A 62,325-nucleotide genomic window follows, 5' to 3' on the forward strand; every position below is an offset into this window, starting at 1 on the left:
TAAGGCGACCAAAACTCATTGCAGAAGTGCAATTTTCAATTGATATAAAGAAAACCTTGTCGATCAGATTAATCTTTACTTACGACTTTAGCCACAAAATCTAAACGCATTTATTTATTTTAATTGTTTTTTTTTTTCTTTTTTTATTTATCCCACTCACTGGAGTTACAAATTACAGAATAACAAACTAATATGAAGTGGTGAAGTCCTTAGCTTATAGTTTAATATAATAATAATATAAATTCAAAAGTTTTAAATTAATGTTAAATAAATAATTCAAAAGTTTTGCTTTTCGTTTTTTTCTTCTTAATTTTAATTTTAAAAATTGTGCATTCAAAAACTTAAATGATAAAATGCCTATGATGTTTTTTGTTTGTAATGTTTTTTTCTTAAATCTGTTTTGTTTTTTGTTTTACATTATTTTTATTGTTTTTTTTTTGTATATAATTCTTAATTCTTCTTTATTATTTTTGAGAATTTATATTTGGTTGAGTTTTTATGTATGTAGGTATGTTACTATTATAAACATGTATATATTTTGTATTTGTATTTTGTTTATTGTGTTTTTTGAACACATGTACATAACTATTTTTTAATCTGTTTTATTGTTTTGTAATGTATATATTTATATATATATATATATGAATGTATAGTTATTATTTATTTATAATATAATATGTATAATATTGCAGATAAAAGCGATCTTTTATTTTTGTTTTTACATTTGGGCATAAAAATGAAGGCCACATAGCACTTTTAATGTTTCTTTTTTATAAAATATTTTTACATACTACTTTTAAAGACGAAATTTATTCTTTTGTTAAAAATTATTTGTGTTTTAAAAATAACTGTTTTTAATTGGATTTTTTTAGAATCAAATATTATTCTTCTCTCTGTATCCCATTTTCAGAAACCGAATTCCTCAAACACCGTATTTGATGTCTTGGGGCTGATGGGACCTAACCCTCAATTTGTCAAATTTTGATTTTGTCGCATAAAAATGATACTTTACCTGAGATATCATAAATTTTTTTTTCCTTTGAATTCTTAAGCTCAAATATTTAAATGAGTTTGAAGGTTGACGTCACTTCTCTTCTCCAGGCCTAAAGTCTAAGGAGTTAAATCCAAAGATATCTTCGAGAAAAAAAAAACATCCAGGAAAATTTTCTTGAAAAACTGCAAACCGCGAAGTCAAAAATTTCATCATTTTCACTTTAAAAATAATTTAATTTCGTTGTTAAACCATGTATCGTTTCATATTTTGTAATTGTGTACTTTTTACCTGTTAAATTATGACCCTATACAAAGTTAAAACTGCCCAAATAGCTGGCTACACAAAATAAAACCTCTTATTCGCAAATCTGTAGAAGATTACAATTCACAACCGATTCGTTCATTTTTTGGATACCTTGAAAACATATTTGATGAAAATTTACAGGATTGTTTTAACAAATATCAATATCATGAGCAAGGCGATGGATTAAACATTGTACCATAACTAAGCACTCTTTAAGATGGAGTATAGTGGTGTACCATAAAATGTTTAAATTCTATATTTAAAAAAACGTACTTTTTAACAGAAATCAATAGTTTTAATTTAAATTTGAAAAAGAGTAAATTATAAGTCTTTAACAATGAACAACGATATCAGCTAAATGGCCGCTACGGCAACGCTTACTGGAACCGTATAATATTTATGAAAAACTCGCAAATTTAAACTCACAACTGCACAAATTCCATCTTTACTGTCTTGAATGAATTATGGAGCAATTACATAAACCGTATCTTTTCAGTGGTAGAAAAAGTCTAAAGGTTTATTATCAAGAGAGCCCAATTATAATCTTTTCTTCGAGAAACAACACGTAAGTAAATTTTTATTTCAAAACTTTAACTGCAAGATAATTAAATATTATTTAATTCATAAAATAAATGTAGGTATTTAGCTTAGAGGCTAAATGTGCTAATTTCAAGCTTGCGGAGTCATTTCAAGGCATTGCGATTTGTATGAAAATCCAACTAAAATTGAACAAAAGTGCTAACATTTAATTATTACAGATAAATCTTCTGTGCCTGGTGTCTTTTTTGAATTTGTGCATAACCGGGTGCTATCAATAGACCACGAATGATGATCCTTAGAACCGATTGTATTTTCGTGAATAAATCACACACGTGAGCATGAAATATCCAGGCTAAGCAAATTATTTTTCAATACTTATGGGTTTTCAAATGCTCAAGTAATACTCAATATTTACCAATAGATCTTTATTGTCGTTATTCTAATGTTCCCAATTGAAGACCTCGATTCGAAAAATTAAAAATAAAACGTAATTTATAAATAAAATAAATCGAATTATTACTCACTCCACTACTGGCACAGAAAAAATAAGTAAATTACAGTCCAAATTTCGATGTGTTGTAAAATGTACTATGCAAAGTAGTAAGTGTTAACTCAATATTACAATTTTTAAGATTGGTCGGTATCATTACGTTCTGGTTATGGTTTATGATAGTTCGTCTCTTTACACAAATCACATTTGACTTTTGCAACAAATAACTATTGACCTTCATGCATTTATAGCTAATCTCATGAACTGTCTATGTCTTGAGTTATAATTGTTGTGTTGTTAGGTATCACCTATTGACCGTTCCTTGCTTTGCTTTCCCATGTCATTGAATGTCAAAACCTAAATAGGGGAGTTAAAAATTATGGTTATAGAGTTCTACAAAACAGCCCACAGCATTTTAATATTGTTTCTCTCTTTTGTCAATTTAAAAGGTGAAAGCTTACTCTGGTCAATAAAATTAAGTTTTGTCCGTATTGTTGTTTACACAATAATCTTTCCAAATGAACTTGGTCCTGAATTCGAATCCTACATCATAGTGGTTCTATAAGATCACTTTTTTATATACATCTCTGAAATTGAAAATGTGGTTCTTAAAAATATATTGTATTTTTTTTACACCATACTCTTCTTCTCTTCTTTGTTGGGTTAGAAATTACCTTTCGGACCGTTCAATTTACTTAGTATTATACAGGTTCATATCTAATATAATATACAAAATAAACGCTGGTATGCCCCAGGGCTCCGTTTTGTCTCCGAAACTTTTTCTTATTTTTATTAATGATTTTCTGTCTGAAACTTCTAACCAAATAAATTGCTTCGCTGATAACAGTACCTTTAGATTTTCATATTCGTTTTTAGATTCTCATCTTTGTTGTTCGGATGTGGACTACCAACTACCAACAAATTCTGTTCTTGACAGCATTATTAAATAGGGAATCAAAAACCGTGTAGAATTCAATGCTTCGAAAACTCAATGCTATCTACAGTTGCACAAGCGTTACCCTCCCCCAATGCTACTTTCCATATTTCCATTCTCCATATTTCCCCCTCATTATAACGTGCATGCATTCAAAACCAACGTGCATCGATTTCTCCTTTCCAATCTTCTCCTCCTTTTTTAATTGCTCGCACTGTGTTTAATCATTATAAGGGTATTCATAACACCTTTAGTGCGCTTAAATAAATAAACAGTCCGTTGAGAACTAGGGCCTAGTGACTTAAAACTCTCAACCATTCCTGCGTGCGAGTAATGTTGTCAGGAATGAAGGGGACCTACAGTTAATGTGCCGACTCCGAACGGTTAATTTGAGAAAGCACTTTTACATGACAAGATATAATCTTGGAGAATTTGTCAATTCCTCGCAAGAGGCAGTACCCGTGAAAGGACCTAAGATGGCATAGGCAAGATCGAACCCAAGACCTCTGGCATGACAGTCCAACGCACTAACCATCATGCCACGGGTACTTACATTATAAAAAAAATGATCATCCTGAAGAGTTAAACACATTAAGCCATCTCTTTTGAAAAATGGTTATATTTTAAACAAGTGTCTTGGAAACCGTTACCAAGAATAGAAACATCAATACAGCCAAATAAAAAGAAATTCTTCCATATAGAAAACGTATTTCTGAAGTAATGAAAAGAATCTTATAAAAGTACAGCATAAAATCAATTTTTCAAGACAACAAATCTAAGATCTCTAACCCAGTCGCCTTAGCAGAAATCTCTACTAGTGAGGACTGTTATCTTTCATATAATCCTCTTTTAGAAAGACCAATAAAGCTACCAGATTACTGCAGGTTTGTGTGGTTTCCGAAGCCGCTAAATATCTTTCTTCCCACATTTTGGAAAACGAAACAATAAAAACAAAGCCAACACGATTACCCTCCAATGGGTCCCAAGGAACTGTGAAATTACGGAAATAAAAAAGCACACAAATTAGCCAAAAAAGGATCAATGCTTTATCAGACCATATTGTGTCAATAATTTACAAGATGCGACTTGGAGCTATTGAAATTGCAAACAACAGGTGCTTGATTTTTGAAACTTAAAGGTGTGGCGATACTTTAATCATAGTGTGCACTTAGTTCTTAAATAACAACTTTTCAATTAGTTTTGAGAAAAATTTTCAACAACAATAACTTTTCATATTATAATTTATTAACTTTATTTAGATGGGTCAAGTGGTCGATAGGAGCAAGACCAAGTATATGCTGTCATTAAAAAAAGGATATTGAACGACGACGTCTTGGACAAAGCGTCACCATGGACAGCTTTTACTTTGAGGCAGTTATGCAAATTGTCAGACAACGACACCAGCACTGAAATCAAACGAGGAATAACTCTTGCTAGTCGCTGTTTCTTTGGACTTAGAAGGCAATTGAGTAGTAACGTCCCGTTGCTTGATTTTTGATCCCGTCTGCATAGATGGAGAGTAGAGGAGAATATACAATAACGAACTGTAGGAGTTGAACAGCGACAATGATCTGGTTAAAAGAATACAGATTCCAACGACTTAGATGACTGAATCATGTAGGGCGATTGTAGCTCCAGCTCGGAAGGTCTTTGAATCCAATCCCGAGGGACGGGGTAGTAGAGGAAGACTGTGGCTCAAATGGCGCACGCAGCAGGGAGAGGACCTCAACCGACTTAGCGCGCGAAACTGGTATTATTGATAGGTATTCTATTGGGTTACAACTCATTGGGTACCTACATGAGCAGAATGAATATCAGATCTATTTAGAGGATGCGAAGCCGAGGAGACGGAAAAAAAACCTTCCACTTTCTCTGCGAATGTCCAAGTCTAGCCAAAAGAAGAATGACAATACAAGGAAAATACTTTTTCCAAGACCTGCGTGATGTCCTATTTTTACAACATAAATACATTCTGATATTCTCTGATCAAGGTGGTTCACGAAGGCGTTTTTAACTTAAATTCTCATCAACTTTCCCCTGGGAACGCAATGGATACAGTGATCCGAGTGATAGTTTTCGGTCTACCCTTGCATCACCCCCTTAAACCAAAACTAACCTAAGTCCGTAAGAAGTTTTTCGTTTTGTGTTATTAATTAGTTTCAACTTAAGTTATGACACTAAGATTTAATGCAGGGTGATCCATCAATAGTCCATTAACACTTTTATAATTCATGATAAAACAGAACAGATTTAAAATATTGCCAATTATGATTTCATCTTTAAAAGCTTTTTTTTATATTTTGTGTAAACAGCCTTCCAAATATTTTAATAACTTCCCTTAAACCTGTACCAATTATAAACTTAGAATTGTATTCTAAATTTAACCTGAAACGTCTATTTTTTGTATTTTACGTACATTATGTATTTAAAATTAAGAGTCATACTATGTGTCACTTTATTGTTAAATTTTGTTTTCTGAAATCTTATTTTCTTTTTCATTTATGTAAGTATTCGAATAAATATTATACAATAATAATTTTGTTTAATAAGCGGACGGACACATGTGTGATGATGACTATAAATTTGGTTTGTTTTCGGAACATATATATATGTATATATATATGCATATATATACATAGATGATTTTTATTTTTAAAATATAGTACAATGCTATCAAATATTTATTTTGTTTGTTTGTTTGTGTTTAACTTCCATCATAATATAATTATTATATATTTTGTCTATTATATATATTTACAATTCTAAAAAATCCACATGGTATTTGTGTGTGTATATATATATATATATATTTAAGTGTATATAATGAGGATAAAATCTAGAGTATAATTATATTTTGATTTAGTATTTACAAACTTCACATTTTTATATTTTAAATATTTATACTTCTTAAATAGACATAAATATGTGGGATTAAAATTCAAAAATAAATAATAAAAAAACAAAAACATAAACAAAGAAAATGTAACAATTGCTTTTTTGCTTTACCTGGTTTTTGTTTGTTTGTTTGTTTGTTTAAAAGTCTTATGCTGTTGATGATGTTTTATTTTTTGTTTGTTTGTTTTTGAGAGAAGAAGAAAAAAGGCAGGGTGTATACAACAAATGCGCGATGGTAGTAGAAGAATAAAACTTTAATTAGTTTTTGATTTCTACAAAATTGTTATTTGGCATCTAGAGTCGAATTTTGTGTCACGATACAGAGGTGGCGAAAAATTCTTGCAACCTTTGCACCGTGGTACGATCGAGCTTACACAAATCGAAATCAAATGTTTTGCTGGTTATTTCATAGCGTCCGGTAGCGGCAATCATCTCGACAACTTGTTGCAACTCTTCGTTGTCTTGTAGAGTCATGATTTTTTGGTGCAGTTCTTGTAGTTCGGACAGGTACTCCAGATTAAGAGCTGTGACGGGTGTATTTTGAATGGGTAGTGTTGATGTAGTGGCCGGAGGAGGTAAGAAGGTTTGTTTTTCTTCGGTGCGAAGCAATGGTGATTGGGACTTCTCGCGATCGCGAGCTGGTTTTAGATCTTTCTTGATTTGTTTCACAGGGGGTTCGACAAAGGTATTAACTGCTGTGGAGTTTCTTCGACGTTTCTTGTCCTCTTTTTCTGCAGTCTTATCAAGCTTTGATTTTTCAGCGCCGCCACTGCGATGGGTTTTCTTTTCTACCACCACCGGTGCTGCTTGCGGTCGTGGGGGTTCGGCTATTGCCGCTGGTGCTGTACTAGCTAATGGAGTCGTTGGCGGTGTTGGCTGGGGATTTGCTGGAGCTTGAAATACCGGCGTTGTTAATTTAGGGGCCGAGGCCGTTATCGGCACATCTGGAAAGCTGCTATTCGAACTGTCTGAGTTGTGTATTGGTGCAGCTTTATCCGAATTCGAGTTCGAAACCGTATGTAGACTCTCGGAGTTGAGACTATCTACATCGCTGAGGTCGTTTGCAGCATTTGAAAGGCCACTTCCAGCTAATGTTGCTCCTGTGCTTGTAGCATTGGTGCTATTACTTGATAAAGGCACCGTCGACGCAGTGACATTATTGTTTTGTTTATTTGTTGCTGCTGTCGTTGTTGTGGGTTTCGTCGACAAAGACGTGCACGACACTGTACTTGAGGTTGATTTTGTGCTGGCAGTCTCTATTGGTACATCCACGTCATTTGTGGCTGTGGACTTCTTTGATATTGCTGATGAATTGCTATTGCTTGTTCCAGCTGTTGGAATTGCAGATTCACTTTTGACACTTTTATCTTTTTTATCTTTCTTATCTTTGCTGCTTGTTGATTTCTTAGATGGCTGATCTTTATCCTTTTCTTTCTCTTTTTCCTTTTCTTTGTTTTTGTCTTTCTTTTTGTGTTTGTGCGATTTTTTATCTTTGTCGGTGGAAAGTTTCTTATCGCTTGCTTGTACAGGTGTACTCTCTTTCTCTGAAGATTTTAAGTCAGTTTTCTTCGAGTCCTTGTCTTTTTCCTTGTCTGGGGCTTTTTGATTTTTATTGCTATTGAGATCAGTTTTAGGAGTAACTGTAGTATTTGCAGTCTTTGATGATTGAACGGCAGGCGATACAGCAGGAAGCGGTGTTGCGGTTGCTGCAGCGGCGGGCGCAACACTTGCCGCAGGAGCACTATCCTTAACATCAGTTCGATGTTTCTCTTTGTGGTCACGTTCCTTGTCGTGTGATTTCTTTTCCTTCTTCGACTTTTTCCCGCTAGAGGAGCTGCTTCCACGTTTGTCGCTTTCAGACATCTTGCTGGATGATTTAGCTGATGTATCATCACGACTTGCAGCCGAAGATGACCGCACAGGACTTGGTCTTTTTGGGCTGGGAGCTGAAGCTGATGCACTCTTCGGACTGAGGGATCTTTTCGAGGGCTTTTCTTTGGTCCTTTCCCGATCTTTGTCCTTGTCTTTTTTGTCCTTTTTCTTCTCTTCTCGCTTATCATGCTTCCCATCAGATTTTTTCTTACTCTCCTTTTCATCATGCAATTTATCTTTATGTGGACTTTGCTTGTGTTTGTCCTTTTTCTCGGCTTTTTCTTTTTCCTTGCCACCACCAGCAATCGGACCTGAGGAAACAGTTCCAGCTGTTGCACCGACAGTCACCAAACTTGATTTATCCTTCCCTTTTCCTGGCACTGAAGGACCTGTTGGGACAATAGCACCACCATTAGCGGTTTTGTTCTTTGGATCTGGAGAGAATTTCGGAGCACTTTTAGTTATTGGAGTACCAAAGAGATTCGCAAAAGTATTCAATTTGCTGTCTTCTGGTCGTTGTTTGTGTTTTTTTGAAGATGATGAAGAGGTCGAGCTGGTTGCTTCAGTGCTTAGTTTTGGTTTACCAACCATTTGACCTCGATTGTCGGGAATACTCATATCGATACTTTTGTCGTCACTGGTAATGGCTCCACCAACAACAGCCGACACAGCAATACCACCACCTTTGACCAGTTTTTGGCGAAAATCTTCTGAAGGAGCTTCAAAAATGAATTTTTTTATTTCACACCGATGATATGGTGGTCCTTCATGCTGTAGATCCAAATCGTACATGTAAGTCACTCGTTTTGGTTCATCACGATTTCGGAAATAAATATCGATGTTGAGTACGAACCCAGCGTATCCTGATTCTTTTATCACGTATGGTGGTTCTTTTATAGCTATAAGAAAAATAGAAACAAAATATATATGTAAATGTTTTTGACATTTTAATTCTTTTTTTTTTTAACTTACATCTCTTTGGCCTTGGAAATGAGTCATGAAGGTTAAACACAACTTTATCAACAAACGCACTTATATCAGCTTTATTCACACCTTGCACATAAAGTTCCCAATCATGGGTAAAACCTTCGGGAGTGCGCTTGGTTTTCACCGTTGCCGTATGTCCAATTTCAAATTGGACCTTTATTGCCATAATTAGAGTAAACGCTACACTATGAGGCTTTTTGAATTAATCAATGCGTAAAAAATCTGTAAATATACAAAACGTACAAAATTAGTCTGTAGACAGAAATAAGAGTATTTTAATTTAAAGTTTAGGTAACAAAAGAGAACTTTTTAATTAAAAGAATGAATTAAATATATTTGGAATATACTTGAGGTAAGTTTGCAAACATCGTTTTATTTTTTTTTCTTCATATTCAACATTCTTACAACATTTAATTTTGTTTTTAATTTTAAAGAACAGATATTCCTTTTATTTAAGAGACAAAAGACAAATGCAAAATTAAGACGACTTCCAAAAATAAGGAAAGTAAACAGTTTTGTGGAAATGACTTCAAAATTAACCCAAACCTCCACTGTAAAATTATGACACATATACATGTCCTTAATAGGTGGAAGGAATGCAGCGAATGGTGAACAGACTGGAGACATACCTACTATGAAAATTGGAATCTGTCAATTAATTTACAGAAGACTAAAAATATGATATGATACGAGAGAACAAATACTAAGGAGTTTTAATAACATCTAACCTCAACATAGAAAAGCATTTTGAGTCCAAGCTAGCCGAATCAAAAACGGCAGTTTCTTCTGTGTGGAAATGTTGCATCGATAATAAAGGTGTCCAGCATAGTTTAAAGCTAAACATTTTTCATGCGACAGCAGCTTCTATAATGCTTTATGGCGTTTGGGGATATTGCCAATACGAGGAGGTGGAAAGGTTCCTCAGATAATTCTTAAAGCGCATTTTTCGGCTACAAATTTGCACTCCAATTTATATGCTACATTTGGAAACAACTGAACCTCCATTGTTCTTAAGGACCTTAAAACTGCATTTTGACTACATTATCAAGGTGATGGAAATTGACGAAGAAAGATTGCCAAAACAAGTACTTGAAAAGATTTTTTTGTCATCAAAGGGAAATCTAGTCAAAAAGTGGGATGATTTGTCTCTTAACTTAGATGAAAGTATCGAATTTTTACCCAGTATAAGCCTTTTAGATCTAAAAGACAATTTTAAAACAATAATAGAGAAGTTAAGCCATGTCGCGTATAGAAGTTTTAAAGAGGAAGCTCAATCTTCGTAACATAGAATGATTTACAGTGAACTAAATTTAGATCTTCAAGAACGAACATACCTCCTCAACCGAACTATTAAATTTAAATTACATTCCGCATCGACCAGATCTGCCAATCCTATGCGACTTTTTGCAATCTTAATGAGAGAGAAGATGTACACCACTTCATTGCAAAATGTCCTGTTTTGAAAGAGTTTCGTATAAAATATTTTGGAGCAGCTGTGATGGAATTGGCCGGAACATTGGAAGTTCTGAATGGAAAAGTAGGCTCGAAAATTGTATATAAATATATTACAACTGCATTGCGCTATAGACAACTTATCCGTGAAAGAGACTTTTTATTAAACAACTAAGTTAATTATACAATTAAATTTAAATACATTGTCAACCTGGTAGACGGCCACTGGACAAACCATATTTAACTTGTGAATATAGTATAATTGGTAATTTTCAAACCATTTTCAAATAAAGGTTTTCTAACTAACTATACGTGTCCTAACCGGTGACTTTACTCCACTTTCCATAAATAATATAAACAGCCATAACAATGTCATAGATTCAGAAAGTATTACAAACCCTTTCGCCTTTGATCAACTGCTTCAGAAAATATAAACTTATCTATTCAATTCTTAAAAGAAAAAAGGAATGTCCTACTGTTCTCTGAAAAAAATACAGCAACAACCGCCCGGAGAATTGCAAGCCCAATAACTTTCACTGAATTTAAAACCTACCTCAAAAAGTTAAGGGAAAGACTCTAATCGGTGACACGATCTAAGCTACGCATCCAAAAAGGTTGCATTGATATATTATATCATATCAAATGCTCTTTCAACAAAAAAAAACATATTTCAATACTCTATTGGCTTCGAAAATGATATAGATCGTATAGGCCCTAGTATAATATTGAATAAACTCATAAAGCGGGGTGTTGGGAACAGAAAATACAGGAACAGAATGTAATTTCTAATAAACAGAAAACTTTGGAAACACAGCATCTAGAAGTAGCATAAACGACTTTCTAACAACTCTGACAAACAAAATCCTAGCTGAAGGTGGACTCCCCAGCATCGAAGAACGTAGAGACACACTAAAATTGAGAATTTTCGCTTGAATTCTCCAAAAACTCTGTTTTTGACAAAGAAAAAAAAATATAAAATTTACAAAAAGAATTCCATTCGCCATACCTACAATTCTTAAAGAATCAAATGGAAACGACTTTTGGTCCACACTAAACACCATGGTTTATTTTGGATATAACCAAATACAAAAAAATAAAAACAGCACAAATCGACAACTATATTTAAGTATCGCCTCCGACTTAAGATCTAAAGAAGGGAGATTTATTTTTGTATTTATGGCCCCGATTATAACAAGAATGTGAAGTGTGCAATTGTTGGAGCAATTTGGCACAGAATATTTATTTATTTAATATTCAAAATAATTATCTTAGGAACTTTGTCTTATTTACTTTTCCTTCAAACTTCAAAATATTGGTTAATGAGACATGTGCATTGAAGAGGACACAAGCGTCCACAGGTTTTTCTAAAAACCTGCCTAGTACCTCAACTGGAAACTGGGTTCCAACCCCAGTGGAAAGTTGTTGGGGGCAGCAAAACGATGGAGTCAACGGTAGCGTTTACAGTTCCAGTAAGGTTGAACTATTTAGTGAACACCTTATAGGGCTTATTCGGAGCCCAGGCCTATAACAGTGGTTTACCCTGCTCCCCGTCCTTGGAGTTATACTTAGGATCTGGCCTTCTAAGTTGGGGGTTGTGCCGTCGAGGTGACTTCCAGGCCACGTTAAAACATCATAATTGCGAAGCACCAACAAGCCTCGGATACGGACGGATTTACTGTTGACAACCTACGCAAACGAATTAAGGACGACGAGCTTAGGATATGCACGTAAAATATTAGGTTCATTAACAGACCACGTGCGGCCGAAGAATTAGCGGAGGCCCTAGACTGCTATAAAGCAGAAATCACCGCCATCCAGGAAATACTATGGGATGGGCCGGGCAAAAAGAGGATGAAAAGTTGCGACATTTAGCCAGACATTGGAGCCAGACTTAGGAAAGAAGTCTTGAGCTATAGGTGCATCAACGAGCGCCTCATGACCACCCGCATAAAGGCTAAATTGGGCAACATTAGCCTGATATGCGCGCACGCCCCACAGAAGAGAAAGATGGCAACAATAAAGATAGGTAAATAGCTTGATATTGAATCCAACGTGTTTTGTTTCACTGTCAAACATCTAAAAAATACAAAATATTTAATTCAGTATTGAAATCTACTCTCTTGTATGCTACTCAGGTTTGGGGACCAGTAGAATATGAAGAAATCGAAACATTTTATAGGAATTTTATAAAGAAACTTTTTAACCTATATCTGAATACACCTAGTTATGCCATATATTTAGAAACTAGACTTCCAAAATTTCTAACAAGCATCCTGAATTCTCAAGCTGACTACATCATCAAAGTCTACATCAACCATCAGAGCACAAGACTTTCGAAAAAAAAAACGTCTTTGATATGAGCTGAGAAACAAGGACTGGTGGTTTGTAAGATGGCAATCTGTTGGCAATGAGTGTGGAGTGAGTTGGATGACGTTTTCAGCAATGTAAGCCATGTGAAAGAACAAATGTACAGCATCATGGAGAAAAATCAAGACTTAATGAGGCATTCACTGATAGAAGAAGCTCAAGCCTCATTCAGTAGATTAATCTACAGTCAGCTCGGCTATGATATTTCTTCCAGAAATTATTTCAAGGATTCACTGAGTTATGAAGAGATATTCCTAATCCTTAAAGCAAGATGTGAAGATCTTAACTTAATTGGATGTCCGCATAATGGTATTTTTAACCAATTCTGTACGCTGTGCAACTTAAAATCAAAAGAAGATTGTCTACATTTTATTGGTATCTGTCTAAAATTTAAAACACAAAGACGCTACTTTTCGGAAAAAATACTCTTACCCTACAAGAGACTATAAATATCCTTAGCGAGCATGATTGGAATAAATTAAGTACATTTTTGAAAGATATTTACAAGTATAGATTGTTATTAAAAACAGAATTCTATTAAATTAAAAACATATATAAATTTAAATATTCTAAATTTTTGTTATCAACCTTGCTGACGCCATAGCATCTAAATTCAAAATATGTATATAAATTAATGTAAATAAATAAATAAATGAATTACTTACTACTACTACTACTACAGACAAGCCCGCTTTAATTTAGGCATTGGAAGACAACATTGAAGCATTTATTCGATACCGGACGAAATGTTGGAAAGAGTATGCCGAAAATTCGACTAAGCGGATGGACCAAGGTCAACATTTGCATCAAATAATCTCCAAACATTAGTAAGTAAGTAATTTATTTATTTATAAATATTTTAATACGGTTTGAATAAACATAACGAATTTTATAAAGCTTTGGCATAGCCGTCAGCTCAGTTGGCAAAGTATATAAAGCGATTTTAGTTTATATGATACAATTTAAATGAATTGATTTAAATAAATTCAGTCATTAAAAGATTTCTGTACTTATACATTGAATTTAAAACACAGTACAAAAATTTCCAATTTACACCATTTAATAATTCTATTGTTTCTTGCATTGTAAAACTGTGTTTCTGGAAAAATCTTGGTCTTTGGTGTCTTAACACTGGGCAAATGCTTATAAAGTGCTTTCATGTTGCATAGAGTACAGAATTGCTGGAAATTTCCGTTGTATGGACTGCCATTTAAGGTTAGGAGCTCACATATGGATTTGAATATTAACGATATTTCTTTATAGCTGAATGTGTTTTCAAAATAATTATTGCATAAAAGGTTATGATTCAGTTGTGAGTAAATTATTCTGCTCTCAGATTGCTCAGCCTCTGCTACTAATTTTTCTCGGACAAAGTCTTCGTGTTTTTGAATTATCTTGTAAAGCTGCTCCTTTAGTTGAGCCATGTTATTCAAATCAAATTGGATAACTTTTCCACAGCTATCGCCAATATTTTACTATTTTGCAACCCACTAGTCCTTATTCCGCATTTCATAAAGTAGCATTTTATTTGTCAAACGAGCATCTGAATGTGACGCAACTTTATAGATGTATTCGGCCTATTCTGCCATTTGGCAGTTTAAAACTTTTTTTTATGAAATTTCTTTGGAGCTTTTCTACTGCTTCAAACCTATATGTTCCAAAAACTTGTCCCGCGTAACAAAGAGATGTTTTAACAACTCCTTCAAAGATTTTGTCTTAAGCTGACAGCAATTAATTTTGATTTAAGAAAATATTCATCCATGTCATATTCAGCAAGCTTTGCGAAGACTTCGCCTTTTCAATTAGATGATTTTTGAAATCCATCGTTTTGTTCAATTTCACGCCCAAAAAAATTTAATCTTTAGTGATTTCAAGACGATGGCCATTGAAGAACCAACCTTCTCTAACCAAACTGTGAGAAGATCTTGTAAATACCATGATTTTGGGTTTTTTCAATATTTATTGCAAGTCCCCATGTGTTGCAGTATGTTGAAAACCGATTTATCATAAGCTGCACAAGCAAAGGGCACCCTTGTTTAACACCAGCGTTAGTATCAAACCATTGTGAGAACGTAGATCCATCCCAAACCGCTGCTTCTGTACCAGTATACATATTCCTAAATACATTTAAAAGTTTTGAGGAGATTTCGAGTTGAGAGTTTAAAGGGTAAATCTTCGTATTTCTTTGACAGTTGAAGTTAAAACAAATATCTGATCCACAGTACAATAGTTTTTTCTGAAATCCGATTGAAAGTAAGTTAAAATGCTGTTATTATCAACCCAATTTTCTATTCTGTTCACTAAAATACCGCAAAATATTTTAGCCATAACATTCATAAATGATATTCCCCGATAGTTTACGACGTTGTTTGGATCATCTTTCTTATGAATAAGGAAAATAACAGATTTTTTGAACGAGGAGGGAATAAAGCCGCTTTAGCTTATTAATGAAAGCCGGTGTTGCATTTTTGAAGTATTTATATGGAATTCCGTCTTCGCCTGGTGTTTTTCCATCTTTTGCTCTTTGAATTACGATTTTTATTTCATTTACGTCTATTTCACAGTCTAAAGTTTCCTCAATAACCAGTGGTTCTTTCCCATAGATTTAAAAAAATGAAACTATAGTTTAAATATAACTTGTTAAATCCCTAAATAATAAACAACTTATACTTATACAAATCTTCTAAGAATGAAAAGATGGTTCAGTATTCAGTTACATTTAAAAACTTTATTGTTTCTTCTTTTTTAAGTCTTCTTGAATTTAAGGTTAAATATGGTGCAGAAATCTGCTTTATATCGTTCTAGGGCCTCCGCTAATTCTTCGGCCGCACGTGGTCTGTTAAGGGACCTAACATTCCACGTGCATATCCGAAGTTCGTTGTCCTTTATTCGTTTGCGTTGGTTGTCAACAGTAAATCCGTTCGTATCCGAGGCTTGTTGGTGCTTCGCAACTTTGAAAGCTTTTACGTGGCCAGGAAGTCACCCCGACGCACAACCCCCAACCTGGAGGGCCAGATCCTAAGTATAACTACAAGGATGGGGAGCCGGATAAAACCGCTCTTTACAGGCCTGGGCTCCGAATAAGTCGAAGAAGCCCTATAAGGTGTTCACTAAGTAGTTCAACCTTACTGGAACTGTAGACGCCACCGTTGATTCCATCTCGGGAATTCCTCCGCTGCCGTCTGGATAAGGAGAGGTGCCTTAGTGGAAACACCTCTCCCCACCTCTCTCGTTTGCTGCCCCCAACAACTTTCCACTGGGGTTGGAACCCAATCTCCAGTTGAGGTACTAGGCACCCGATGTTCACCACGTGGAGGTGAGAGTAGGAGTTGATAGACAGAGGTTGGTTTTAAGAAAAAACCTGTGGACGCTTGTGTCCTCTTGAATGCACATGTCTACCATTTGAAAACCCTCTCTCGAGGGACCAAAGTGTTGCTATATAAGACCCTTATCATCCCCGTCCTGCTATACGGTGCAGAAGCATGGACCATGACAAAAGCGGATGAAAGCACCTTGGGTCGCTTCGAGAGAAAAGTTCTTCGTGTGATCTACGGTCCCGTATGCATCGAAGGGGAGTGGAGGAGAAGATGGAACGACGAACTGTACGGGCTGTACAGCGACGTAGACTTAGCAAGAAGAGTAAAAGTCCAACGACTAAGATGGCTGGGTCACGTAGAGCGCATGGAAACCAATGCTCCGGCCCGGAAAGTCTTCGAATCCGCACCCACAGGACAGCGCAGTAGAGGAAGACCGCGGATCAGGTGGCGCGCACAAGTGGAAGGTGACCTCACCCAACTTGGAGCGCGAAACTGGAGACATCTAGCTAGGGACCGAGCTAGATGGAGAAGTTTGTTGGGTGAGGCCCTAGTTCACACAGGACTGCAGCGCCACCTTAAGTAAGTAAGTATGGTGCAGAAATTGTTAAAACTTCAATTTTAAGGTGTTCCGCTACAACTTTGATTTCTGAAAGTGAGTTGATTCTTTTAAACACATATTAAGTTGCGAATACAATATTTTGTAAGTCCTTGGTTTTAAAGGAATAACGTACAAAATTTGACTGTTTCAGAATCATTCGATACACCTGTTCGCTCAATTCTCGAGTTTGTATCAATCGAAACCAATTCAGCGTACAATAAATGACATATTTTTCCCACTTTCCCATTGGCCAATTCTTTTTGTTCTTGTTCTGTAAAAATGCAATTTTCTAGACAACCGTTAATTTGAGTGACGAAATAGTTTCAAATAATCCGATTGAGCATAGCTTTGGGTTTGTAAAAGCAATTTGGAAAGTTTTTTCAAGAAATTTCAGTGAACATTTTTAATCGTTTCAAACTCGTTTAAAGCACATACTTGTGGAGCATAGCAAAGTGTAGTCTTTAGTTAGTTTGTTTTAAACACAAAACAAGAATTTATTTTTGAAACTAAGTGATGATTAAAAATCAAGCTTTTTATTAAGTTTCACTCCCAAATAATCATTTCTAAAGCTTTACCGATAAATTTAAAAACTTTGTGCAAGAAGGTTACTTCACTATGAGAAGAACTAACCAATTTTGAACAGGGGAATGGTCGGACCAAACGATTGAACAAACTCTAATGCGTGAAGAGTATGGGTGGCTTGACAACAGGGCGTGGAATCACTGATAGTGTACTTAGCAAATGGGTTCTAGGGCTGACTTCTACTCATGAAATTTTTTTATCACTCGAAGAATTCACTAGCGTTCTTTTTTCTAATTGTGAGCAACATGAAGATTTTGGGAAGACGAAAAATTACATTACGTTACACACTACTCAGCAAATAAATGTACAGAGCAGAGAACACAGCACCTTGAGCGAGACTATGTAAGGTGATAAAAACACAAGACAGAAGAGAAAGAACAACAGACAGACACATGACAACAGCACGCAGTAGGTTTTGAGGCGGTTCCAAATATTTCTACTTACCACGCTCACTGATGCTTTATCAGTGACTAGGCCGTTGCCCAAACGAAAAAGTAGAGATAAAACAGATATTGCAAAGCTGTCAAATTGGTTCCAAATTCATCCTCCAATTCCAGTTACAAATGAAATCATGTCAATAGCGAGTGGTATCGTTGGTGATAATAAAGTAACTTTTTACAATTCTGCATGTCTATTCTCTAGCCTAGAGAATAGGCATGCAGGCAATGAGCCATATAGTGGGTCAACGAGTTTCAGAATTAAGAAGGGATATACAAATTGAATACTACAGTTTTTTTTGTTGACAGCTTTCTTTTCGTGTAAAAAAACACATATTTTCCTTAAATGCCTATAGTTATTTTACAAACTAAAACAAGTACAAACAAATTAATATCATAATTCTTTAGAAAATTTAATAAGCTTAAATTTTGTAGAAGATTATTTTTTGATACGACAAATAGTTTTTAACATAAACCCGAAAAACCGAAAAAAACGTATGTTTCTCATTTCTGCCGCTAGAGTTATTTTAAAAACTGTAATAGGTACGAAAAAAATCATACAAGCTTTTTTTTATAAAATTTAATGAGCTTTAATTTTGTGGAACTAAATAGCTTTCGAGATAAACGTGAAAAACTGAAACAATCTCCATGTTTCTCTTAACTGCCGCTAAAGCGTCGGATTCTTAGGGACTTTTTTTTGGGCCATCACCAGACATCCCTTAGTAAGTGTGCCAAGTTTCGAAACTGTTGGATTTTTATTTTGAGGTAAAAACTTTTATTAACTGGACTATTCTAGCTTGACGACCTTTAAGAATTAGGCGAGGGAAAAAATTTGGTCAATGTTTAAATGGTTTTCTAAGTTCAGCTTGGAATTCATTCGTTCGTTCGTTCGTAAATAAATAAAGCATTTAGTCCTAAGTCTTGGCCCTTTTTTATGAATTGAGAAGACGACTTATCTCTTTGATGAAATAGGAATATCCACATTTGGGAAAACTCAGTTTAAACTATCCGAAGAAGGTCGAAGTCGCATTTATTAAAAAATTCATATGAGACTCCACTTTCACGTTAGGCTTTTTCATTTCTCGCTCTTTGACTATTGATCTTAGTTTTCTTAGTTGCCAGAGCTTCTTCATAAAGTGTATTATGAGTAAATAACTTAAATATTGCAGATCTTGATGAATTCATTTTATTTTCAAGCATTGATGTGTTCATTTTAAAAATATGTAAATAGGTGTCAGCCTAAAAACTATTAGAAAAGTTTATTGTCCATGTCCGTCCGTATTTTCTCTAGACGTAGGCATTATAAATCTCTTTTCACTAATCCTATGAAAAACTATAGGACCAATTAACTACACTGCCATCAGTGACAGAATTTCCTTATTAATCATTCCGAAACAAACAAATTAGCATTTTTAAAACTCTTACGAGATTTTTCTCACTCAATATATATAAAACCACTCCTGGTACTCAATATTCATGTATGTAAATGTTATGAAATGAAAATAAACCTTCAACAAAACTAAAACTTTCAACTGATTAAAAATTTGGTTCATATTGTGGTAAAATAAAAATAAGAACAAAAATAAAAAAGAAGATAAGAAAAAACTTGTTGGAGTTAAGAGCTCAGAGCCGCGTAATTGGAGGTATGTCAAATCGGCAGTATTAAGTCAGATTAATGGAACCAGCACAGCTAAATCGATTTATAACCGGCACTTTGAGATGTTAGATCCAAGGAATGCGTATGTATTTTAATAAAAATTTGTCAATACCAAAAATCAGCAGGGAGGACAATAATTAACTTGGTCAATTGCTTGTGGTTTGTGGACGACACAAAAGTCCTTAAAAACACCCTAGCCTCTAATTTTCGATTAAAAAAATAAAAAGGAAAAGCGCAACATTGTGATAAAGCTATTCTTTGCGGTTAGCAATGTGCCCCACTATCGAGGTTTTGGAGCAGGTTCCCGATGGATGATTAATTTAAAGCGCCTTATTTTTACTTTTTTTCAAAACATCAATAATCTTACTTTTATTGCACACAGAAATCAATCGTTCTTCTAACTAACGAACTAAAACTAAATCAATTAGTTTTTTTTGTATTAATTAAAGATTCTAAAACAGAGCGTTTTTAAGATAAAATGTGGACGAGACGTTTTTCACGATGTCATTCTTCCTGGGGGGAAGAAGACTCATTATTTTTTTTCTTCTTCTTCTTATTTACTTACCCGCAAGAGAAATGTTTTCGAGGTTTAATTTTTGGTTCTTAAGTTCGTGTTAAAGGTTTCTTTTATGGATTTTTGTTTGGTTTGTAAAATTAAGAATTTAAACATAATAATTGGGAGGTTAATTTCTTTTAAATTTAATAAATAATTAATTCACTTTACGGAACAATATGTTCATTTTCACTTGGGCTGATTTTTTTTATTTTCTTTTTATTATTTTTGCTTCTGTGCATAGGAAGAAGACGAAGAAATGATGAAGATTGGAAAAGTTTCCATGCACTCAAAAATCAAAATCAGAAAATGTACTAAGATTGACGTCTATGGCGTTAAACAAAAACACTCTAGTATAGAGTGTTTTTGGCGTTAAATATAATTGAAATTATGGTATGGCAATACTATGTTGATTTGCTTGAAGAAGGAAAAGAAAAAATTGTAGTAGATTTGTGTATGTGCAAAACAAAATATGTGAAATGGCTGACAAAAAGAGAGAAAGAGATTGGATTAGAATTTAGGGTCAATACACATTTTATTATTTTGAAATTGAAAACATTTTTTTTAATATTCCATCTATGGGTAAGCAATTTTAATTTGCGGATTTCAGTGGGTATTTATTTAATTTCAAACAAGATTAGGTACATTAATGATGGGGCGACTTTCGAAAAACGCAGCAAGAATTTCGTTATGATTTGTTTTGTACAGTTAGGTAGGGGTCTCAATAGAAGATGTTTTAAATTTTAAGGCGAGGAAACACCTTTAAGTCATAGAAAAAATATTTTCTTTTTCATACTTAACCCTACTTTTTTGTATTTCATTTTTTGAGCGTAAAACAAGTTTTTTTTTTAAATTGGTTACATGGTGTACTAACAGCTAGATATATAAGGGATTAGGATTTGGGTTGAGTGCGAGTTTGGGTATATGCAAAGTACTTTTTGCATTTGATCACTAAAAGCAAAGAAATTTCCAACGAAAAAAACAAGTATGGCAACACTGAACAAAAAACAAGGAAGAAATGTCAAAATCAACCATTTTTTCGTGTTTTGTATGAAAAAAGTGAACTTTGAAAATTAATTTAAAATACAAATAAATGTTTCCTCGCTTTAAAAGTGCTATAATCATTATTTATTTGTGTATATATATCAAATAAAAAAAACCGCGTGTCGAAATTCGTGCTGCGGTAATGGTAAGTTGAGCCTTAATGATTTTTATTGCATTCATTTCATATTTTCCAAATCATATAGGGGTTATAAATATACTTATAATTAGGTATTATTAATACTCTTTCTAACCTGGGAATAGTTGAAACCAGTGGAAGCACTTAAACCGTCTTTACGATACGTCAAACGAAACATTATTTATAAAAGATTTTTCAACCCGTTTTATTTAGGTCCTACATATTTTAAATATTTGATTCGAAAAATTACAAATTAAGACTCTAGTTATTATGTATTATTAAATTGAAATTAAAAATTTTAAATTAATTTTCAAAATTTATTTTTTAACATTCAACAACGCAAAAAAGGTTGATTCTGACATTTCTTCCCTGTTTTTTGTTTAGTGTTGCCATACTTGTTTGTTTTGTTGGGGATATCTTTGATTTTAGTGCTTAAATGCAATAAGTATTTTGCATATTCCCAAACTTGCACCCACCTCAAGTCCTATAGGGATCCCAAGCATTACCTAGCTGTTAGTACGCCGTTTAGGCTCAAACAATGAAATACAAAAAAAGTAGGGTTAAATCCGAAAAAGAATTTTCTTTTATGACTTAAAGGTGTTTCCTCGCCTTAATATTTAAAACATGTTCTATTGAGACCCCTACCTAACTGTAAAAAAATTAGAAGGAAATTCGTGCTGCGGTAATGGAAGGTCGTCCCTAGTTCTCAAAAGGTTAGGGGATAGTTTCATAATCAAACCAATCATTTGAATTTTTTTGATAGGTCGTTCATAGCTTTCATTGAAAACGTCTGTCATTAAAAATAACTTACTAATTGAAATCCTAATTTTTTTCTGAAAGAAAACCGTAATTGGAAAAAAAAATCTTTGAGTGTTTCCGATTGATTTACAAAATTTGCACATTTAAACAAAAAAAAACAGTCAAATAAACTTTCAATTTTTGTAAGGATTGGTTTAAATAATAGCTTTAATGAGCCTTTTAGTCAGTATACCTATTTGTAAATCTTCATCCCTCATTGTCATGGGATTAAAACGAGTTTTATACTGCTTTCATTTTCTCATTCTCGTAATTAAGTTATCATTCACAAATTCATTCAAAATTGTGAAAATAATGCTTTCATACCTTTTTTTGAAATAGTAAAGAGTATTTAGAAACTAAAACGGCTTTATACATTAATAAACTAGGTGGCGCAACTGTCCATAGAGAACTAGGGCCGAGTGACTTACATAGCCTTTATTCCGGTATTGTAAAGTCCAAATAATTTTACGCACTCAATAATACGTCATCATAAATAATAGGCTAAATACATACATATGTATATTTACATCTGATCAAAGTGCGAGCGTTTGGAAAACAGGAAAGGGTTTAAAAGGAGATACCGGTTAACATTGGTGTTAAAGTTTTGAATATCAAAATGGGAGAAAAAGACAGAATTGCGGGTAAAGTATTCAACATTCTTCATGTGCGGTTAAAAAAGTAATGTCTATACTTGACATTACGTCCGATAATAATCTCAAGGGTAAACTGATGAGCATTTCTGGAAGTTCGATTATTACAACTGAATTGTTTAAGAAGTAATGCGACAGAACATTGCCTGTAAAAGTATCAGTAAATCAACGAAAGGCATACAAATTGCGGGGGTGTTAGGTTAGGTTAGGTTATAGTGGCTGTCCAATATGGAAACGGACACACTTAGGCCAGTTTAATGGCCCATTGTGATACCGCATGAATCTTGAGGCTTCCTCCTAAGCTCAATGGAACCAGCTTGAGTCCCTTACGAAACGTGAGAGGCTGATTATACCGATATGATTTAGATCGTTAAAGAAGAATTCTCCTAGGTAATTCTTGCGTTTTCGAGCTAGAGCAAGGCATGTGCAGAGAAGATGAAGAACCGTTTCTTCCTCTTCCTCGTCCATACAGCTTCTGCAAAAGTCATTTGAGAATACGCCTAGTCTCGTGTCGTGCTTTCCTATTAGACGGTGACAGGTTATGACACCTATTATCGAGCTTATATGCGATCTGCTTAGAGAGAGCAAGCACGTTGAACGTTTTAAATCCAGTGTTGGCCAGATGTTTTTTGTGGCTTGACACGTGGTGATGTTGTTCCACCTGGTGCAGTTTACAAGTAGATTGGTATGCCAGTACTTTCTAAACGTGGTAGGATGGGCTGTACTGTACCGTTCCTGGCGAGTTCATCTGCCTTACATTTACCTGGAATGTCTCTATGGCCCGGCACCCAGCAAAGGGTGCACCATCTCCATTAGAAATGATCGACAGTTATGGACTGTTAAAGAGTTTGTAGAGACAGAGTCCAGAGATTTGATAGCGGCCTGGCTGTCAGAGAAAATACGGATATCAGATGTTGATATCACGTTTTCTTTGAACCAAGGCAAGACTTTTTGAATCGCCAAAAGTTCCGCCTGGAACACGCTACAATGATTGGGAAGGCGGAATGAGAGACTTAATTTCAGTCGTTCAGAGTACACACCTCCACCAACCCCTTCTTTGGTTTTGCGGGGGTGTTAGAGCGATGTAAATATTTCCGTTACAGTTTTAATCCCAATCATTTTCAAAGCCATTTTCGGGATTCTATCTAAGAGACATACAGCTATGTCTCTCATTCCAAATAAAATTGAAATCTATTCAAAATCTATTTCATATTATTTTTACCCGAAACGAAGTGATTTTCCGTGTTCTATATTTCGATATTTTCGATTTTCAATTGATTTAAATTCGACAAAGAGGAAATTGTTTTAAAAAAGTAATAGTTTTACTTAAGTTTTTTTTGTATAGAATTCACTTGGTTAGGGAGAAGTTGCAGGTTCTACTTTGTAGTTTAAGCAAGGAGCAAAGCATTTTAAACGATTTTTCGACACCCTAAATATCTTCTCTACCAAAAACAACATTCTTCTAAAAACTTTCAAGGCACATTTAAAGACTATACTTCGATACCAGTCTTCCCCATCAGATATTTGGAAACTGCTTATCGCAAAGCAACACAAATCTGCAGAAAATATGCATTATTACGATTTAAAAAACTAATATTTTATATTTATTTTATTAAAAAACATAGACAAAAATATAAACATACAAAAATATTGAATTATTTGCTAAATTTCACCTGTTTTAATTTCGTGTAGTCTCTGAAAACAATTTTACTCGATTTTAAATTTATATTTCGATTTCATTTCACTTAATTTTGGGAACCTGTAAATTCTAGCCAGACCAGAAGGGTTGAAAGGTTTCGTGCATCGTGTAGGAGAATTCTTGAGCACCTATCACCATTTTTAGTCATTCCATAAGAAGTGATCTGTGATACACAGACAAGGGATCGTTCATGAATATAAGAAAGAGTGTTGGAGACACTTAGATAGGTAATCCAAAGAAGAAATACCAAAAGAACGCATTTTTGATAAGAGAGCTTGGTAAGAAACTCTTTTAAATGCTTTCGAAATATCAAGTGCAAATTTCTCCAGAACTATGGACAGATTTGTTTCACTTCCACTTTTCGGTTAGATAAACAGTCAAGTAGCCAGCTGACCTATTGCTACGAAATCCATACTGCCAGCTCTGAAAACTCTTGTTTAACCATACAAGTCTCTTTTGTTCTTGATAAGTAATCCGGAAGAGAAAAATTACCAATGGAACATTAAAAACACTTTTAATGGATTTTGAAATTTGTTATATTTTAGTCAAGTGTATTTTTATTTATATTGACATTTCCAATAGCTCTAATACCAAATGCTAATCCAAAAGTCAATTTAAGGGATGAGTTCAGAGAAGACTTGTTACTTTTTATTTGGAAATAATAATAGCTTAGAACTTTATTAGCTCACATGATATTAATGATAATTCCTTAACGTTAATTGAATATCCTAGGCAAAGGAATTTGCAAACTCCTATTAAATACTCAAACTAAAACTTATGCCAATATTATAGAATTTCTTTGAAACAAATTTAACGACGAAACTAAGTAACTCTTAGGCCTCTTTCACACATGACGATTTTCTCCGCACGAAAAAAACCGTACGTTTTTATCCATAGGCCATTAATAGTAAACTAATAAAATTAACTAAAGCTTTCGCACTATACTGAGACGGTTTTTTTCCGATCGGACGATTTAAAACAGCCGCCTCAACGACTGAAATATACGGCGACCGTGCCGTCTTGTCAGTTAAACGTAACCGATTCACGGGAAAAAACGTTATGTGTGAAAACAAAGTCCATACGGAAAAAAATCGTACGAATTTTAACCGTACGGACGAAACCGTCTCGTGTGAAAGAGGTCTTAAGGGGTTTCGAGTTTTTCACACATAAAGTATTTTTCCCGTGAATCGTCTACGTTTGGTTATATTTTAGATATTTAATTATTAAAATGCTTTAGTACAAATGACCACAAAAACGGACGGCTGACGAATAAAAATCGTCTTTTGTGAAAGCGTTTGCGTAGTCACGTGCCACACTGATAGAAGGCACGGTCACCGTATATGTTTCAGTGGTTAGACGGCTGTTTTAAATCGTTCGTACGGAAAAAAACCCGTCTCCGTCCATTGTGATAGCTTTAGTTCATTTTATTAGTTTACTATTAATGGCTCACGGATAAAAACCGTACGAATTTTAACCGTACGGACGAAACCGTCTCGTGTGAAAGAGGCCATACAGCAGCTTTATTTTTGTTGATTCTGAGATAAAATAGTATTTTGAAAATCACACTAAAATTTTTTTCAAATTTGGTAAAAAGGTAAAGGTGGGAACTAAGTTTTTTTTTAATGTTACCACTTTGGTTTTTACATTTATTTCTAGTACTTTTTTCAAAAAACAATAAAATAAGACTGCTGTACGGTACTTTTTGAACTAAGTGTCTATACACAAATTAATTGATATTGAAATAAAATGTCTGAAAATCTTGAAACTGAAAACCATTTTAAAACATTGTTTGTAAAAAGTAAATTGATCATAAGCAAACAATAACTGCATTAAATCAGTTTGATTTGGTAATATCGTTTCTTCTTCTTTTTAATTAAACTGAAACAAATTTTTTGGATTCCTTCCCTTCATTCGCCAGTTTGGCGTCGATTTCCTTTTTATATTTTTTCAAAACCCAAGGCCAGTGTTGCCGCTGAAAAAATCAAAAAGGGTGCAAAAAGGGGCCCGACACAAAAAAGGGGCCAACATACGAAAATTGGACACCATAGAAAAAAAGGAGAAACAAAACAAAACTGTATTCAGGAGTAAAACAAAAATCTATTCAAAAATTTAAAATAACAATTTTATTTCAATAACATTAAAATAAAAACTTAAATTCATTCAAAAAACAAAACAGTAACAACAAGTCAGTTGTTAATAACAACAAATACGTAAATAAATTAATGGAAGTTAAGTCTTTCATTTTTTTAATATTGTCTTTCTGTATAAATAAATCAGATTTATTTTGGAAACCAATTTTCCAACTTATTTTTGTTTTCAATTAAATTAAGAGCTGACATCATCGAATTGCACGTTTTCACATTCAGTCTATTCGTCAACTTAGTTTTAATAAGGGTCAGCTTTGAAAAAAACTCTTTCGGCAGAGGCACTGCTATGGGGCAGAGTAAAAATGTTTGTAACAAAGTTGTATACATTTGGAAACATAAATTCATCTAAACTGTTTTTACAGTTCCCTATTTCATACCATAATTCTTCAATATCATTGATTTGAAATGTGCTTTGAAAAGCAATTTATAATTATATTATTTTATTACTAGTAAAATCGTAAAAATGGGCCAATTGTGCAATTTCTAAAAAAAAGTCGGGCCCAGGGGATCGACCGCAAAAAAGGCAAAATCTATAATATGCAGACGTTGCTCGTTTGTGTTATTTGCCCTGATGAAAAACATGAGTTTACTGAATAAATTGACGATAGGTCGATGATTATTGAATGGTACGTTCACAAACCAGATTCAAAGTTGCAACGGCGCTAAAAGACAACTCCATACTCGTATGTATGTTATAAAACAACAACTTAACAGTAATTAAAACACAACCCTTTAACTATAAATACTTATAAGTAGTTATAACGCGATTTGTTTCATGAAGTAAAAAAGTATTTTGCATATAAAATATGGGAAGTATGGGCAAAAGTATTTTGTTACTATTTTATATGAAAACAAAAGTTCATGGCAACACTATTAATGTAAACACGTTGTAAAAGAATGTTGCCAAGTGCCTTTAAAGATAAATTAGTTTGTTGCCGATGTCAAGAATTTACAGATATTTTTGTGGTTTTTAAGGAAAACAAAATTACAACACTAAATATGGAAAATAAGAGAACCTACTTCAGTCTGTTAAAGCTGTTTTAAATCCAGAAATTACCACAGAGTATAAACTGCTGCTGTACAGGACGATGGTTCTACAAGTACTCACATTTGGATCAGAGACCTGTGCGATTAGTAAAAGGTACTCCACAATCTTAGGCTCGTTCGATAGGAAGGTCTTGCGGAGAATTGTTGGCCTCTTATTTGAGGAAGGACGATTCCGAAGACGCTACAATCGAAAACTGTAATGTACTGAACTGTGATAAATGGAGAGACTTGTTGTATGAGGTCTGGACCAGATCCGGGTTGTAGGGCAGATGATGATGATGAAGAAGGTTAGAAATTACATTCGCAAAGTGTGATTGATGACCTTCTTAAGGGCCTTGCACATGAGAGCGAACAACGAATGGACGAACAAACGTGATTTTACATATTTCAAAAATTCAATTTCAAATAAAAACACATTTAATTATAAGAAACCAATTGACATTTATGTTAGGATAATAAAATTTGAATTTTATTCTCTAAAATAAGACAATTTTGCAGTGTGGTTGCTACGAACAGTTAAACTCCATTCGCGTTCCACATACCATCCACACTGCAACGAATACATTTTTCGCGCTCAACTTAACCTCAAAATTATACCACTCTTGTTTTGTTTGTTGAAAAGGGTAATTAAACATTGACAATTCGTCGCTGCCAGCGAATAGAAATAAAGTTCATGTGAAAGAAAGGTCAAAATATGCGAACATCCACAGTTCGCAGTTGGTAGCTCATGTTCAAGATGCTTTTTGAAGGAATCGAGATACTAGAGTGCCTTTCTGACCATTCATGTACCCACAGATAGCCTGAGTTACAGATATGCACAAGTCCTCAAGAAATGTAAAAACTTTCAAAACTGTACAAAAACGGACTTGGATGCTATTTTTACAGTTGAGCACGAAAAATAATTTTCAGAACGTACTTATTCAACGGTAATGGTTACAGAATATCAAATTCCAGAGCTCTTTTATTATTGTATATGTATATGCTGTCATCCAAACCGAAGTAAACGGGTTAATTCATCCCATAGCTATGTTTTTTAAAACTGTTCAAACTATCAGACAAAAAAAAAAAAAAAAACAGGCCATGGTGTGAAGTGCAATCGAGCCATCAACAGCCCCACGACTAAAAGGAATGTTTTTAATATTCACTGCAAGATCGCGTTCCATTTAACCATTAACACTAACCAGTATTCTATTCGCAATCCTCTAGTTGATCAACGGCAACTGTTTTTATCTCATCTAAACAAAAAGATCCTTCTAAAATTGTAACAATTTATAATCAAACTTGACTGTAAAAGTGTCAAAAATTGTTTAGCGACCACCACGGAGAAATAAGACCGAAAGGAAGGAGACGAGGCCGAATCCAATTCTTAGTTCATCTTATCCTTATCCTTATCTTATCTTTTTTTTAATCCACAATAACTGATTATTAAAAGAAGTGCATTAAATGTCCTGGGTGTGTTCACGAAGCCAGTGAGGACGTAACATAAATATTGTTGTGACTTCTGCGCCTATATTCTTATTTAAGCGACAAACTGTTTTGCCCTCAGTACTAATTTAGTGAACTTTTGTTTCAGTTATTAAATTAGAAGATTAAAAAGCAGGTAAACACTTAATATGCCGCATTGCCCTCACTTCTCCTATAAATATTAAAATCAATTCCAAAAGTATTTAAGTATATGAGGGGATGTTTTAATTAAACGGATTTTCCCAAAACTACAAAACCATCATTACTATTCGCTATACGCGATTATTCAGGTATTTTGCATCTTATCTCCTTATGTTGTCTAAGGTTCAAAAGCTCGATTTGTGACTAAGGCCTGGTGTGAAGATATTATAACTACCACTATGCAGAAGAAGCACAAACAACCGACGCACGACGACTCTACGACACGAACGACCGCGACGATGATAATCATCAAGATACAAAAACAACAATGACAACAACAACAACAAAATTCAACAAACAAATCCAAATCTTTTCCACCTTTTTATTTTACGATCATTTCGACTTCGACTCGAGTACACTTTGAATGCCGAAGTTGGAGAAAGTTACGTTCCTCCTCAGTCAGTAGTAATACGATAGTCTTCCATACCATATCAAAAGTGTAGTCGACAAATTAATAAATACAAACTTTGTGTAAGTAGATCTTGTTCCGGGTTCCATATTTATTTAGTTTAGAAACAAAACAAAAACCGTTTAACACATATGTTTGTTTGGTGATAAAAGTTTTAATAATGAAGCTAAAGAACTTAACTAAAAGGTTCTTTTTAAGTGGCCTTGTGCTTATTTGCATACATTTTGCTCAACTGTCATTATGTAATACAACAACAACACATGAACGTTGTGACAATGACGATCAACAAATGGTATGGTCAAGGTTTCTTGAGGAATACGTTGTGAGGTAGGTTCGATAAAAGTGAAACTTTTTGACTTTCCTGATGTGCAATTTCAATTACTACTTAAAAAATATTTTAGCCAGCATACAAATAATGGATCCAGAACACCAAAAGTTCTTCCGAATCCTGGCCAGGTCAATCCAGGCATGATGAATCCATCAACTCCAATGAATTTCATCAGCGATCAAAACTACCATCGATACATTCCAACGAATAACATGTACATAACGAAGCGAATTGGAGAAGCTATGGAACTGGAGCCACATATGCGACCACCAGCAAAGGTAATAAATCCTCCTCATCGACAAAATGGCATCCCATCTGGCTTTGGGAATCAGATGCAACAGACTAATCATCCAGTACACCCGCAGCAGCACGTTCGTGCTGTATCCGAAAATGACTTGTATCTCCTTGGTGCGATCGAGAAACTCGTTTATCGCGTTGATTATCTAGAAAGTCGCGTCCGCAGATCGGAACAATTAATATACTACCTAATGGCGGGGAACAACCAAAAAGAAGGTATTTCTATCTTTTCGTATATTTAATAAGTCTCTTGAGTCTTGACTAAGATTTACTTTCATTATTATTTCTTTTTGCATAAAGTTCGCGATCCATGCCCAGCTAATTTCACTCGCATCAGTGACGCATGCTACTTCATTAATAGCGATCGGCAGGTCAATTGGAAGACCGCAAACAGTGCGTGTAAGTCGGTCAACTCTTACCTGGCCGAATTTGAGAAGGTATCCGAGAACGAGGAACTAATTGCTCATTTATTGAATCAACAAGTCCATCGAGGGCGTGACTTTTGGTTGGGTGGATTAAATCCAGGTCTTTTATGGATTTGGGCGAATTCAGCGAAACCAGTTAATCCGAATATGAATTTGACAACAATTGCCAATAATCTGCAACAAGAGAACGATAATTCAACAAACAGTGGAAATGGCAATAAGACGGAATCAAATGAAATTTTGAATAATACGATGGAGATAAAAGGGCAAGGAAGATGCTTGAGGTTATCATATAATCCGGCAAAGCATTCTTACTTTTATTATGGGCAAGAGTGTACGTCAAGGCATCATTTTATATGCGAATATGAAGACAAGACTTTGGATAATAAAATTAAAAAAATATCAAGAGAACTGCGATTAGATCAGTAGGTATTTATACATACGTACATACATATGTAAAATGTACATCTAGAGTTAAAAAAGAAATTTATAAGCTGAGAAAGCTTTTTTCTATGTTGAGTCATAGCATTAACAACATATTATACGTAGGTAAAAGCCATCTTCAGAAGGTGTTTCTGTACATCTGTATTTAACAAATATTAATTTATTTATTTATTAACTTGAATTTTAATAAAATCTTATTTATTCAAAAATTGATTCATCGTTTAAATTGTTTCCTAGGCGAAGGGTGTTTTTCTAGACGTGTGGCCTTCAAGAAGTAATAAAAACCAATATAATTAAATATTGTGGCAAGTGGCCGCCGCTACTGGTTTAAATGAATTAGAGTCGAGGGCCCAATTTCCTACCGCTTTTTATATTCGAAAATTCTTTTTTAAAGCGTAAATCGTCTCGGGATCATCGGTCACACCACCTATGCGATATAATAATATAATTATAATAATTCTTCTAATAATTCTAATTCTCTAATAAATTAATATAATTCTTTGAATATACTCGTAAAAAGAATTAGTTACAAACATTTGCAAATTCACGTGATTGTGATCATGGTGGTTAAATGCATATCTTGTAAGCAAAATGTGTCAAGAAATAATCCAGGGGTGGAATCGGGTAAGGTGATTTGTGATAGGTGACAGTCAGAATCAACAAATTCGGTCTGTGTAAGGTGATAGTCACCGGTGACAATCACGATTTGGTGACTTTTTCTGGTGACAGCTCTTTAGTTGTCACTTTAATTGGAAATTGAATTTTATTTTTAGTTGCTGAAATTTCAAGACAATATGAATCTGTTTGTGCCTTTGATTTTACCTTCTGCAAATGCTGAAAATGAAAATATTAATCATAATAGAAATGTCCGGCTCTTGAGGATTAAACTCCGCAATAAAATAAACATTCTTGATCTTCCAAGTCCAAAGTAAGTACACATATGTGCTATATATGTATATATGGTCAACACACATTCCCCTATTCTTCGATTAGCAGTGACTTTAAATTTTCTTGGAGGTGGTGGCTACTAAAGGCAAGTTGGCACTGACTGGTCAGCTCCAATGGGCCAAAGTACTGTTTGTGAGGTTATTTCTTTGGAAATTGTGCCCACTTACAATCAAATTTAAACAATGGGCTTCAGAAGCAACAAAAATGTCCTTCTACGAAAATATCAAATTCCTGGAGGTAGGATTTTGTTTCTTAGTAAAAATAAACTAATTTTATTACTTGTTTTTCATTTTATTATTTGTTTCCTAGTTATCGGCTGCATTGATGGGAGTCATATTATGATTCTCCGCCCTTCGGAAAATGAGCATATGTATTTCAATAGAAAAGGAAGACATAGTGTAAACGCTATGATCTCAAGTCAATTTTTTAATTCATTAATTTTTGTTGCCTAGATCTGCAAAGAGAACAGAACAATTCTGGCAATAAATGCAAAATTTGGCGGGAGTGCTCACGAAAGCACTATATGGAGACAGAGTGTTTAACGAGAAAAGTTAAATGCTGACTATTGCGCAGGCAGAACATCATCGTGGCTACTTGGTACATCAAAACTTATAATTACATTATGATCCGGAAAGCTTCAGATCGGTTTTTGAATACAACCACTGAAATTGTAACAAACGTCAGTGAATTTCTTTTAAAGTGATACCAAATTCTAAACAAAATTTGGTGATCACCTTACACAGACGCAAAAATTAGTTTGATCACTTTTTGTGATCACAAAGGTGACAATCAAAAATCACCTTAGCCGATTCCACCCCAGGAATTTTGTGCAATGGCTGTGATAAACATTTCCATGCCAAGTGTGGTAAAATAGATAAGGAGCTACATATTCCATAAACTAGCATCTGGTGAAATATCAGTATGGAAGTGCGAATCTTGTCGCATTCAATTAACAACTCATAACCTCAATAACACCAGCTTAAATATGGGGGAAACAGACTCCGAATCAGATATTGATTTTCATCAATCAATTAAAAAAATACACATGGAGCTCGAAAAAAGCAAGGCCACTCAATTGGCGTTCACGAACTCAGTTTGTAAAGTGAGCAAACAACTCTCAGAGATCGAGAGCATGGCTACCGCAATTTCAGACAACAAGAAGAGAATCGATGACCTCGAGTCTGAAAATACACAGCTTAAGCATCAAATCGTCTCGCAACATCAACGCATACACCAGCTGGAGCAAAAAGAAGCTCAGAAGCAAATTATGATATATAATATTCCAAATCATGAACCGAACATCGACTTAAGAGCTGTCTTTACGCAGGTTCAAGCAGTTCTGTCCAATGTTCCATTAAAAGATGATGACGTCGTTGATATAAGACGGCTTCCTAGCAAAACAGCTAAACCGGGACCGTTACTGATTGAAATGAAGAACACTCACGTTTGCAAACGATTCTTGACTGCAGCTAAACTACACCGTATTAATGTATCACAAAATCAAAATTCTCTTTCATTTTCTATATCTAATTCAATTAATGATCAACTTATGTATTTATATCAATGAATACATTCCTATTTCAGATCTTATTTTGTACAAGAAAGCAAAGGCACACAAGATTGAGCACAATTTTAAGTATTTATGGAAAATAAATGGCAATATTTTCATGAGGAAGGATGACGAGAGCAAAATTTTTAAACTTTCATCACTTACTGATTTTCGTTTGATAGAGCAAAACTTTAAAAACAAGCAAGTACAAATCACAATAACATAGATAAACATATAATGAATAATTTAAATATTTACTACCAAAACATTAATAGAGCTGTAACCAAATTACACGATATCAAGAAAGCAATATTATGTAATGATTTTGATGTCATATGTTTTACCGAAACTAATTTTAATGATAGTATTCAATCTAATGAAGCATTTCCTTTGAACTATAATGTATTCCGGAAAGATAGAAATAATGAAATATTTGAGTCATGCGGGGGAGGTGGTTGTTTGATTGCCGTAAAAAATCATATACCAGCGATTAGATTTTCAAAATTGGAGACATGTTTTGAGGATTTATGGATATGTTTAACAAATCCAACTAACATGAGAAAAATTTTTATTTGTTGCAACTATATTAGACCTCAAACTACTGCTGATGTATATGATCAATTTTGCAAATAATCTTTGTTCAGTTTTTTAATCGCTTTCAAATAATGCAGAAGTAATTTATTTAGGTGACTTTAATGTCCCGACTATCATATGGACTTTCGATTCAATCTCTAAAAGCTTAATACCAAGTTACTATACGTCTCGCAAAGCCGAATCGCTATTGATGCCTACATCCTTTTGCAATTTCTCACAATATAACCCAATTAGAAATTGCGATGACAATTTACTTGACTTGGTTTTTTCAACAATGCGCTCTCCAAACATTACGGTCTCTGCAACAAATGAAGTTCTTTCCAAAATTGACACATATCACCCACCACTGTTAATAACATGTAAATTTCATGTGGAAAGATTTTTGTCAGAATCTGTTATTCAACAAAGAAATTTTCATAGGGCTAATTTTCAAAGTTTAAATTTATTCTTAATGGATGTGAACTGGTCTTATCTCAATACTTTAGGCACAGACTTAGCATTCCAAAGTTTTTTTGATGTCATACTTAATGGAATTAATTTATATGTGCCACTTAAAAAAGTGCGCAATGCAAATTATCCCAAATGGTATTCTATCAACCTTATCAATTCAATAAAAGAAAAAAACAAAATGCTGCGTAAGGTAAGAAAATTTAACATGCCAGATGATGTAATTACTTTTAAGTATTTGCGTACGGTAGTCAAAAAGCAGATCAATGAATGTAATGCTCAGTATCTAAAGGAAGTTGAAAATAATATTAAAACAAATGTCAAGTTCTTTTGGTCATACTCTAATGAGCTACGGAAATCCAATAAGATTCCCAACACAATGACTCTCGATGATGAAATTCATTCCACAAATCAAAGTATAACAGAAGCTTTTTCTTCGCATTTTCAACTTAACTACAGCCATACAAATGCATTTTCTATCAGAAGCTTGAATAACAATTCAAATCTACATTTAACAGATATACTTGTTCCTATGATGTCAACAGGTAGCGTGGCTTGTGTTTTGAATAGTCTTGATACAACAAAAAATGCAGGTCCTGATGGTGTTCCAAACTTATTTTATAAAAACTGTCAAGAATCTATTGTTGTACCTTTATGTATGCTATTCAACAAATCTTTGCGTGACAAAACATTTCCATCATGCCTTAAACATTCATTTGTTACTCCGATTCTAAAAAATGGGAATCCTTCTGATGTTAAGAATTACCGTCCAGTATCAATTTTGAACGCCATGTCCTTAATTTTTGAAAAGTGTGTGTACACCTCAATAATACCTGACATCCTTCCATATTCAAGCGATGGCCAGCACGGTTTTGTGCGAGGTCGATCGACGGTGTCTAATCTTGTTTCTTTTTCACATTTTGTGGCGAAAGCATTAGATAAATCCACACAAGTCGATGTTGTGTACACGGATTTTTTAAAAGCCTTTGACAGGATAAGCCATTCAACTTTGGTACTGAAATTGCGAGAATTTGGATTTCAGGAAAACCTCGTTAAATGGTTTGAGACCTATCTCTCAGATAGACAATATAATGTCGTTCTAAATAATGTACATTCCAGACCTTTCTACCCTTCATCAGGTGTACCACAAATCTCAATTTTGGGCCCATTACTTTTTAATATTTACGTTAATGATGTTACTCACAATATGTCTTCCATGTCTCTTGCTTACGCAGATGACTTGAAAATATTCAAAGTTATAAATAATGTTAGGGATTGCATTGATCTTCAAAAAGACCTCAACACATTATTTGATTGGTGTCAACTTAATAATTTAGGTCTGAATATAAAGAAATGTTCAATAGTGTCGTACTTCAGGAAACTTAAACCCATTAACTTTGAATATGAGATAAATAAAAATACGTTAAAGAGGGAAACGGAGCATAGAGACCTTGGAATTAAATTTGATTCCAAATTCTCATTCACACCTCATTATGACGATATTATTAAAAAATCTTCGAAGGTGATGGGTTTCATTTTACGAATTGGCAAGTTTTTTAAAAATTCTGAGTCTTTCCTACAGTTATTTAATATGCTGTGTAGAAGTATTCTTGAGTATGGAGCTGTTGTATGGTCACCAATCTATAAAACTCACAGTGACACAATAGAAAGAGTTCAACGTAAATTTACCAGATACCTTCAGTTTAAACTATACGCCAATCATAGTGAATACGATGATAGATTAATACTTTTTAAAATGCTTTCATTATCTCAACGTAGGTTAATGTTAACAGAAACCTACTTGAGGAAAATAATTATAGGTAAAGTACATTCGTCTTTATTATTGTCTGAAGTATACATACGATGTCCATCTCGACCTAACCGCCACGCATTGCAAATATTTCAACCACCTTGCTCACGAACTAATATATTCATGAAATCACCTATGATCCGGATGCAAGTTAACCATAATAATTACTTCCTCTCGTTTAATATCCTAAATTTTGAACTCAGTGAAAGAAATGTTAAATTACTGTTATTGAGAGTTGTTTCTTTGCACTCTTCCTCATGAAGTCATAACCATCTTATTAATTCTAGTTTGCCTTTGCCTTTCTTCTTTACTTTACTACATAAACTTTGCTTTTACTTTTGATGATTTTTTTTAAATTTTTAACTTTAAAAATTTGTTTGCTTTTTTTTTGTTTTTGATATTTTTCAGATTTTTGTCATGAATTTAAATTATAATTTAAACAGATAGAATTATGTTATATTACTAATCTAATGTTTACTGTAGCTTGTAATTGGTTTTTTGAACTGTTAGCTACATATTAAAATAAAAATAAAAAAAAATAAAAAAATAAAAATAAAAAAATAATGTGTTCACTAGGGCGAGTAGGGCCTTGAGCCGCTACGATATCTTAGTTGAGAAAACGGCTATTCTGAAAGCATAAGGTTAAATAGGATCCATTTTGGTTTATGACCGAGTCGCCCCAAAGAGGGTGTCTAGAGTAAAAGTCTCTACCAATTTTGATTTAATCGTAGCTAAAGGATTTGAACAAAAAGAAGCTAGGATACGACCCACGCTGATAACTTCCCGTTCCCATCCCGTCTGTCTATTTGTCTTGCTTAAAAGTCGTAATTTGAGTCGCTATTTGAGTCGTAAAATTTTTTTCCAATTTTTAGTATTGTTTTTTTTTTTAGGTTTTTGATTTTTTTTAAGAAAAACTGTCAGTAAGATGTTTTACTGAATACTGATAACAATATTTTTTAAAAGACAAAAGTAGTTTAAAGCTAATATCTCAAATTTTTGAAGATATTTGAGTCGAAAATCAATTTTTAACCACTTTATTAATTTTTTTTTAGGTTTTTATTTTTTGTAAAAAAAACTGCCAATTCGATTTTTCTCAAATTTTTTCCAAATGTTGAAATAAATATTTCTTATAACTAAATAAGCTGAAAGCCATAATGTCGAATTTTGTAAAAGATATATGAGTCGAAAAACAATTTTTACCAACTTTTGATTAATTTTGTTACAGGTTTTAATTTTTATTTTTAAAAAACTGTCAATTTGATTTTACTTAAAATTTTAATGAATGTTGAAAACAATATTTTTTAAAAGACAAAAGTAGTTTAAAGCTAATATCTTAAAGTTTTGAAGACATTTAAATCGAAAATCAATTTTTACATACTTTTATTATTTTTTTGTTTAGGTTTTTATTTTTGTAAAAAAAAGTGTTAATTCGATTTTTCTCAAAATTTTGCAAAATATTAAAACAATATTTCTTATAAATTAAAGTTAGTTGGAAGCCATAACCTCAAATTGTTTAAAAGATATTTGAGTCGAAATTTAATTTATACGAACTTTGAGTAATGATATTTTTAGGTTTTTATTTTTTATAAAAAAAACTGTCAATTCGATTTTTCTCAAAATTTGTCCACATGTTAAAAACTTTATTTTTCGTTGCACAAAATCGTTTTGGAGAAAATAATTTTGTATTTGTAAAATTTTCGAGGTGATAAATTTCGTTTTAATTTTTTTTTTATTTATAAAAAACCCGTTAATTGAGTTTTTTTTTTCAAAAAATATATTTATTTGGTATACGTTACAATATATTATATAAAATTTAATTCAAGTCTCTAGCGTTTTTGGTTCGTAAGATATTGAGAGTTAAGCAAAATGTTCAACTTTTTTTTAACTGCTGTGGTAAAAAAACCGCCCACGCTTTGAGTGCCCTTTCTGCCTTTTTATCAGTATAACAAAATATATTTGAAGTCGAGAGCAAGCAGCGAATGTAAATAGCAGCAAAGTAATGTGAATTAACGGGAATTGAGGCTATGATTGCCGAAATAAGGTTGTTGGAAAAATGTTCTTGGTTAAACAGTAAGAAATTTTGAAGGATGGGAATTCTCCTCAACCTTTATTATTTCCTATAAAATCATAATTATTGTTAAAAGTTTTTGAAAGGTAGGTTTCTTGCAAGTAAAAGATGAATTCCTATTTATTTTTCCTTTGAAAGAGAGTTGACATTTCAAGTAATGAAATTGGTCGCATTCACAAAGCTAGTGGCTACGTAGTCAAGGGATTCTGATTGGCTAAATCTAACTACAAAAGTAGTTGAAATTTCCCCTCCGACGTAGTGTAAAAAAAGTTAGTGGAGAATGATTTTGACGTTTCACAATCATATGCTCGATAAACCACATGAATTCAAAATGAAATAAATCTTTCAGTATTTAAATACAAATATAAATCATTCAAATTGTGTCTTAAATTTGATTTTATTGAATTTCAAAACACAAAAGATAAGTTAAAGGTACCAAATCAAAAATGTTTCTTATTTTATATATTTGCATTTGTCAATAATATGACAGTTCCAGATTGACTAGCTTTGTAGTGTAGTTTTGCATTCACAAAGCTAGTTGAATTTTGACTACGTAGCCACTAGCTTTGTGAATGCGTCCATTATTATTAATGGTGAGGAGGGGGAGAGAGATCCTCCAAAGCATAGGTACGTACCTTATTTTGAAAATCATCCATTTTTTATAGAAGGCCAGAAGTCTCTGAATTTAGCAATTAACCTGATGATCAGCAAGCCGAGTAATCTATTTGATTTGTTTATGAAATCCGAGAAATCATTTTTTGGAAGTCTCGATAAAAAAGGATATTTTTTGTGCATTAGGAAGTTTTTTTTGGGCCCTTTCATCGTCATCAGATGACACTATATTTTCTTGATAGCTGGTAACCAAATTCACTAAAGGACTATAGAAATTTTTTTTTTTTTAACTTTTAGCCTTCCTTAAACATTCCCTTTTTTAAAAAAAAAAAAAAATAAACTCTGTTTATGCACCGTTTGTAGCTCGCAGGGTAGCCAGCGATTGACAATCGTTACATGATGCGACAGATGTTTTTGTTTTTTGACTTCATGTTGGCATATTCCAATGTAACGATCGTTAAGACATTTGACGAACTTCAGAGCAAAACTACTGTAGTAAGGAATAAGGCAAAATCTATGGCAACAATAACACTGTTTTGTATCGGAGTTTTTAATTGAATCCCAAGAGATTTTATGCCTTAGCATAGTTTGAGTGTTTGAGCTTCTTGGAGCTTTCCCTACATCCGTAGTACAAGAAACAAGTCAAGTCATTTAGCTTAGAGCATTTTATCTCAAAAGTCTTAAAATTGAACCTCAATGAGGGGTCTATCGATAGTATTTCATTTTAGATTTCAGCAGACGAAAAAACGCTTAAGAGCAGTGTTATATTTTTTAATTATTTAGGGGTGAACTATTTTAAAACTTTCGAAAGAAGAGGCTACGCAACTCAACATTCTTTACAAAATACTGTAATTTTGCAAATCCTTTTCAAATAATTATTATTAATCTTACTCATAAGATCCATAATGGGTTTTTGTTAAAACTCATTTGGCTAAGATGGGAGGTCACCATGATTCTCCGTTTGGAGATTAGTTTTTATTAACACCATTCATCCTTGATGTTGTTAAAGCTTCCAATATTGCTACCTTTTGAGGCACTTGACCTTGGAAGAGTGTTTTTCGGTGTAGTCGTTTCATCATCTTTATTCGCCAAAAGATGAAAACGGTTATTCATGTTGATTTCTTCTCTGACCACTGTTTTTGACTTCAGCGTTGGTGCGTGTTGTGTTTTCTGGTTCTAACTGCTGAAAAATTGTTCTTATTTGTGTAAAGTAAGTTCTCAAGAACATTTTCAGTTAACGTTTGAGGGTTAATTTGTCCTAAAACCTTCGAGATATTCTGCGCGTGCCAAATTATGACAGTTATTACTGTTACTGATTATTGCACTGACACTAGTGAATTTTGCATTTGAATCTATATCCATCTCTTTTTCACCAACGGAGAAGTGCGCGTCATCGTCTGAGATCCACTTGTTGGTAAGTGTTTCAATTATTTTGTTTGTAGCCACTTCACTCGACCCATGCGGAATAATGTGCTCACAAAAAGTTTTGGTTATAACTTTACACGATTTCCAAACAATGTTTTGAGTAAGTCATTATGAATTGATTAACCCAACTGAGCATAAATCAAGTCATCTATGTAGTCGGAGTTCTTGAACAAAAGCAAATAATTCGCCTCTCAACTGGTCAATTGTTAAGCGTGTTGTGTGGCATTTGGCACCGTCTTGTTAAAACCACGTGTCATACAGTCAAGATCTTCAAAGGAAGTTTGTTATACTTTCAACCGCACCGAAGAGTTCACTATTCACGTTAACGTTGCATTTACATCAAATCGTTCGCACCAAACAGTGACTTTTTCTGAAAAATTGGTAACTTCAAAAATGGTTCTTTTGCTTATGAACGTACTCATTCAACCAAAAATGATCTTCGTCGCTTAAAACAATTTTTCAATCAAAAGTGGATCTTGGGCTATTTTATCAAGGGACCATTCACCAGCTTTGTGGAAGGTTGTTCGGCTTCAATAAAAAGTGAATCAGCTGTATTTTGAAAGGTTCGGACCAGAATTTCTCGTGGAGGATTGGTCAATTCCTAGCAAGAGGTAGTACCCGTAAAAATGTGCAAGAGATAATCCGCTTGCATCTTTAGTGTCTTTATAAATAGAGGTGATAGTCCGGTTTCCAGCATTATCACGTAATTTAGAGTATTTTTCGGCAGACGAAATATTCTCTTCGTACAATGTGTAAAGAGTTTCTTTTTGAAACTTTTTGCATCCCCATACTTGTGAGCCATACAAAAGGATACTTTCTGCAACTGCTTCAAATACCTTATATTTACTACTGTGAGCTATGTTTTCGTTTATAAAGCATTTTTTTCATGAAATATTAATTGCAGTTTTTGACTTTTGTAGTTTCTCCCTAAAATGTTCTTCCAACTTCAGGTTTTTTGAAAAAATTACTCCTAAGCATTTGTATTCGTGGACACATTCTACATCTTCTCCGTTGAAATTCCACTTTTCATTCGATGAATTTCTTCCCCCCCCCTTTCTTAAAGATCATCACCTTAGATTTTTGAGTATTAACTGTAAGGTTCCAAAGACAGCAGTTGTGGTATACTCTGTTTATCATAAGTTGTAGTGTTTCTGGAGAATACGTAAAAAATTGCCTTAATACGAAATCCTGCTAAATCAACCCCACCTGAAAGGTAATCTACAAGATCATCTATGATAAGCGAAAACAAGATGAGACTCAGTGTACATCCCTGTCTTACTCCCGAATCTCCTTTTAACTGATTTAACTGTTGCCTGGATTTGTGGGTGGTGATTCCAAACGTGAATTACTCTTTCAATAAGCTTAGTTCTTGTTGTGACCGCATCTTTAGCCAGTTCCCTTTTCATCAGCTCCCACACGTTTTCTATTGGGTTCATATCAGGGCTGTTTCAAGGCCAGTCCAAAAGAGGGATGTTTTCTTCCCTCAAATAAGTTTTTATGGACCGGGCTGTGTGGCATGGAGCTCCATCTTGCATAAAAATGTATGGTTCTCCATTCGGGAACCATTCTCTGATCTGCGGCACCAAACGATTCCGCAAGACTTCTTTATACTGGTCTTGTCGCATTATCCCATTCACCACGTATAGACGTCCCGTACCTTTGCCGCTGATGACTGACCAGATCATCACTTTGGTAGGGTGCTTCACAGTTTGGACGATGCAATCGGGATGAAATTTTTCTCCACGGCCGCGGCGTCGACGAACAAACTGAGTTGTATTGACCAAGATATCAAAAGTGCTTTCATCGCTGACACCTATCAAAAACACAAAAAAGAATTAAAAATTCTTAGGACAATTATGAATCGTATTTATTTTATCGTTTTATATAAATTTAGTATCAAATTACCGATCTCGAGTAGTCCACATCCTTATTTCGGAACTTTTTAGCCCAATTCAGACGCTTTTTCTTCATTGCAGTTGTTAACTTTGGCTTTTTGGCTGGCTGAGGGCCCTAAAACCCAAATCTTTTAATTTTCTGCGTACGGTGCGCTCCGAAGCATTAATATTAGCTTCTTCCAATTTAGTTTGTACCATCTTTGTGGTTGCAAACCTGTTTTCCAGGCAAATTTTCCTAACATATCTTTCAGACCTTAATGTGAAAATTGGCTTTCTTCCGCATCTGTTCTTTCTTTTTGGGCTTAAATCTTCATCACATTTAATTTTGTTCTTAATCCATCTCACGCTAGCCTCAGACACGCCCACTTTACGAGATATTTCGCGGTTAGAAAAAATGTTTAGGTTGACCAAACATTTCACTTCAGCTCTTTTACTTGGTGACAGATCTCCTCTCTTACCCATGGTTTAAATTTTACTATTTATTATTTTTGTTTTGCCAAAAATGTTTTTCAATAACAGTAAAAAAAGCACACAAAAAAAAAACAATGCTATTAAATACCGTTAATAAGCACACAAAGCTTTTAAAGTCACACGAACCGGCAGAATAAAAAAAATCAACTGCAAGAATTCTGTACTTGTTTAAGCTCTGTTGCCAATACTTTGACATTATGCATTTATAATGCAACATATTAAAATAAAACATAAAGAAAATAGAACCACAAACAAAAGTCTAATAAGCAAAACTTAGTTTCTGTAACTTTTAACGTTAAAAATATATAAAATTAAAATTTAAAATATAAAATTATATAAATTCTGCAGTGCGTCTATTGTAGAGTACCCTGATCTTAAGGCCTCTTGGTCTTGAGTCTCTTTTAAGAGGTTCTGATCTGCAATTTACGTTGTGGGTCTCTTCTGTAGCAGGGTTGTAAAAATCTTATAAGTCGAATTAAGAAATGAAATTCAACGACAGTTCGCTGCATCCAACAAGGATCCTTTTTTGTATATCGGTAAGATTATAGGGTCTCGAAATTCATTTATGGAAATACTCCATTAAAAAGTATTGCCATACGTTATTTTAACATGACTGTTCCGTATTTATAGAATACCATTTGCACCTGCCGCCGCTTTTCCATCCTTAAGAGATCCTAGAGTTAATTCCACTTCTTGAAGGTTATTTTCCGTATCTATGATTTCGTTGTTGAATCCAGATATCGCATAGGGCCAATTTGTTTGAATGCTACTTGGATTTAATAATTCTATGAATTGAGTGGATAGAATATTTGCACATAGTTTCTTATGCACTTGATTGTTTACCAATCAATTCCCACGCAAGTTCCCAAAAATCTGTGGCGGTTTTGCAGGTTGCCAGTTTAGAAGCCTGCAGTTCTTCATAATTCTTCTTTTAGTTTTTACATAGCTCCTTATATTGAGAGTTGGCCTCTAAGTAGATTCTTCTAAATAATCCTTGGGAATTCCGGAAATTTCTCAACCATGCAAAGGATTTCTTTCGGGCTTTTTGAAATTCTTCATCAAACCAAGGTTCGTTTATAAATTTGCTCCTTTTTCAACGGCCCTGTTGTTGAGGGTAAGATGACTTTGTTATTTGCTCTAACATAGGAAAGTCTACATTTAGGTGTGATTGAAGTTTCAAATCATGTTGTTGTCTATGTGCCCTGGATTTTTGAGATATTCCATTTGAGTCTAGCAAGTAATAGCGTGCTAAAGATTTCTTTATTTGGTTGTATACGCCATTGGAAAGTAACAACCACTGGAAAATGATCCGAGTATGGATTTTCTTTGATTTCAAATCTTTCAAATCTTCACCTTAAATTGCATAATCTATTGCTGATGCTCTTCGTCCTCCTCAAAATGTATGATTTCCCTCACAATCAATTGAACTGGTTCCATTTTGAATACGAAGTCAAAATGAATCACATAATTCTAACAGTTTCCTTCCTCTGGCATTACAAATGGTATCTTTTGATTGCCTCAAAATGCCCTTTACTTCGTTCAATACTCCTGAATCAAGACCGATTCTCGCGTTTAAATCACCAATCAGCATAAAGTTTGAAGATCTTCTTTCGTTAATTACCTCCGTTATTTTTTCAAAGTCGTTTTCCCAATTATTGCAGTTTACGTATAAAGGTAGTATCCAAAGCCATTAGTATTTATTTCCAAATCTATAAACGATATCCAAACGTGTATCAAAAACTCACATTTAACATATTTCATGTGATAATGACATTGTATTTCACTGACAAACTTGTCTGTCAATATTTAATGAAATACAGATTTGTCAGGCAAGTGTGAAAATTTGTAAAATCGTCACCTGTCAATTTATATGAAATAGGGCCCTGGTTCAGTATTTGAATAGAGATGTTGAGTACGTTTAACGAAGGTTCAATTTGTTTAATCACGATGACAAGATCAACTTGTGAGCAAAAATATGATGCCAGAGGAAGAATATTCATTACAAACTTTTAAACCAAATTGATCATGAATCAATTGACAGCTGTCAAAAAAAAAAACAACTTGGAAAAAAGGATTTCCAGATTGAAGCCTACACGTAAAAAAACCGTTACGTATGTATAATCAACTTAACTATTATTTACTCTGAGCGATAGATTATTAAATTTCGGTTGTCCTTTTTTAATAATAGCAAAAAACAACATAACTCATCAAAGCAAATCACACATATTATTTTTTTTCCTTTTTTTACTTCGGTTTCTCCTAAAAAGAATTTGCACAAACAAATAAATTATTAACAAGAAAAAATATACATTTGTATGTATAAATAAGAAGATTTTATAAATATATAATATTATTATAATGATTTTACTTTTTAAGTTATAAATAAAATAAAAAATGATTTATTTATTATATGTTTTTAATAAAGAGAGAGAGAGAGAGAATGAGAGAATACATTGCACATTAATGATTTGTTTGCTGATGTTAAAACAAATGGTGTAAATGGCATATATCCATCTTTTTCTTTTAGTTCCAATTTCTTCTGTTTTCTCATAATATTGTGTTAAAAGTGTATCAAGAAAGAGAGAAATGTATTCACCATTTTTGTTTTCGTTTGTTGTATAGATTTTTTAACAAATATAAACAATCATAATAATATTTTTATTTTATTATTTAAATAAATAAAAAACAGATATTATTATCATAAATAAAGGAAACATTGTTGTGATTTGTGTATGTGTATTTTGTTTTGGTTTTTTTTCATTGTTTTTGTTTGTGTAATTCACAACATTTTGATTTTAAATTTATGTTTAATAGTTTTGGATAATTTTCTTAAAAATGGATTAAAATTTTTAATAACCAGCCAATTCGGCGAATGTGGAGTCCATTTCGTCGGCAAGAGACTTGTATCTGTCTTTGTTGATGCCCAATTCGTCTGTATAAATGAATTAAATAGAAGAAAAGAAATTAAAAAAATATATTAAAATCGATTTGTAAACAAAAAATATTTATAAATTTTATGTGGCAATTTGTTATATATACAAACATATTGTTTGATGAAAATTAAATACGAGTTCGAATGGAAATGGAGATATGTATAAGAAGTGCAATAAATGTACGTTTCTCTGAAGTCCATTGAATTTATACGTCAGTTTAATCCATCTGTCAAACATCAAAAATCCAAATGTATTTTTTTGACTAGAAAACCAGACTGAATTTTAGAATTCTTAAGAAATCAAATCATAAAAATGCAGTTCTCACATTTTTGACAGATAAAGTGAGAAATTGTTTTTATATTTTTGAAAAAAACTGACATTTCTGAGATCTTGATTGGAAAGTTAAGAAGACAGTAGTTTGACAATCATCTCAGATAAGATGCAGTCTTGTGTGAATTAGAGATTTCATTAACTGAATTTCCATATATTGGGAGTGGGATTTTAACTTTAAAAAGATGGTTATCGTCTTTCCCCAATGACTTCAATTAATTGAGACTTTAGACTCTGGATTCAGTTGAGGTTGAAAATTAATTTACCATATAGTCTGACTTTATCGGTTTTATGACATTTACAACTCAATTAAGTTGAAACTGTTTGACATTTGCAGTTGAAAATTATGTATTTGAGATTTTGAGATTTCACTATCCATCTCTTTTTCGCAACCGGAATATTGCGCGTCTTCGTCTGAAATCCACTCGTTGGTAACTGTTTCTATAATTTTTTTTTATCTTTTTCACTTAGCAAACTGGATGGAAGATTGATTTTTTCATAAAATGAGCGTTTATCCGGAGGCCACTTCGGCCCCAAAAGAGGAGGGTGATTATCACCATCCATCAGTCGCAAATTTAATTCTCACAGAAAAAAAAGAAACTTTGAATTAAAATCAATTAATGAAGCGCTGCCTGAAACACGTCCACACTCGTTCGCGTTACCAGAGAGAATCCTTTCTTTTTTCTTTTCAGTTGAAAATTGATTTACCATATAGTCTGACATTATCGTTTTTATGACGTTTACAACTCAACTAAGTTGAAATTATTTGACATTTGAATAGATTTTTAAGAAATGACTTCAGAAAACATATCATCATTTTACAAAACTACATATCTGGTGGTGAGGGATAAAAGACATATTTTTCATTTTGTTAGTAAATCGGTGCATTATTTATACAGAGAAAACATAAAACAATGGTGAATTTAAGAACATAGTTGCATATCTTCATATAGACCATAGACGGTAACAGTTTACATATTGTGTGATGGGTACAAAAAAGGATTGACACTTAATTTTGTGCGTGTGCTTGTTTTTTTTTTGTTGTTGTTTTATAAACAATTTCGAAGGATTCATTCATGTGTGAAGTAATACATTATATAGAAACAATGACATAAACACAAAAATAAAATAAAATTTTTAAAAGAAAAAATCACCTTTTATATTACAATGTTACGATTGTGATTTTTCAAGAGTGTTGGAGTATCAAAACAAAAAAACTGTCGTTTTTCAAAAATTATCAAAAACTTTCGATTGGCATCAATTATTTTGTTTTTTATCAACATATTGCCAACAAAAAAAAGAACGCGAAGATAATTCATCGTAATTAACATCACTTTGTTACCCACAGGCGTGATGATTTTTGTTTGTTTTTGGTTTTATATTACAAAATGTTGGTGTTTTTTTAAAGTTCATTATGTTTTTTTTTAAACTGTAATTTACAGTGTATCTTATTTGTTCAGGGAATATATTTAAAAAATGAGGATATTTTGTACAATATTATATTATATGCAGGTGACTTAAAGCAGCTTTGATTTTATGACAGAATAACAATTTTACAGTTTTGATATTGCGTATCTTATAAAAATATCAAACTTCAAGAAAACTTCTTAATCAAAATATCAATGTTAGTTTCTTTTTAAAAATACTTAACAATTTCAGTTTGACATTTAAAGTGTCAGTTTCTTTCTGAAGAGACTTAACATTTTCAGTTTGACATTTGAAACGTCAATTTCTTTTGGAAAAGACTTAACATTTTCAGGTTGACATTTGAAATGTCAGTTTCTTTTTAAAAAGATTCAACATTTTCAGTTTGACATTAGAAATGTAAGTTTCTTTCAAAAGAACTTACTCTTCCAGTTTGACATTTGAATACTAACCGAGAAAATACCTTCTGTCATAGAAAATTAAAATGGATAGCCTTAAGCTTGAAAACAAAATTTATACAAATAAAAAAAGAAGATAAATAAGGAATCACTGTCCATAAAGACGACACAATCTGGACGCATACAAAATTTTATGGAAACTGCGAAATACGGTGCGAGGAAAAAATTTGCATCAAATTTTCTGAACTACTCGTACAATATCAAATAGAAAAAAAATCTATTACAATAATCGCAATAATTATGCTGATTTCTTAATAAAACAAACAAATTACTGCTAATTTCATCCAAGAAATTCAACTTAATGTTTTGTTTTTGTTGCTAAGTAAGCAAACTGAATGCAGTGCATTTTGGACAGTTTTGATTTCAATTGGAAAAATAAAAACGAATTTCATAATGTAAATCGAGATATGCTTGGTAAAAATGGGTAAACAAAATATATCGTGTGTAGGTGTCATTGTAAATGTCTTGTAAATTGTTTTTGAAGTTCATTATTATAATAATTATTATTCTTTTGTTTGTTTTTTTAATATCCAGTAAGTTCAGCAAATGTTGAATCCAAATCGTCGCAGATCGCTTTGTACTTTTCTTTTTCGTGGAAGAGACGGTCTGCAAAAAGCATCATTAATATTAAAAGCACAGCATTTTTTATACAGTAAACTTAAAAATAGTGTTAATTTAAGATTAGAAATTTTTCTTTTTTTCATTTTTACAAAATGTATGTATTCATAAATATTTTTTTTTTCAAAAATTTTAGTATATTTTTTTATTTTTTTCTTTTTATATCTAAATGTTAGTTTAAGCGTAAATAAAGATTTTTTGAAAAAATATTTTTCAATACATGATCGAAATATAATTGTTTTTAAATGTAAAATATACTATACAATAAATTAATATTTTTAAACTATAAACATTACCTTCTAGCCTGTCGACTTCCTTTTGGAGCCTCTTAACTTGCTTCTCAGCATGTTCGGCACGTTGTTCGGCTTCCTTCAATTTAACAGTCAATGTTTTCATTTCGCGCTTGAATTCTTCAACACGTTGGTTAGCCTTCTCTTCGGATACTTCCAAAGATTTCAAGGAGTTACCAACAACCTATGAGGAAATTTTGTGTTTAATTATAATCGCTTTGTTTTTTAACTGTACTTTTAACAGTGTTCTACCTTCAATTCTTCTTCGAGTTCCATGATCTTTGACTCACCGGAACGGACACGATCTTCAGCAACTTCAAGTTCATCTTCAACAAAGGCCAACTTGCGGGAGACTTCATCGGATTTGGTATCGGCATCTTCAGCCAACATACGGGCTTCCTTCAATTGGTTGGTCAATTGATCCATACGTTCTTCATCTTGTTGGGAACGGTTCTCCAATACTTTGCACATACTTTAATAATATATGATAATATATTAAATTGAATTTAAGAATATTACGTGATTATATGTATAAACTTACCGGTTGTTCTCATCGGCAGCTTGGGTAGCTTCCAGCAATTTTTGTTGAGCACTGGTTGAGCGTTCTTCAGATTTTTCCAAATCCTCTTCAATTTGTTGCACCTTACGATTCAAAGTGGCAACTTCTGATTCAGTTGAGGTCAAGAGTTTTTCCTTTTCCTCCAATTCGCGGTTGGCCTTTTCCAAGGCATCCTTAGATGTTACCAAATCAACTTCAACCTGGACCAATTTCTTTTCCAAGTCACGAGTTTCCTCATTGAGTTTATCGACACGAGAATTAGCATCCTTAGCTTGGTTTTCGCAGGTATCGGCCTTGTCAATGGCGTTATCCTTTTCAAGCTTCATCGCTTGCATCTTCTTCTTGATGGCGTCCATGGTGAATGTGTTTTTTTATAACTTTGGAACAAAATGAATACGAAGAAAACTGAAATATATACAAATTGAGGAAAAAAATTAAATAAAATCCAATTGTTTTAAAATATTATTTTTTTTTATCAAGAACTTGTATAATATATTTACTAAAATTTTATCTAATTGGCGCCCAATTTGAGTGTTGTCATCATAATTAAACACCAACAATTTGCTTCTGTCAATATCAGTCTCTTTGGAAGAAAGTTTTTCAAAAAGAAGTTTCAAAATAATACTCTCTAAGTTGCGTGTTTTTGCCAGCACTACGTCATAAGATGCTGTCCAAAAAAGACTTCCAGCGCCATTGGGCAGGTTAAGGCGACATAAGGGACTTGAAAGTCAGGCAAGTTTCTAGTATCTGATAGACCAGCTGCCAAAAAATTACATTCTTATTAAGGCAACTTTAATGGAAAGTTGACTGGAAAGTTAGTCAAGAAAAATCTCCCTAACTATCAAATCAAGTCTACTTCTATCAAAATGACAGTTGATAATGTTTTTTCATTCAACTGAAAGCTGAACTTTATTACTCTCTGATTTATTGATTTTCTGCACAACTTTATTTAGTGCTCTGTAAAAGGGTTTCTTGTCAATTTGGAAAAGAAATAACTAATATTTCTTTACAATAAAAAATACAAATCGTGGTGGACTTGTAGCTTGCCTGAGGAGTGTTTTGACGACAATAATTTTGTTGGTATTTTTTGTACTTTAAACTTAAAGTAGAGGTTTGTGAAGTAAAATTCTGAATTTGAAATTCATGACGTTTGAAAAAATAATTAGTTGCCTTGGTCAAAATGTACGTTCAAAGAATGAAGTTGACTGCAAATGAAGTCCCTTATGTTGCCTGAACCTGCCCATTACTTGCAATTATTACAATGTGGCGCAAAATTTGTCACTATTAAGCGTTTTTATTTTTTAACACAGGGCAGAGCTCTGTCACTTTTTTTGGAGCTTGGAGCTTGGAGCGTGCTCTGAGCAATCTCTGATTTAAAAAAGATTGATTTTCAGAAACTACAAAAAGCAGTATTTCTGATTTAAGAGTGGAGTAATATTGACGAAGGTAATAGTGATTGCAGTAGTACCCGTAACGTAATGGTTAGGGCGTTTTACTGTCATGCAAGGGACCTTGGGTTAAATCAATGCCTGTGCTACTTTACTTTTTCACGGGTAGGTACTGCCTGATTGACTTTCAGAAACTACAAAAAAATCAGTATTTCTGATTTAAGAGTGGAGTAATATTGACCAAGGTAATAGTGATTGCAGTAGTACCCGTAGCGTAATGGTTAGTGCGTTGTACTGTCATGCAAGGGACCTTGGGTTAAATCCCTGCTTGTGCTACTTTACAGGAATTGACAAGTCCTCCAAGAGTAATTCTTGTCATGTTCGGATTCGGCAAATAAACTGTAGGTCCCTTCCATCTCTGACAACATTACTCGCACACAGGAATGGTTGAGAGTTGTTAGTCACTAGGTCCTGGTTCTGCATAGACTGTTGCTAATTTATTTATTTATTTTTAATAGTGAATGTTCCATTTTTGATAATGAAATTGGCTATCACCGAGCTTTCTGTCACTTTTAGATGATTGAACTCAATTGAATTCGATTGAACAATTTGCAATTAATTTTTAAAGTGGTTGCCAGTGTGGAATGTTGTAAGCTTTGTCATAATAAGAATTTTCTTTTTAAAGGAAAAAAAGGTAACTCCAAAATTCTTGCAGTAGTTTGTTTAAACGTCATGTGGCTCTATACATGTATCAAATTTTCTTCCATGTTGTCTTATTTGAATTGGTTAGTATAGAATATTAATTGTATTATATTTTATTATTATAATTCTGCCCGAAAACTGTAACAATGAGATACTAGTGAAAACTGTTGTTAATAAATATTTCTGAGAATACGAAGATACCTGACATTTAATTTAAACTGACCTAATATGCTCAGTCGAAAACTAGCATGAATATTTAAGAATTAATTATTTAAAAACTACAAGAATTAATCTCAATTTCGTCTTCGACTTCAAATCCAGAAGAAAAAATGTATATTGTTTTTTCAGGAGTAGAACTGTTAACAACCGAATTCTTCCATCTTCCATCAACTAGCAATAGAAAATGACTTGAATAGAGACTTTAAATTGACAGAACATTTTTGTATTTCACAGTTAGGCTATAAAAACCTAATATATCATTTCTAGTAATATCGGTAAAGTGGAAACACTATTGTTATTGAAAAAGTTGTAAGCGATAAAAAACTTCACAAGACAAAATGTCGCCTAGTGTGAAATAGAAAAACTAACATTTCAATCACAAAATAATAGATCCAGCAGGATATTTAAAGAATATAAATAGTAGATGGGCTGCTCTGGATAACGGGTCTATTGTTTGTCACACTTAATGGCACAGTTCAAATTTCTTATGAAATGCATTGTTCATCAAAAATGCATAGCTGAGAGTTTTTTGTTAAGATTAACTTTCGAAACAAAAAATGAATTACCTTATATTTACCACTACACGAATTGGTACTTATAATTCAGTACATTAGTGTTTGAGAAAAACATTAAAAAAAATGGCGTAACAATTTCGTAAAATGTTAAATCCATTTTTAGCAATTAACTATGCTTAAAAGTTGTTTTGTCTGATTTACCGCCTTACTATCTCTTTACAATTAGCTAAAGTAAAAATCTCGGAATGGCTACTTTAACTTTAGCAATTTGACATTTGACATTTGACATCTTTACGGTTATTCTTACGAGAACAGTGCATGGATTAGTCCAGTCGACAGTTGTGAATTCCAATTAATAGTTCCGTTTAAGAGTATTTGCTTTGTTTGTTTTCAAGAAATGTTTGGGTCCTCGTTTTTTAATAAAAGTTAATAAGCAATTTACTAAATATTTTGCAAATTGCTAACTGGTAAATTTTTAAACCCTTAACAATTTTTAAACCCTTATTTAATATGTTGAACTAGTATTAGGATACTTATGCGTTTGAGAAGTACTCATACTCTCTTCTGATGAAATACAAAATAAAGTATTTTATAAATTGACGTTCGATGAAAAGTACTGGCCAAGTACTTATAAATGCTTTAATAGCAGGCTTTTAAGAGAATGCAATCTTTTATGACTTCAATTTAAAGATTGCATTCATTGAATTCCCTTAACGGTTGGGACTTAATCCTGCAATCATTTGACCTTACAAAGATTGCAATAATATGTTATCCAATCATTTCACTGCGATCAATGTATTGCAATCATTTGAGACTTCATGCATTATTTGCATTCACTTGAAGTCTTTCCACTGACTTCAGGTCTTTGCATTCAATTGAAGTCTTTTCATTCATTTAAAGTGTTGGCTTTTTTCAGAGTATTTACATTCTTTTGAAGAACTCAAGTGAATGCAAGGACTCCAAAAGAATACAAATACTTTAGGCGAATGCAAAGACTTCAAGTGAATGCGAAAACTTCAAATGGATGAAAAGACTACAAAAGAATGCAAAAACTTTGAGTGAATGAAAAGACTTCAAGTGAATGAAAAGACTTCAAGTAAATGCAAAGACTTCAAGTGAATGCAAAGACTTAAAAAGAATGAAAAGACTTCAAAATATTGCAAAGACTTAAGGTAAGTACAAAGACATTTCTCAAAATGCAAAAACTTCAAGTGAATTCAAAGACTTCAAGTGAATGCATAAAGTCCCAAATGATTGGGGACAAAACTATTGCAGTCCTTTTAAGGTTGGTTATTGCAAAATTTGAAGTCCCAATCTTCAGTTGAAATTAATGAATGCAAATTCTTAGTTGAATTCAATAAATGAAACAAATTAAAATTTAAACTCTTAAAAATTTAAAAAAAAATGTCAAAATGTTTCTTCTAACTATTACCACCAACATACATTTTCGAAATAATGTCAACTTAAATTTTCTAAACTAAATACTTAAGTCCACACAAGAAGACTACTTTTATTTCAAATCTAAAACTATATATATTGAAATTATTATTAATAACAATAAAAAAATATGTATTTACAAGTATTCATTTTTGTTTTGTGTGTTAAAAATAACCAAGCTTGTTGCCAAATGAAATTGAATATGAAAGTTCAAATATGCCAACAAAAAAAAACTAAATTTTTAAACTTTGCAAATTCCTTTTCTTCATTTCTCTTCTTTTTTTTGTATGTATTTGTGTGTATAATAGAACAGCACTATAAAATGATGTCATTTTTGTGTCAGTGTATGTGTATTTTAGACACCTATTGCGATGAAGGTGTTTCTATCTGTGTTCTATATATTTTTTGTATTTCAAAATTTATTTTAAAACTCCTAATAAATTGCACCTACACAATATTCTAATTTTATCTCACACACTTCAATTTGAGATACGCCCAAGTCCCAAATCCCAAACCATCACCATTGCCGCCGTGGACATTAAAAATCAGTATTTTAAAAACTATGGCACTGTCATGAAGTGTTTCAAAACTCATTAAATTTAATCGACTTGAAATTGCAGATAATTACAATCTTCAAAAAAATGCATATGTACATAATTTTTTTTCATAATTTATATTTTATTTTTAGGCCTCTGAAATGATTTGTACGTTTTTGAAAAACTGACATTTTTCAAAATTTTATGTTTGTACATATGCGAATGTATGTGTGTGCATGTTTTAATCATTTAAAAATAGAACCGTTGTGCTTTTTATTTAGATTTAAGAATGTTGAAATATCCGCAAAAATACAAAACCAAAAATTTCAAACACACATGTTCTTTGCACATACACATTTAAAATTAGTGTGTGCTGAGGCAGGTAAGAAGTGAGTGTGTATGTGTGTATGATATGCGTGTAGTGGTATTTGATGTAGTGGTTTATATACGTGTGCGAAATGTTTATGAAATGTTTTCAGAGCTATTCGATTTCAATTGCCTTTTAAGAACGATTCAAACAAACCATGAAGTTTATTTTTTGTTTTTGAAAATATATACATAAATGTAGAAACGTATGTATATACAAATATATACATATGTATATAAATTTTCCAATACACAATTTAATACTTTTTTTTTGTAAATTGCATAACATTTAGATGTGAGGATTTTCATTTTGTATCCAGGACTTATTCGATTATTTTTGGGATTTTTTTGTATGCAATATTAGGTTATATCCGTTTTTCATCCTTTTTTTGACATTTAAACGTCATATCCTCGCTCTAAATACCACTTGTAACACGGACACACAATGCACTGGATTTTCACTTCACCTGGGTAAAAGTATGGATATAAATACTATCTATGTTTATTTATTTTTTGGATTTTCAAGGATACCAAATAAATATCCTGTTTTGGAAGAAAAAAATCACCCACTTTCACAAAAAAAGTTTAATATGTCAAAATTATTATTATTTTTTTTAAAAAAGATTGAAGTTGATATTAAATATTTTTGGAAAGAACAAAAAATTTATTTAAAAAAAATATCCTTTAAGGTATATTATAGAAGTGTATGTGAAAAACCAACCTTAGCGTTTTTGGAACACACTATACGCTAGCAAAAACCCGAGAACACTGATGTGGACCAACTTTTTTTATCCTATCAGCCCCACATTATTTCAAAACACAGTTTTGGTTGTGTTGAAAAATCTTCTGCCTCCACATACTATCTCACAAGCTAGCAAAAAAAACAAACAAAAATAAAATGAGTTCAATTCTCTCAAAAATTTCAAAATTAAAAATTTCCCTGTTTTTTCTTAAAAAAATCCCTCAAGAAGTGTTCGCGCATATTTTGTTCGGTTTATTTTTCTTTTAATGAAAATTTGGTTTTTGATTTTCTTCTTTTTTCACCATTTTACTGTTAGAGAGAGGATATTGTATGACTGTCTGCAGTGGAGAATATTTTGTGTATAATTGTATGTGGGCTTTTTTTAAAAATAGCCTAATTTCCCCTGATATGATGCTGATGTATGTTTTTGAAAGATTGGAAGAGTTTCCCAATTTTCCATCGAGGGTCATAGGAGATATTTTTTCAATTTTTTTCATCGTTTTTCGAATGCTTTTTGTTATGATCTTCAGTTTGAAATGAGATGACATGAATTATATTTTTTTGAAGAAAGAAAAAAAGAAATATTAAATGATTTTAACTAGTTTTGGATTTTAAACAAATCACTTTTCTAATGAGGACTTTGAAGGCGAAGTGTAGTATATTGATTTTGAACATGAACATAAAATAAAAACATTGAAGTTTTCAAATTCGGTCAGATATATAAAATACCATAGTCACTTCTATATATTTTTTCCTAATTGAAAACTTAATTAAGCTAAAAATATCCAGTGAAATAAGCAGTTGTATTTTTTGATTATTTTTGGAATTTATTTTTGCACAAAATAAAAATTGTTAATATGAATCGAATAATTTTGTGTGTTGCATGATGGGGATATTTTATTTCTTGGAATGGAATTTCTTTGTTTTATAAATTGTTTTTATTTTTTTTATTAATGTAATTCGATATTTTTTTTTCAAATAAGCTATTTTTACAAAAATTCTTATGATTGTGCAGTAGTTTTTTCTACGCCTACACTATAATTGTTTACTTTTTGAAATCTGTAGTCTGTACCTAATACATTTTGTTTTTGGATTAATGTTAGATGCGTTTTATTCTCGTTTTTCTTTTTTTTTGTTATAAACAATGCGTCCTGAAATTTAGACAGGTACATTTGTAGTTAGCAACACAACCGGAGATTTCATCTATCTAATTTTAGAAATTTTAAAGTAAATGCACACCTAAGGTTCAAAAATCGTACAAACGGATTTATTCAGAACAGCATCCGTTTGAATTTTTGCAAAAGATTAAAAAAAATACGACATTGACGTTTCGCGTCTAGAAATTGATTTGTTTATAAATAATATGTATGTGGTACATAGGAAGGTACAGATGCCTTGATTTTAACATTGAAATTGAAAAAAATGTTTGTATAGTCTAGAGCGGAAGCTGGAAATTCTTATTTCATTTAAATCGATAGTCTTAAGACAACAGACAAAAAATGTGTAGATTTTTAAGATTAGAATAGATTGGTTTTTATTTTGATAACGTTAATTACAATTCTTTAAGAAAAACCATGGCTTTACTGCCGTCGGCCTTGTTGACAAATCATAAAAAATATTACATAGCTCAATAACATATTTAAAAACTTTCATTTATAATTCTACTTCTATAGAGAAAGAGAAGAGCTAGCCTGCAGAATTGATATAATATTTAAACTTCCATATTGTTAAGCAAGAGAATAACTAGATTTTGCGCCAGTATTTCGCTACCAAAAGCACTTCACATCTTCCAAAAAAGTGTAAAACATCCTCCCTTTAATTTAAATTGCACAATGAGCATATAATTGGTAAGTCATCTCTATGAGGTATAAAATTCAGCTGTATAGCTTCACCTCTCAATTTAACCCTCATTGAAATTTCAACAATGCTATTATCGTCCCTAAAATAATTCCTCTCTTCCAAGTTGTGATTTAGTTGACAGTAGAGCTGCCTGTATCTATATATATAAAAATCAATGCCACTTTTCGTTGTAATCTTATAACTCAACAATACATCTACCGATTTGGCTAATTTTGGTCTTGAATTATTCGTGGAAGTCCAGAGAAGGTTTGTACTTAGAGAAAAGTAAAAAAAAATATTCAAAAGGTCTAAAATCAACATCAACATCTTATCTTTCTATACTCTCATATACAAACAATTTGTACTATACTTAAAGAAATCCCGATTTTATTGATTACCTTGGAAATGTACAACGAAGCTGTTATAATAATTGAAGATATGTGTCTAACGATTGTAAATAAAGCATTAGCACAATTGGGTATGACCGCACCAAATCGTGAGATACATGAATTGTTTTTGAAGGAGTTCAATTATAATGATTTAAGTTTGTACAATCGAATATAACCCAATTTAATAACCAACAAAAACATGTGTATGACACAACCATGTAAGTCGTTTCCAATAATGCAGGTGGATTATATTTCTTGGTTGCACCTGGTGGTACAGGCAAAACTTTCGTTGTATCATTGATTTTTGATGATCGGAACAGAAAATTGAATTGCCACTTGAATCTTCGGGAAATGCTGCTACATTATTAGAAGGTAGTCGGACCGCACAATCTGCTTAAAATTACCATTGAATGTACGGGTGATTGAAAGTCGAACTTGCAAAATTCGCTGAAATTCTGCTATGGCAAAAGTTCTACGATTAGCGTCAATTATTTTATGGGATGAGCGCACAATGGCGAATAAAAAATCAGTAGAGGCAAGAATCGAACAATGCAAGATCTACGCGGTAATCAACAGCTGTTTTGGTGGTGCTCTGATATTGCTGTCAGGGGACTTTTGCCTGTCATTCCTCAAACAACTCCTACTGATGAAATAAACGCCTGTTTGAAGTCATCAGTTCTTTGGAGATATGTTCCAAAATTGACACTGAACATTAATATGCGTATTCATCTACATAATAATGCAACTGCCCATGAGTTATCAAAACAATTGTTAGAAATTGGTGATGGCAAAATACCAATCGAAAGTACCAACGGATTGATCAGTTTATCGAACAATCTTTGTACAATTGCGCAATCTATAGATGAGTTTATTAAATGTGTTTTTCCGAATATTCTTCAGAATTACAGAAATCATAATTAGTTGAGAGAACGCACCATTTTAGCACCGAAAAACATTCATATCAATGCAATTTCAAATTCAAGCGAAACTGCCAGGTGTAGTCACTACATATAAATCAATTGACAGTGTTATGAATCAAGATGAGGCAATGAATTATCCAATTGAATTTTTAAATTCATTGGAACCGGCTGGTATACTACCGCATTGCTTGAATATGAAAATTGGTTCATTGATTATATTTTTGCGAAACATTAATCCACCAAAACTGTGTAATGGCACCAGATTGGCAGTACAAATGATTGAAGCTATAATCCTAACTGGTAAGTCAAAAGGAGAAGTGTGTTTGATCCCAAGTATCCCCATGATTCCAACTGATTTGCCATTTGCATTTAAAAGATTACACTATCCTGGACAAAAACTTCAATGTATGTTGCCAGAGTCGGTACACCCAACTGTTTCTTCATTCATGCTCAAAATGGAAAAACTTAAAATATTGCTTATCCAACTGTTTAAGACTTACCCATATAGACCCACCATAGTAAGAGTACCCAATTCTATTTTTTAGTTTTTACTTTGCTGATAAATATAATATAAACAATATATCATTTAGGTCGTTTGGGCTCTTCAATAGCTAGCAATTTAAAATATATTATTAATAATCATTTTTTTTTTATTACTATGCCTTATGCGTAGCGAAGCACGTACCGAGCCGCTAGTAGTGTATAAAGATCCTGTGGCGTACTTCAAGTATTTCTCTCGTTGTTTTATGTCGACTGCGGAAATGAGCTGGTATAAAGAAGCTTTTAAACCATCCTGGTTATTACACAAAAGGTTCAGTTGCATTCCACTTTCTCTTGCAAATTTATCCAATCAGAACACCAACCTGTTTTGGTTCGTATTACTTGAAGCGTTACTATCTTTTAAAGCCTATTCATAAGTCATAGTCTTCATAACTCTCAAGCTGTAATCGACTTGCATTTTTAGGGTTCGTATGAACAAAAGTGATAATCCTGATTCCAACATAATAACATATAGTTGGGTGTATTTGATGGCATTCTAAAAATTCGCTTAGTAAAATATCGGAGAGATTTCTCAATTGTTTCGTATTGTTTCGTTCCCCAAGTTTGTGCCGCGTAAAACATGACAGACTCAGATACCGCTTCAAATATCTTGAACTTGCTGCTATGTGCTATACTTTTGTTAGAAAACCATTTTTTCCAAGTTGCACTAATTGCAACTTTAGCCTTAACTAGTTTCTCTCTTAGATGAATTTCCATGCTCAAATTTTTCGTTAAGTGAACTCCAAGGTATTTGAGTTCCGTGATAACTTCAATGACCTCTCCATTATAGAAACCTTTTTCTTTCGCTTGCGGCCTTCTTCTCGTTTAAAAATCAAAATTTTGGACTTATTAAGATTCACCATCAAACTCCAAAGCTGACAATATTGATAAAGGCCTTTTATCATTAACTGCAATGATTCATGTGATGCTGCCAAAAGAACAATGTCGTCCGCAAACAGCAATGCTTTAATTATTTGTCCGGCGAAGTCTATGTTACCTGATAAGAGTCCTGTAAGATCTGCAATAAACAAGGCGAACAGACTAGGATTTAATGTACAGCCTTGTCCGACTCCCGATTGTGTTTTAAACCCTCTCGACAACTTCTCCATTCCATACCTTAGCAATTGTATCGGCATATATGTAGATACTGAATAAGTCTTCCGAACTTCCATGACATTCCGTTAGTATACAGCTTGTAGATAAGCGCATGTCTATCGATCATATCAAATGCAGATTTAAAGTAAACGAAAAACGTACCTATATAGCTTCTTGTCGTTATTGAGGAATGTTTCTGCGATACTTTTAAGGGTAAAAATGTGGTCAACCGCCGAATGACCTGTTCTAAAGCTTGTTTAAAAGCTTGTTGTCTTCTATCCATTTGTTAAAACGTTTTTGCAAGACCAGTGTGAATTATTTATATGAAACATTAAGAACGGATATTCCTCTATAATAAGACACTTCGGCCAAGCTCCCTTCTTTATGAATCGGGAAAATGATGGACTTCTTGAATTGTAGTGACATGATTCCTGTTTCCATGACATTGTTATACATAGTTGTCAGTTGATTGATTAGCTCTGCTGTTCCATACTTATAAAATTCTGCCAGTATGCCATTCGGTTCGCATGTTTTCCCATCCTTAAATTCATTACAGCTGGAATCACTTCTTGGTGTCTTATTGCAGCATCAAGAGTTTCATTTTTAAAACCCGGAGTAGCGTATTGAAAAACAAGTTTCCCTTCTGTTGAATTCAACTAACTTTGAAAGTGATCTGCCAGCTCAGAACCTATACTAAAATGGATTGAAAACTGTTTTCCATTCCAAAACTCCTTTCCGCTTTTACCTGACGCTAATCTCTTGGATTTAGCTTCGAAGAATGCTGTCTTCTTTAGCTTACATATTGCCTTGAAAGATCTATTAGCCAACAAATATTGATTTTTGAAGTAGCCATCATTCGAATACCTGTATGCTCTAAGCCAGATAAAAGATAATTCCCGTGCCTTTCTACAGTCTTCATTAAACCATGGCTCTATGAAGTTCTCCCGGGCTTTGTTGGCAGCTACAATTTAATACGACTCATTGATTATTTTATTCAGCTTGGATAGATCATAACATCTTTGACTCAGCAGTGAGATATCAAGTCTGCTTGATACTTCATTTCGATTATCGGTTTCCATTTCAGTTTCTCTGGAAATCAGTTTGAACGTTATGATCATTGGAAAGTGGTCTGAATACGGTACAGTCCCTATTTTCATGTCAATCATATGCTCATTCCATTCGTTGCCTACGAGACTATAATCTATCACAGTGTTTCCCTGACCACTGACAAACGTTAACTTACCTTCCATATCTAAAAAGCTTGTACAATATTGTATTCTTAACCCGTACGAGTTACACAGGTCAATAAGCATTAAGCCCCTTGCGTTGCAGACTTAAGCCTTCGATTTTCTCTCGATTCCCAGTACACTATTCTCATTTCCAGCTTATATAATATTTTTTCGTCGACGATATTGATACATCACGTTACTATGAATGACCAGTGTCATGACTTGGATGACATGTGGTTTTAACAGGATGATGCAAAAAGCCACACAGCACACCTTACAATCGATTATTGAATCGTTAGGCTAAGTATACATTGGAAGAAGGCCGAATTGTGAAAAGTCTTCCAATAGCATCCAATTAGGTGAAATTTGTTAATTTCCTATCAAATGAAAATTGTCCTATTATATGGTTTATTGATTTTTTTAAAACAATTTTTTTTGTGCTAAATCGACTGACAGTTAAAAATTGTCTTCCAACCGTGTAAAGAAAATAAATTGGAAGACAATGTTCTTGACAGATGAAATGAATATGAACAGTTGTTTTAGAAGTAAAGGTCGTGCAAAAACATTAAAAAAATGTAAAATATATAAACAGAAACTGCGGTTTTAAGAATTTCCAGAAGATCTAGTTATTGGGTAGGTTCAGGCAACGTAAGAGACTTCATTTGCAGTCAACTGCATTCTTTGAACGTACATTTTGACCAAAGCAACTAGTTAGTTTTTTAAGTGTCGTACATTTCAAACTCAGAACATTACATCACTAACCTCTACCTAAGTTCATCGTACAAAAACTACCAAAGACATTGGCCAGGTTCAGACGACATGAACTTGAAAGTAAGGTAAGTTTCTAGCATCTGATTGGCCAGCTGCAAAAGAATTACCTTCCATTGAAGAAAACTTTAATGGAAAGTT

The 62,325-nt window shown here is 33.1% G+C and overlaps 3 protein-coding genes across 4 annotated transcripts; 1 reads left to right on the forward strand and 2 right to left on the reverse strand.

Moving 5' to 3' along the window:
• Positions 1 to 6,300: 6,300 nt before the first annotated feature.
• On the reverse strand, positions 6,301 to 20,277 carry LOC129939300 (protein AF-9). The gene is made up of 3 exons (XM_056047273.1): positions 19,991 to 20,277; positions 9,001 to 9,237; positions 6,301 to 8,927 (listed from the first exon to the last, which is right to left on the reverse strand). Exons 2-3 carry the CDS (start codon positions 9,179 to 9,181, stop codon positions 6,469 to 6,471), a joined length of 2,640 nt encoding a protein of 879 aa, XP_055903248.1. The 5' UTR covers positions 9,182 to 9,237; positions 19,991 to 20,277; the 3' UTR covers positions 6,301 to 6,468.
• Positions 20,278 to 29,494: 9,217 nt separating this feature from the next.
• LOC129939918 (uncharacterized) lies at positions 29,495 to 31,270 on the forward strand. The gene is made up of 3 exons (XM_056048101.1): positions 29,495 to 29,900; positions 29,975 to 30,414; positions 30,499 to 31,270. Exons 1-3 carry the CDS (start codon positions 29,734 to 29,736, stop codon positions 31,050 to 31,052), a joined length of 1,161 nt encoding a protein of 386 aa, XP_055904076.1. The 5' UTR covers positions 29,495 to 29,733; the 3' UTR covers positions 31,053 to 31,270.
• Positions 31,271 to 45,536: 14,266 nt separating this feature from the next.
• LOC129954217 (tropomyosin-2) lies at positions 45,537 to 55,535 on the reverse strand. Of its 2 annotated transcripts, none has more exons than XM_056067973.1 (5): positions 55,384 to 55,535; positions 49,482 to 49,904; positions 49,193 to 49,412; positions 48,947 to 49,124; positions 45,537 to 45,818 (listed from the first exon to the last, which is right to left on the reverse strand). In XM_056067973.1, exons 2-5 carry the CDS (start codon positions 49,853 to 49,855, stop codon positions 45,736 to 45,738), a joined length of 855 nt encoding a protein of 284 aa, XP_055923948.1. In that variant the 5' UTR covers positions 49,856 to 49,904; positions 55,384 to 55,535; the 3' UTR covers positions 45,537 to 45,735. The 2 variants fall into 2 exon arrangements, with proteins under 2 accessions (XP_055923948.1, XP_055923949.1); XM_056067974.1 differs by lacking the exon at positions 45,537 to 45,818 and adding an exon at positions 48,424 to 48,638.
• Positions 55,536 to 62,325: the final 6,790 nt, after the last annotated feature.

The sequence above is a fragment of the Eupeodes corollae genome, chromosome 1, assembly GCF_945859685.1.
Source record: "Eupeodes corollae chromosome 1, idEupCoro1.1, whole genome shotgun sequence".
In the NCBI taxonomy this organism is placed as follows: Eukaryota; Metazoa; Arthropoda; class Insecta; order Diptera; family Syrphidae; genus Eupeodes; species Eupeodes corollae.

What these genes read in the sequence shown, in the direction of transcription:
- LOC129939300 (XM_056047273.1), bottom strand. Translation starts at nt 9,181, where the DNA reads ATGGCAATAAAGGTCCAATTTGAAATTGGACATACGGCAACGGTGAAA. An exon ending in ATTTCCAAGGCCAAAGAGAT is followed by an intron (nt 8,928 to 9,000) that starts GTAAGTTAAAAA and finishes TTTTTCTTATAG; the next exon opens with CTATAAAAGAACCACCATAC.
- LOC129939918 (XM_056048101.1), top strand. Translation starts at nt 29,734, where the DNA reads ATGAAGCTAAAGAACTTAACTAAAAGGTTCTTTTTAAGTGGCCTTGTG. An exon ending in CTTGAGGAATACGTTGTGAG is followed by an intron (nt 29,901 to 29,974) that starts GTAGGTTCGATA and finishes AAAATATTTTAG; the next exon opens with CCAGCATACAAATAATGGAT. An exon ending in GGGGAACAACCAAAAAGAAG is followed by an intron (nt 30,415 to 30,498) that starts GTATTTCTATCT and finishes TTTTGCATAAAG; the next exon opens with TTCGCGATCCATGCCCAGCT.
- LOC129954217 (XM_056067973.1), bottom strand. Translation starts at nt 49,855, where the DNA reads ATGGACGCCATCAAGAAGAAGATGCAAGCGATGAAGCTTGAAAAGGAT. An exon ending in AACTCGAAGAAGAATTGAAG is followed by an intron (nt 49,125 to 49,192) that starts GTAGAACACTGT and finishes ATTTCCTCATAG; the next exon opens with GTTGTTGGTAACTCCTTGAA. An exon ending in GGAAGTCGACAGGCTAGAAG is followed by an intron (nt 45,819 to 48,946) that starts GTAATGTTTATA and finishes TCATTTATACAG; the next exon opens with ACGAATTGGGCATCAACAAA.